Source organism: Homo sapiens, chromosome 11 (assembly GCF_000001405.40).
Source record: "Homo sapiens chromosome 11, GRCh38.p14 Primary Assembly".
Lineage (NCBI taxonomy): Eukaryota > Metazoa > Chordata > Mammalia > Primates > Hominidae > Homo > Homo sapiens.
Window position 1 is genome coordinate 111,059,552 of NC_000011.10, and position 72,089 is coordinate 111,131,640.

The following is a 72,089-nucleotide window of genomic DNA, read 5'->3' on the forward strand; positions in this document are numbered from 1 at the left end:
CCTGTTTCTCCTGGCTTAAGAAGAGGCAGAAACGAGAGCCCTCTCCTTTTCCACCCCTTGAGGTGGGATGGGGGACCGGGAAGAGAAATACACAGGTATTTGACATCTTACTACACAGACATCTTCTATGATCCCTCTAAATGGATGATTGCATAACAGTACAAAAAAATGAGTTTTATGCCACCCTCTTTGAAAGTCTTGCACTGGTGGTTTAAACACCCTATTTTGGAATCTAGGAATATTTGGTCTTTTGAAAGAGGCCAGAAAGAGGCCATTTAATAACCTGTTTCATGACCATCATTATTACTAAGCAATGGAACACATAAATAAATAGGATGGATCTTTGTCTTTATGAGTCTCCATTTCTAGAAACATGCATTACACATTTGCATGGTATTTTCAGGCTTACTCACCTTAACCCCAAGGGCTATGGGAGTGCCAGGAAGTCATGGCAGCTGGGAAAGCAGATCATTGGGAGGCAAGAGAAGATCCAGCCATTCTAGCTTTTCTCAAATTCAAACTCATACATTTAAGCAATTGTGAATTTATCAAGTGCTTCTTATTTTTCCTAATTTCATATTCATGGTGACCCCTGTGACTTTGTATTATTTTCCCAAGTTCTTCCTACAGAGTAGTACACTGAAACTCAGAAAAGTTAAGTTCTTATTTAAGGTTATGCAGCTGGTTTACAGCATAGAGGAACTTGAACTCACGCCCTCTCTCCAGCACGCTACGCTCTTGCCTAGCTGCATTAAGAACCCACAGAGTTTAGCTGCTTCTTACCAAAAAGTTGAGATGGAGTAGATTTTCAAAAGGCAATATTTAAAAAAAAAAAAAGCAGGGTGAACACTCCTGCTAGTCAGCCCCAGAGTTCAAATTAAGAAGTTCCACTAGGTAATCATGCATATATTTGGAACTGTGTATTGCAGAGTCTCTTAGATATATGGTTTTCTGGGAATGCATTTGTCATGTTTAGCATTCTAGCTTATTTCTGAGATTGGAGATAAGTCTCTGAAAATATCGGTCTAATAAGGAAGAAGCACTAAGCAAGAGGCTCCAGAGAGTGGCTCCAAGTTGGGGTGGACAGAGGTTTTGATTACTTTGTGATTTATCACGTTTAATTTTCAAAACAAATTAAAATATTTTCCCTCCATTTCATGCCCCAAAGCCTTGGGACTACGTATGGCAGTCTCTCTTGGCAGCTGAAGCAGTTTGGAAGAAATAAGTGGCTTCTCATAAGAGTGAGTGCGGGAATGCAAGATGATATCAACAGCATGTGACCAGACCACTTGGCTCCCATATGCGTCCCCCGTAAATGAAGTTGGTCAGATGACCCATAAATATAATGTATAAGACAGGCATCAGGACTGTTGCTACTCACCCTTTCAGTGTGGGTCTCTTATTGATTGTTACCAATCCAACTCCAGCAAGTGACAGCCAGGAGTCCTTTTTCCAAAAGACAGACCTTTAGCTATAATATTTTGTCATAATCGTGTGGCTTGTGTTTTATCAGACAAGAAATCAATGTTGTATATCTAATTTAATTCAAATTAAGGAAAAGAAACTCTATGAATATATGTGGGGAAACACTTTTTTTCAATTTTATCTGCCTAGAAGTAGAATTATTTTTAAATAATTCTCAAGCAAAAATAAATTAAGACCTTACACCTGCCATAAAAATCAACTCAAAATGCATCATAGCCCTAAATGTAAAACATAAAATTATAAAACTCCTACACAGGAGAAAGCCAAGGTCACCTAGGTAACCTTGGGTATGGTGATGACTTCTCAGATACATAACAAATGGCATGAGCCATAAAAGAAATAATAAGCTAGACTTTATTAAAACTAAAAACTTCTGCTCTGCAAAAGGCCATGTCAAGAGAATGAGAAGACAAGCCACAGCCTAGGAGAAAATATTCGCAAAAAAAAAATACCTGATAAAGGACTTTTATTCCAAACACAAAAAAACTTTTAAAACTCAAAGATAAGAAAACAAACAACCCAATTAAAAACTGAGCCAAAGATCTTAACAAATACCTCACCAAAGAAGATATACAGGTGGCAAATAAGCATATGAAAAAATAGATATTCAACATTATATGTCATCAGGGTAATACAAATTAAAACAACAAAGAGATCCCACACACACCCACTAGAATAGCCAAAATCCAGAACACTGACAATGCCAAATGTTGACAAGGATGTAGAGCAACAGGAGCTCTCATTCATTGCTGGCAAGAACGAAAAATGGTGCAGCCACTGTAGAAGACAGCTTGGTGGTTTCTTACAAAACTAAACATACTCTTAACCATACAATTCAGCAATCATGCCCCTTTCTATTTACCCAAAGGAGTTAAGAACTTATGTCCATATAAACACCTGCACACAGATGTTTATAGCAGCTTTATTTATAATTACGAAAACTGGAAGTAACCAAGATGTCTTTCAATAGTCAAATGAATAAATAAACTATGGTAAATCCAGACAATGGCATATTATTCAGCGCTAAAAAGAAATTAGTATCTAGCCAGGAAAGACATGGAGGAATCTCAAAAGCATATTACTAAGTAAAAGAAGCCAATCTGAAAAGGCTACATAGAGTGTAATTCCAAATATATGATGTTCTGCAAAAGGTAAAACTTTTTTTTACTATTATAGAGGCATTAAAAAGATCAGCAGTTGCCAGCAGTTAGTGGAGAGAGCAGGATGAGTAGCCAGAGCTCAGGAAAGTTTTAGGGCAGTGAAAATACTCCAAATGATACTACAATAGTGCATACATGTCATTAAACATCTGTCCAAACCCATAGAATGTATAACACCAAGAGTGAATCCTAATATAAACTATAGACTTGGATCAATGTAGGTTCATCAGTTGCAATAAATGTACTGCTTTCGTTGGGGATGTTAATAATGGGAGAGCCTGTGCATGTGTGGGACCAGGAGATATATGCGAAATCTCTGTGCCTTCCTTCCAATTTTGCTGTGAACCTGAAACTGCTCTAAAACAGTGAAGTCTTTTTAAAAATGCACATATGCACACAAGTAAAATAAAATAAAATAGGGAGTAGTTTGACCCCACCATTATTCAGGGAGTTGACTCAGGCCTGGGACACATGAGTTGGAAGCCATTTCTTGAAGTGCTCAGGGAAGTGTCACAAGGACAGCCCCGAGCTTATGCAGGTAAACTGGGGCCACACCACACCCTAGAGTCTCTGTCTCTGGGCTTCAGTTGTCTCATCTGAAAAATTGAGAGTATCATGCAAATCTGAAAGCGGAGAAATCAACCAATTATTTTGTAAAGTCTATTCAAAGGCTTACATTTGTGACTATATGATATTCTATCCATGAAATGCCCTTCAACAAATTGAGGGAAAGAAAGGAGATTATGTTTGTGTCTTGCAAGAGTCAGTGGCATAGTGGGGAATAGCACAGTTTTTGGTGAGGGCTGCCTGAGTGTGAATCTTGGCTCAGCCATTCAATGGATGTGTGACTTGGGCAGGGAGGTCAGTTGCCCTTCTCTGCACCTTGGCTTTATCATCTTTACACCTCACAGGGTTGTAGTCAAGATCAAATGAGTTCGCACATATAAAGCATTAGAATAGTACGTGGCACATAGTAACCTCTTAGTCAATGTTAGCTATTACTATTCTCCTTTTTCATACACATTAGTGTACAAAGATAGACCCTCCAACCCAGTAAATATATTCAAGGTGGGACAGAGGAAGGACCCACCAGAATAGTGTTATCTGGCCTGTAAGAGTGAACTTAGGTTACATCCAAGTATTTAGATGAGTAATAATGAGTAGTTGACTCCTATGATGTACAGACACCTTGCTGGGCACTTTATATGCATTATCTTTGATGTTGTTAATAATCTTTCAAGGTAGATAGTAAAGCATTATTACTCTTCTCATTTCACAGATGAGGAAAATGAAGTTAGAATACGTGTCCAAATCCACAGGGTAAGTGGCAACACAGCAATTCAAACCCAAGCCCATTTAAATTCTCAAACATGCTGCCTCCAGAGTAAGCATGGCCACTCTTTGAATGCCCACTTTGGGCCAGGTATGCTGCTGGCCACTTGGCTTTATGCAATGTCTCTAGACCTTATAGTCCTACAGAATGGGCATTATTATCTCTACTTCTTTTCTCAAAGATCTGCACCAAGCCTCCTATTTTCTTTGCATAGTGCTTACCAGCAACAGTGAGGTGGGAAGCATCTGAAATTTTTCAAAGTAGGAGTTGAGATGACATTGCTGACAACACTCGGATATATTTATTTCCAACCATGCCAACTGGCACTCTGGCACTTCATATTAAATAATGAGGCTCATTCAAGCTGGAGGGATGACTCATTCATTGCCTGTCAGTACTAACTAGTGAGACTTGCTGACTACAGCCTAAAGCCAGGGACCCTCTCTCATTAGTGGTGGGGATGCCTACCCTCACCTCCCAGCAAGAACTAAGGGCTTAGCATCCTCATTCCCACTTCCAACCGTTACCCTACCCCCACTTGCCTTGAGAAGCCAACACAAGCGACAGAAAGCTGAGCCTAATTACCCTAATGGCCTGTCACAGCACAACAGCTCATGAAATCTTTACTCAGGGGTGAGTGCCCAGGCTTGCATATTTATTTTTAATTATAGCATCTCACAAAGTCAAGAGAAGTTGGAATTTGCCTTGCTGTGACATTTAGGAGTCCCCAACTCAGTTGTAGTTTGCTTATTTTGGGTGAGTACTCTCATCAGGCATGCTGTCCGCAGGGGCTGACCATTTGTGGTCATCTCACGTCCTGTGTTTGCTTGGCTGCAGCAAGAAGCAGGCTGCTGCAACCGCTGGTCATTTGTATCTGTTTGGAAGATTCAACAGGAGAGGGAGGCTTGCAGAAAACAAGCTTATGAGATGAGGGTGCATTGCTGAGCTCTGCAATATTATTTTCTTGCAAACTTGTGTGGTTCCTTTACCTCTCTGGTCCTCATTTTTCAAATGTGGATTTTAAGTTACAGCTAAAACAGGTGATTTCTAAGAATTTTGAGATAAAATAATCAACCTTTTGATTCTAGAAGCATCCATACCTGAGCCTTGCCAAAGGGATGCTATTCTGTTCAAAATCCTGCAAAGTGAAGTATTTCCCAGTTCTCCCTTTCTGTCTTCCCATGGTAAGCCATTTCTGGAGTTAGCAAGTCTTGTCATAAGCAAGGTGCTTTCTTAAACATTCTCTAATTAGCACTCTTTCTTTATAATCTTTTATTTATAATCTTTAGAAAGGCCAATCCTGTTATTTGGCTGCCTCTCTAAGTCTTCTTACAGTCTAAAGTCTCTCTAATTTAGACTTCTTGCCAGAATTTGGGAGTCGGCCTTGTTATTCATCAGCGTTCTCTTTGACCCAGAAGATTCTTAAGCCTCATTCTCCCAAAAGAGGTGGGCTTGTGCTGCAGTTCAATGGAACATTTCTCAAAAAGTGTTCTATAGAACACAGGTTACCAGGGATATAAAGTAAGTGCTCCAAGAAAGGGCTCTGAAATCAAACACATTTTGGAAATTCTGGGCTGAACAGAGTTGAATAAGCATCTTATCCTAGGAAGTTGGGGTCTCTCTTCCTTGCCTGTTAGAACTGGGACTGCGGAATTAGAAAACTGGGGCAGAATTGTCCTATCCTGGCAGTTACCTGAACCTTCCAGACAGGAGAAGAAAGTGAGAGAAATACCTTTCACTCCTCCCAGGCTAAACCCCACCTCTGCTACAGAGGACATCGTAGAGGAATGAACAAAGTCAAGGTCTTGGAAAGTACACAAGCCACCAATGCTCACCTCCCAGCTCTGCACTTTCTACTTGTGTGATATTAGGCATATTCTCTCTCCAAGCTCTATATCCTTAACAAAGGAATAGGGATAAAAATACCTGCCATGCAGGGTTGTTGTGAAAAGTAACTGAGAAAACACAAATAAAAGGTTTACAGTTACTCAGACAATTTCAAATATTGTCAGAACCAAAATCCAATTCCCTTGATTACCAAACAAGCCACCTACCCCTATTTGGAGATGGGGTAGGGGACACTCATGTCCCTTCTAACTGAGGCACCCCGTCCCTTCTTCCTACTTAGAAATGGTATTGTCCAGACCCCAAGACAGACATGCCTGCTCAAGGGATGCCAAGCCTGACTTTGAACAGCATTGACAGCCAATCCCTGCCACAGGCAGGAAATTCTGTGGAGGAGCAGCTTGTCAGCAGTTTGAAAACCCATGGAGACACCAGAAATGGAAGATTGCAGTGTCCTCTGGAGAGTGAAAAGGGAAGCACCCCATTCCTGATGTCAGCAGGAAGCCCTGCAGGGCCATCCTGACTACAGGAGAAGTGGGGTGTCCTCAGGAGACCAATCAATTTTCTTTTGCCACCTCCAGTCTCTAAACAAGATGAAAACTACCAGCCCTTAGGCATGTTTCAGTTGGCTCACGCAGTGGTTTTAAAAAGTCACGTTAGTTGCCAAGGTTTAAAAATTCAGAGAGTCCACATAAAAATTCACATTTATAGCTTCTTTTCTTTTTTAAATCTAAATATTCCTGCATCATAGCAATTGATCAGGTTAGAGTAGATGCAGTCCTCTTTAGAGGATGGTAGCAACTCCATTCTCCAGTAACCATCCTTCCCTATTTTATTATAACTTGTCTTCTTGACTTACTGTGTTACTCAATGGCACTTCCAGGCATCTGAAATGGAACATAATTTATTTAACAAATTGTGTGCAGGTACTGTCCTGGGCTAAATGTACAAAACAAGCTAGTGAGGGAGGAAGATATGCAAACAATGGCAACAGTACTTAGATGCTCTGGCAGACATAGACAAAGCCTGTGGGACTCCAGAGGTGGGAAGGACAATTGCCTAAAAATAATAATACTTAGAATTTATTGAGTGTCTACTATGTGCCAAGAATTTATCTGCCTAAGGAGTCAGGAACACCTTCACAAAAATGTTTCAGTTGGGGAGCCCTTCAAGAATAAGAACATTGTCAAGTAGAGAGGGGCATTTCAGACAAAACTGCATCTTCAAAGGCTGTAGCAAATTAAATGCTTACCAACAGTGTATGAGGGTTCCCTTTCCTGCACATATGCACCCATTTTTTAAATCAGATTACAGTAGACCTCCCCAACTTATATAAGGAGGATATGTTCCAAGACCGCTAGTGAATGCATGAAACCATGGATGTTATCAGTACCAAACCTTATATGTACTGTAGTATGTTTTTTCTGTACATACAAACTTATGATAAAGTTATAATTTATAAATTAAGTACAATAAGAGTTCAACAATAATAACTAATAATAAAATAGAACAATTATAACAGTATACAGTAATAAAGGTTATGTAAATGTGGTCTCTCTTTCTCTCTCAAAACTTCTTATTGTACCATATTCACCTATTTTCAGACCACAGTTGACCACAAGCAACTGAAACCTCAAACCCTGGAAAGAAAAACCGCAGGAAAGGGGGGACTGTTTAATTTGGTTTTGGATATTGAGTTGTGTGAACAAGCCAAGAGAGTCCAGTGAACAATGGAAATTATGACGTGGTTGCTGCCTTAGTTGCCTGAGGGGCTGGGATGAGAGAAGGGCCTATCAGCTTAGTTGGGGGCTGGAGGGACTCTGAACTCTATCCTACAGCCAATGGGAATGCATCAGGATTATTTTTTATTTTAAAATATTTAATTGACAAGTAAAGATTGTATATATTCAAAGTGTGCAATGTGATGATTTGATATAAATGCATATATAAATAGTGGAATGATTATCAAAATCAAATCAATCAACATGTCCATCATCACCCATGCTGTACATCAGAACCCAAGAACTTGATCATCTTAAACCTGAAAGCTTGTACCCTTTGATTGACATCTCTACATTTCCCCCACCCCAGTCCCCTAGTAACCATCATTTCATTCTTTGATTCTATGAGTTTGACTTTTTTAGATTACACTTATAAGTAGATCATATAGTATTTGCCTTTCTGTGTCTGGCTTATTTTACTTATTTTCCTTTGGGTTCATCCATAAATAGTAGTCTTTTCATAAATAGTAGTCTTTCCTTCTTTTTATGGTTGTATAGTATGCCATTGTATACATGAGTATATGTATATATACACAATGGAATATTACATGTAGAATATATATTATTTATATGTTTTCATAATGGCTGTATCAATTTACATTTCCACCAAGAGTATATAAGGGTTGACTTTTCTCCACACCCTCACCAACACTTGGTATCTCCTGTCTTTTTTATGATAGCCATCCTAACATGTGTGAGGTGATATTTCACTGTGGTTTTGACTAGCATTTCTCTGATGATTCATGATTTCTTCTAGGAGTTTTGCAGTTTCAGATCTTACAGTTAAGTCTTTAATGCATTTTGAGTTAGTTTTTGTATGTGGTGTAGAGCAAGAGTCCAATTTCATTCTTTTGCATGTGGATATCCAGTTTTCCCAACATCATTTAATGAGGAGACATTTCTTTCCCCACTGTATATTCTTGGTACCATTGTCAAAAACTAGTTGACCATATATACATGGATTCATTTCTATGGTCTCTTTTCCATTCCATTTGTCTATGTGTCTGTTTTTATGCCAGTACCATACTGTTTTGATTACTGTCGTTTTGTAATATAGTTTTAAATCAAGAAATAGGATGCCTCCAGCTTTATTCTTCTTTCTCAATGTTGCTTTGTCTAATTAGGGTCTTTTGAGATTACACACATATTTTAGGACATTTTTTCTATTTCTGTGAAAAATGCCATTAGAATTTTTATAAGGATTGCATTGATTCTGTAGATTGTTTAGGTTATATGACATTTTAACAATATTAATTCTTCCAATCCATGAACATGGGATACATTTCCATATATTTGTGTCATCTTCTATTTCTTTTATCAATGTCTCATAGTTTTCAGTGTACAGATCTTTTATCTCCTTGATTAAATTTATCCCTAAGTATTTTATTCTTTTTATGCTGTTGTAAATGGGATGGTTTTCTTAATTTCTTTTTCAGATAGTTTATTTTTAGTGTATAGAAATGCATCTAAGTTTTAACTAGCTTCTCTACAGCCCTTCCTTACAACAGACTTAGATAGAGGTAAAGAGTCAAGGATCCTGAAAAGGAGGAGAAACAGAGGGATGGAGCCCGTGCTAGTCACTGCCCTGTCCAGACTACTGAAAAGTGAGGCTGGTGTGAATTCGCCTAGACTGGTCCCTACTACCCTTACTCAAGTCTTCTATAAGACATATTCAGGGAATTCAAAGTTTGCATAGATATTAGTCCAAGTCCACATAATGAGAAAGGTAAAGATGATGCCAAACATACTGACAATGCATTTGAAACCCAAGTGTGATTCATATCCCTCTATCTTGAGTTAATAATATTCCTTCCACATCAGAAGATAGGTTTGAGTCTTTCTAAGTGTCTATAAACATACGTTTTCTCTCAAAGCCATGCTCAAAATACCGTTTAGAAACACATGCTTTCATCACTGCTCCTTCCAGCATCTTCTTTATTTTTTGTTAAATACTTCTGCTTAGTGAATCACTTCCTTTTGGCAATGCCTATTCATGCTAATATGCAAAGGGGTCATGGGGCAGGTCTGGGGCCACTTTGCCATGCAGATTATTTAGAAGAAGCAACATGAGAGCCCTTTGGGAAATTCTCTAATGTAACTGAATCAGAAAGTAATATCCTGTTTTGTCTGCACTCTGCTCTAGTCCTCATGTGTCCTGTAGGGGAATCCTGGAGTTTCTCCCTGCCTGCTGAAAAATAAACAAACCACCGGCTCCCAGCCCTACCCTAGAGCCATCCTAGGGAATTACACTGAAAACAAAGTGTGGTCAAAACTGAATCAAAAAGATGGAAACAAAGCCTTAAAGTTCTCATTAGCTGCTGATTTTACTTCTTGGAGCAGAAATTTCAATATTTCCACGTAGAATAAGCATTTATATCAAGAGTACCTGACTTCCAAACTTTTCATGTAAGAGGACCTTCTTAACTTCACATGGTTTAAAAACTCTTCAAAATACTGTCAATATCAAGCAGTTGAAAAAGCACTAATAAAATGAATTAGAAATTTAGTGAGGGTCTTTAGAGGAATTTTAATTCTATTAATCATGATAGTATATTTGTTTGCCCATTGAAAAATGGCAGCGCTCATACATGTGAGGCTTCTCTTTTTTGCTTAGTCTGAAGTGTAAACAGTATTACTTGGTAAGCAGATTGATCATGGAAGCTTTTGCAGGAATCTTTTTCCCACACTCCATCCCCCACAGGAGTCCTCTACCTGCAGATTGAAAATCACTGTGACTCAGAAGAAACAGCAAGGGTGCAGTGTTTTGTGTTTCTTTTAAGTTTGTTCTTGTTTTGCCAAAGAACAGAATTCTCTGTGATATCTGCAGAAAACTATTGGGATTTGGTCAAAGCCCTGTAAAACTGCTCTGTCTGCCTGCCTTCCTTCTGCTTGAATTGGCCACAACCTCCTTAAAGGATAGGTTCCTCGAAGGCCTCTTCTATCATTTACTTCATCATTAGATAATCTTTTCTCAGGGTCTGTAGCTCCATGCGCTATACTTAATATGAGTACCATCATTTCTTTTCCAGGAGCTAATACTACAGGAAGGACCAGGTTGTCTGGACTTTACAGAAGAAGAGACAGAGCAATGAGGCTAGAAAGGGCACCCCAGGTCATCAAGAATCCAAAATTCCATACAGAATTTAGTCATACACTACATTAATTATTTTACCATCATATACTGAATGTATGCTATATGTCAGGTAATATGGAACAAAACTTAAAAATCTGTCCTCAAAGAGGTGAAAGACACAAGGTAGCGATGCTTTTAAGCTTCTTTGAGAGCTGTGGAAACACAGAAACCAAAATAAGTTAAACTCTGTGAAAAGCAGTAATGAAGCGTCATAGTTCAGAGAAGGGAAAATTGTCCTCCAGTCAGGTAAAATCTGGGTAGGCATACAAAGGAAGCTATGTTTGAGTTGGGCCTTGAAAGACAGGGTGATTTGGATCATTCTTTAGGTCCCATGCCAGGCCGGGAGCAGTGGTTCATGCCTGTAATCCCAGCACTTTGGGAAGCCGAGGCGGGCGGATCACGAGGTCAGGAGATTGAGACCATCCTGGCTAACACGGTGAAACCCCATCTCTACTAAAAATACAAAACAAAACAAAAAAATTAGCTGGGCGTGGTTGCGGGTGCCTGTAGTCCCAGCTACTTGGGAGGCTGAGGCAGGAGACTCCAGGCTGGGCGACAAAGCGAGACTCCATCTCAAAAAAAAGAAAATCCCTTCCCTGCCATAATGTTTGTGGTCTGGGTCTGGAAATTAGAGTTGTGGGAAAATAGTCATTTGGCTTTCACTTAATTAAGGAAGACTTTTCAATAAAGGATAAGTGAAGGCGTCTTTGAAAGAAGGCAAAAGGGAAGTGCCTATTACCAGACAATAACACGCTTTCAGATTGTAAGGGCTAGTCCAGATTGCAGTAGATTCTACTAAGCCTGAATGAACGACTCCCAATTACAGGCTGAATTGCATCCCCCCACCAAATTCATATGTTGAAGTCCTAACCCCCAAACCTCAAATTGTGTCTGTATTTGGAGACACAGCCTTTAGAGGGGCAATTAAGTTAGAATGAGGTGATTAGAGTAGGCCCTAATCCAATATGAGTGGTGTCTTTATAAGAAGAGGAAATTAGGACATAGAGAAGAAAGACCATGGACATACAGAGAGAAGATGGTCACCTATATGCCTAGGTCTTAAAAGAAACAAACTGCCGAACCCTGCCAACACCTCGATCTTGGACTGCTGGCCTCCAGAACTATGAGGAAATACACTTCTGTTGTTTAAGCCACTCACTCCATGGTACTTCATTATGGCAGCCCTGGCAAACAAATACATTCCTTCTGATACATTTTCCTGTCTTAGACTCATAATGCCTCCAAGATTAGCATTTTTACTACATCCTTATGCAAAGGCCATTGACATTTTACACCTAACCCCCTCTTGCTTCATTTTTCACAATCCTTCCCTACTTGCTACCCCACCAGCAGCCTTCCCTACTTTCACACGTTACACTTTGCACACCCTCTCACGGCATCATGCTGCTTGGAGACTTCTGCACTCCAAAGAAAGTCCATGACCTTGTGGCTTTGTGCACGTCCTCTTCTTTGCCTCTTGTCTATTTGGGGAGTTCCTTACCATTTCTCAAAACTCCACTCAGAAGCATGACCTCTGGGTAGGCTTCCCTGTCCTCCCCTCCCCAATTCTTAATGTCTCACTCCTCTATATTCTGAATATAATTGCATAATTGCAGTTATTGGTATTTTACTTCCTAAATAGTGAGTTTCTTTATGAACTCTGTCTCATTCATCTCTATAGGCCCACACCTAACACACATCCTGGCATACAGCAAGTACTCAGTAAATGCTTATTAAATTGAACAAGTAATGAAACATGTTGTCATCAAATAAATTCACATTTTAACAAATAAACTCTTAACTGGGACAGAACAAAAAAATGGTTCTTTTGGGTTGAAATTACAACGGTACAGCATTTATCTGCTTACCAAACACTTTTACTGCCATTAAATATATATGTTAGGGACAGAGGTGACCTTAAATCCTGGATCAAGCATCTTCATTTGCAATGTAAGAAAATTGAGTGAAGTGAAGAAATTTATCCAAAGCCACATCACTAGTCAAGTGGAAGACATTCAAACATAGACACTGAGAGCTGACCTAGAGCTTTTCCACTTAATCCAAATTGTAGTCATTGCTTTGGACCTAGATCGAATCCAGGTTTTCCATGGATCTCTTCTGATTGTTTGTATCCATGCTAATGCTCTTCTTCTCTGGAATTGTTATTGGCTCAACATACATTGGCTATTGATCTTGCTGCCTCATGTAATGTTCCATAACTCTGTCTTCAGAACAGGTTTTGAAATCAGAAATACTGAAATCCAAATCCCACCTCTTCTCTCTCTCTCTCTCCCTCAGACACACACACACACACACACACACACACACACACTAGTACGACGACCAAAAATAAACTGGGGTGGGTGCTGCCATGGGTATGAAGATTTCTGGTACTTTCGTAGGCAGGATTACATCTCTAGGGCTGTAGAACGAGTGATTCAATACAGGGAAGAAGGAGCCTTGGCCCAGGATGTAGCAGGTGAGTCCTTTAGAGGAGCTTGCTTGTGGCCAGAAATCCTAGGACGGTCACAAGTATAAGAAAATGTGGACCCTCTCTCTTGTGAATACCAGGAGAGGAACTCACCTGAAGCAAATTTACATCCTCGCTATTTCCCCTGGTGAGCATTCACATACAATCTAGTTCTAGATGTGCCAGAATGGACACAGGGTGGGGAAGCCTTGTTTTGTCATTCCTGCCTCTCGTTGGCTGCTGTGCCAGATTACTTGGTGCTGGCTTATGGTGTAGATAGAACACTCCGAAAGTCACCTGTAGTATGTCATGGCCAGCAGAGCACTGGCAACCTGAGGCCACACTGTGACAGCCACTGGGGCCATATGGCTTGCTGATGGCCATGAAGCTTCATCTTTGATGGAGGTCATCCCTGAGACCAAGCTACCAGAATGCTGAGCCTGGAAGCAAATAGAAAACTGAATAGGTCCTAGTCTTTGTGCTTAAAATACACTTGCAAGAAAAAGAACTGAGGGAAGAAATCCCTAAATGTCCAAAACAGTATAAGGTGATAGCTCATGCCATAAGATCACTGACTAGAAGATGGATCAGGAGCCATCCAATTTCACACGACTGGGGCCAGAATCAGCTTTTTTTTTTTTTTTTTTTTTTTGTGAGACAGAGTCTCACTCTGTCTCCCAGGCTGGAGTGCAGTGGCAAAATCTCAGCTCACTGCAAGCTCCACCTCCGGGGTTCACGCCATTCTCCTGCCTCAGCCTCCTTAGTAGCTGGGACTACAGGCGCCTGCCACCATGCCCAGCTAGTTTTGTTTTGTTTTGTATTTTTAGTAGAGACAAGGTTTCACCATGTTAGCCAGGATGGTCTTGATCTCCTGACTTCGTGATCCGCCCGCCTTGGCCTCCCAAAGTGCTGGGATTACAGGCGTGAGCCACCGCGCCCGGCCCAGAATCAGCTTTAAAGTTACACGACAAGAGTGAAGAACAACACAGCCTCGAAGAAAGATATGATATTTCTCACGTTTAGAAAAACTAAACTATTTTTCAAGAAGCTGAAGTAGGAAAAAAAGAATGAATGAAATGCACAAACAAAAATAGTTAAACATTCTAAAGAAAGTGTGCAAAATATTCTCCTTAAGAAAAATGTCAGATCAAGTCCCTAACTGGATGCGTACTAAAGAAAGTAGATCTAGCATAGATAATGGTCACTGGGAGCTGAACAGAAAGAGAGAGTCCAATGGGAGATCATTAAAATGATCATTCAAAAAAGGGCTCTGAAGAAACTGATTCATATTCCCAAGCTAAATCTTTCCTTATAAACCCTTGAAGAAGAAAGTAACCAAATATATATTGCATTTGATGAACAAGACCAAAAAAAAAAAAAAAAACTTAAGGATTATATCAAAACTCTCTAGAGGAAGAATGCATCTTGGGAAACAAATTATGCAAAGATTGAAAGATTAGAAAGCTTAAATTTAAAATAATGACTGAACCCTAACACAGAAATGAAAATAAAACCTCACAGGTAGAAGGAAAAGACAATCTAAAGATAAAAGAGAAATGTCCCTGCAGATGAGAGCATGATCCATACCCCTGAGTACCTGGATATTGAAATGAGACAATGCTAGGGGAAGGAATGAAGAGACCTCACATGTCCTTTGAAAAACCAGACTATTGCTGTTGAAAACAAAACTCAAAATATGTGGTTAGTAATTCAGAGCCCAACAACCTGGGAGAAGAAGGTGCACACACTGGACCAAAATTAACTGAAGCAGATGTTACATCTGAGCTTTCAGGAAGGGTATTTGAAGTTTTGGTAATCCAGTTACATCATTTGGGCAGCTTGTGAAGACCAGGGAATCTTTTGGATTATTAGATCACCAATGGCAGAAGCCATGTTCAACTTAAATGGCCCAGGAATCCAGGATCCAAAGCACTGAGTGTGGACCAGGTGTCCCCTCCATAGGATCCAGATCCCAGGATGATAATCGCTTCATAATCCTAAGCCAATTTTTCCTCTAGATGGCTAAGATAGAGTTTACCTTATTGCTCACAATGTCAGTTATCTCTCTAGACCAGCCTAACTCAAAAGTTTTAATACACTTTCCTTTGATAGAGAATAAGCTCCAACATTCTCAAAATTGAAGATCAGTAGAAAGGATATTGACATGCTCTTGGAAGTTTATGTCCTCAGGTCCTTTTCTCCCACCTGAAAGTGGAGCAGCTAGCCCAGGCTTCCTTCTTTTGTCTCAGTATCCAGGCAGGTGTCCCATATTGGAAATGGATTTATGGGCCAAGTTCAAGAGAGAAATCTTCTGTTCCTCCCTCTACTCCAATAAACCCATATAAAGCCCCTTCAAATTACCTTCCACCCAGGGGATATTTGAACCATTCTATTCCAGTTGCACTGTAATGGAATGCATCTACCCCTCAAGGAGGTGTCCTTGTCATCCTTGTCCAATGAATGTTCTCCCCACCACTGCTTTGGAAAGAAAGAGTGAAAAACGGTGGTGCTGATTTCACCTTCAAGTGAGCCTTCTTACAGAGATCTAAAAAGAGGAAAAGTTTCCATTTTCTAGGTCATTTTGAATGTTTCCCTTTTTAGTTAAACTGCTTTTGTTTAAATGTTGTACATCTATTCAAACTGAAGCTTGGTAGAAGTATAAATCTTAGGGCTGTATTTCTGAGTGAAGATGACTTATAAATTAGGATCTTATGAATAAATTAGTTTATTAATCTTAAGAATAAATTATTTATTAGTTTATAGGTAATGTGTTGTATTTTGGTTTGATTAATCAGTCTACCTATTAGTTTATAGGTAATATACGGTATTTTGGTTTGATTAATCAGACATAAATTAGGATCTTATGAATACATTATTTTAGTTTATTAGTTTAATAAATTATTTAGTTTATTAGTTTATAGGTAATGTATTTTGGTTTGATTACAGTCTACTAAAATAGGCAGTAATAGCCATTTTGCATGGGCAGTTCATCAACTAGATACATTTGAATTTTTTTTTTTTTTTTTGAGACAGAGTCTCGCTTTGTCACCAGGCTGGAGTGCAGTGGCGCGATCTTGTCTCACTGCAACCTCGGCCTCCTGGGTTCAAGCAATTCTCCTACCTCAGCCTCCCAAGTAACTGAGACTACAGGCGTGTGCCACCATGCCCAGCTAATTTTTTGTATTTTTTTTAGTAGAGATGGGGTTTCACCATGTTAGCCAGGATGGTCTCGATCTCCTGACCTCATGGTCCGCCAGCCTCGGCCTCCCAAAGTGCTGGGATTACAGGCATGAGCCACTGTGCTCGGCCATACATTTGAAATTTTAAAGACTATTTCTATTTACTAAGATCTGTATTTACCATAGTTATGAAAAAAAGTGAAAGTAACTCAATATTTACATTTTTATTAATTTTAAATAAACAAATATTAGTTCTATCCTTCTCCTTTAATGATGGCTTGAAGGGAGAACAGAGATGAGAGCTGATATTTCCTTAATGTCTTCAGCACACATACTTTTCATGGTGGGCACTAGATCCTCAAACACTATTGAATACAAATGTGAATAAATAGATCAATGAGTTTTTTTAAAAAACGTTCTTGTTTTTAATCTCCTTATCTAATTTTACATCTATCATAAAATATTTTTCTAAGTTACTAAGTCAACCATTCTGAAATGTAGCACTTAGCATTTCCTGGTGGATTTATAGACAAGATCAGTCTTCATTCTGGGTTTCCCACTCTCAAACTTTGCTGCTGAGTGCGTTTGATGGTTAACACTACCAATTCATTTTAAGACTGCTGAGTATAATTCCAGTGTTAATAATTATAAGAGCTAGCATTTAATGAATGTCAGTACCAGACACTGAGTGCCAGACACTATGCTAACCATCTTCAATGTATTATTTTCTTTCATTTCTCATGAGATCTAGAAGATATGTTCTCTTATTTTTGCCTTCTTAATCTTAACATACAAAGAAGTTAAATTATTCACTGGCAAGTAAATAGCCATGTTTTGAACTCAGATCTCTCTCTCTCACACACACACACACATTCTCTCTCTCTAAAGTCTAAGCTGTTACTTATTATGCCATACCCACCTCATTAATGAGGCAAAATACACATTTACAAAATACACTGTCCTGTACATATGAACGTGTGTGTGTGTGTGTGTGTGTGTGTGTGTGTATGCTATCAGTCTAATTATTTAATGGCACTTATAGCCTTGGGCCAAGCCATTTTAACTTCTTTGCCTAAGCTGCACTGTGACCAATGGTCTATGCCTATTTTTGGGGATGAATGTAATCCTGCCCTATAAACTCAATGATAACATTAATTCAAATGCTGAGTTCTTCAATAGGGATCACCAGCTTGTCCAACCCTAAGAGCTATACCGTCTAAGAAAATTGCCAAACCCCATTACCAAGGATGTCTGCTTATCTAAAGTCATTATGGATTAAGCCTGGAAGATATTCAAGAAATTTTTACCAAGATTCTATAGAAAAACAATGAATCAATGCTGAGTGTCTCTTAAGGGCATCATAAATTTTAATGTGTGGTGAGTTTCAATATTACATTTTTACTTAACCCTGTACCAGATAAGAAGTTCCAGATGAATTTCCAAGTGTTATTTAAGGAGAGTCTAAGAAAACTTTCTGAAGTGTTTTTTACTTTTCTGTCAGCATTAGGTACTACATATAGTACATAATGTTGTTTATAAACTTAATTATTACTGTATAGTTTTCATCACTGATTAAAATTTCTCTGGAAGTATTAGGTTTCAGAATTTAGATAAAGAATTAATTAATCTTGAAATAGAAAAGTGGCAAATCATAGGTGACATCAGTAGTTTTCAGTTTTCTCTAATTAATTTTTCTTTTCCAAGAGCCAACTACTAACAATCCAGGAGTCTACAGCTTCATAGCCAGGCACTTTCTTAAATGAAATCAATTCCTGGCCTCAAGCCTGGTGGATAATAAAATGTCCGAAGCAGCACATTTAAAAAAGAGATTTGAAAAAAGGAAGGAGCTGGAATCTCAGCAAAGCAGAACAATTTATTTGTAAGAATTGATCATCGACTGCTACAAACAGGAAATGAATATTGGAGTCCAATGCTTTGGAAATCCACAGCAAGCTCAGCTCTTCTCAATGGGCTATGGATTGAATCTTACAGATCAAATTAATCTTTCTAGAAATCTTGAGTGTAAGAGAGATTTTAATTAATGCTAAAGTAGCACAAAATTAGCACTGTAAGTTCTGCCTAGATTAATTCTTTCTTAAACACATTGTTGTATAAGATCCAGGAAATTGACTGCCTAGACAGTATCGACATGTGGCTGTAGCCTGAGGCTGAATCTCTGGGTACAAGTACTTGTCCTCTTTCCCAGTGCTGGAGGGAGGCAGGCCCTGAACAGTGATGGAGAGACTGCCCAGTCATGCAGATTCAAGGGTGGTGAGTTCATCATAAAGAGACTAGGGAGACAGCAAAACTGATGCCATGCTGGAGGACTGATTACCCCAGTCTTTTGTATAGATGCAGGTAGAAGACCCCAGCTGTCTTTTTGTTTCTCTCCTGGCCTGCTGAAATCTCTTTATCTAAGTGTTCCTACTTATTCCCTAGAAAAACAGACAAGATGCAGCAAAATTAAGAAACATGGGGAAATTGAAAACATTCCAAAAATTTTCATAAGTTAAACTCTTTTTTAAAATTCTCGACTTCTATTTTGAAAGGATGCTCAAAATAGAGCAATAAGTGCATTGTTCATTGGAGACCATGGCTCTTTCAGAACATTTTAAATGATAGTCTTCAGATCCACTTATAAATATTAAGCACATAGCTGTTGGGAGGTAATTCTCCATGGGTCTCTTGCATATCTGCACATCTTGCAAGTAGAGGTATTAACTATTAATATCCTTTGTTCGGGACTATCCTTCAAAGGGAATGTGTACAGCAAACAGTCTTGGACAAGTGTCTCTTTCTAAAGCAAAGTGCAAGCATGATTACTGCTCATTATAAAAGATATGGGGTTCCTTATCTCCAGGTTTGTCTCCTGAAATGAAACCAACTACATGTGCAGACATTCATCAGGTCCTATCAGCATTATCTCCACGGGACTTGAGCAAGAGGAACTGATGCATATATACTCATGTTCATGCCACTTGCTGTGCCATGACTGTGAAGTCCCTCATCTCTAACTTAAGAAGTTTCATGCCTTCTACCAACATCCGTGAAAATGACAGGCTAACTTGTCAGGCTTGTGAGCAGGGTAAAATTGCAGACCTTTCACTGTCCTTGACAATAATACAGGGGCTGGCACACAGAAATAGCATAATACATGTTAGTGTTCTCACTTAGGCCTTGGTCTCTGCTATTTCTAGAGTCCACTTCTTAATCAGCCTCCCAGTGTGGTCCTTTCCTCTCCTTCCTACTCCGCAGGCTGGTCCTTTTGGTCATTCTAGTTAAGGAAGGCATCTGCTTCTTTGATCCCTAAAATTCCCTCCACTCTGCGGGATTTCTTGCCCTCCTTGGGTTTCTCAGGCTTCACCTTTTAGAATTCCTATCATCATGTTAGTACCATCCATATCTGGTCCCTGAGGAATCTTTCTTCTCATTTTCAGATTCTCTGCCCTCCAGGTGACCCCTTCCTTCTGTCTCTAGATCCAGGGGGATTTTTTTTTTTTTTTTTTTTTTTTTGAGACAGAGTCTTGCTCTGTTGCCCAAGCCAGAGTGCAGTGGCACGATCTCGGCTCACTGCAAGCTCTGCCTCCCGGGTTCACGCCATTGTCCTGCCTCAGCCTCCTGAGTAGCTGGGACTTAGGTGCCTGCCACCACGCCCAGCTAATTTTTTTTTTTTTGTATTTTTAGTAGAAACAGGGTTTCACCATGTTAGCCAGGATGGTCTCAACCTCCTGACCTCGTGATCTTCCTGCCTCAGCCTCCCAAAATGCTGGGATTACAGGCGTGAGCAACTGCGCCCGGCCAGGAATTTTTTATTTAGCCATTCCCCAGCACCCTCTGCACCATGACATCAATGCTCCTGCCTGAGACTCTGAGGCTATTCTCCCCAGGCTACCGCTTACATGAAACACTGTCGCTTCACCCCTTCTTTCTTTGTGCTTTGTATGATTTGTTTACTACCATGTCTGTCTCTCCCATTAACCAGTAAGCATTTTGAAGAACAGGATGTCATATTCCCTTTTACATACCCTGATAGACTGGTGCTCTTACAGATAACAGACACTCACTTGTTAAAATTAACCATCATTCTGCATATAAAAGTAGTGCAGGCATACAAAATCATTAATGTCTTATTTTTCACACTGTTCACAGGGAAAGAAGAGGGTCATTGTGTCACATGGACCATTTCCTCCCCCTGATTCCTCTGACCTCACCGTTGCTGTTTCTGAGCACGCTATTGCAGATGACTACTTTGGTAAGCGCTAGAAAAGATGGCATCATGACCTACGTGCTATGCTGAAGAAGACAGGAGTAAGGGTAGAGCTACCAGAGGTAACTCCTAGGGGTCTTGAAGATCTAAGTGACAGTGAAGGAAGTGCATTGTTCATTGGGGAAAAGTTAGTCAAGGTTATTTCGGACGCTTCAAAACATGACATGGGTGGGTATGCACATAGCAGGTATGCAGAATCTGAAGAATGGAGAGGGCTTTAGGGTCTTGTTAATTTCTCTAAGGCAAATACAATAGGGATGGAATGACTACAGAAAAGGAAGGCCTTATTTTAATTTGGCTTTTAAAAAGTTTCTCTAGGCTGGGCATGATGGCTCACACTTGGAATTTCAGCACTTTGGGAGGCTGAGGCAGCTGGATCACCTGAGGTCAGGAGTTTGAGGCCAGCCTGTCCAACATGGCAAAACCCCGTCTCTACTAAAAATACAAAAAATTAGCCAGGCATGATGGCATGCACCTGTAATCCCAGCTACTCAGGAGGCTGAGGCAGGAGAATCGCTTGAACCCAGAGGCGGAGGTTGCAGTGAGCTGAGACTGTGCTATTGCACTTATTGCACTCCAGTCTGGGCAACGGGAGCAAAACTCCGTCTCAAAAAAAAAAAAAAAGTTTATCTAGGGTGCTGCCCTTGAGGCAAGCAGAAAAATGACCTTGAAGTGGGAGGATCTCTTAGTAAACCCAGATGTCTGATTCTACCCTCCACTCTGTCCCCTCTTACCCCACTCCTGGCTGTCAAAATGAAGGGTTTCTCCAGGCCCACCAAGTCCAGAACTGCTCTTCTGCACTTTCTCTCTATGAAGAGGAGAGGACATAAGGCCTGGGGAGAACAGCTGCTCCTTTCATCGCACTCCTTGCGGCATGCTGGAGATGAAGACATGGGGTGTGCACAGCATCTTCATTTTATTTTCTAATGTGCCTGGCACAAATGCCAAAGACAGCTACAAGTAATTGCTATCCAAGCTCCAGTGAACTAGAACATCTTCATTTAAGTCATGCATAGCCTGGAATTTTTTTTAAAGGAGAGAAAGATGACTTTATGTAGCAGTTGCTAAGCAGCCAGGCTCTCGGGAGCTCAACACACACTCAGCTTTGCAAAATCTCAGCAGCAAGCCACACTGCCCTCTTTAAAAAGCTCTCCTTAGGCAAACCTTGTGATTTTCACTACATCCCAAAATGTAAGCTGCTCTTGTTTGTTTTTAACTACACACCACTCCCACACCCCATGAACTAGTAATAAAACTGGGAGATGATTGTGATAACCAAATATCCTACCTCACTGAGGGCCTTGAGGCAGCCTAATCTTTGGGCAGAACTCCAGTGAAAGTACTGGAAGAAATGAGATTTCATAGTGGTTCATTTATTGCTTTACATGTACATGGGGGGGAAATGAAAAACACAGAGAAGTATAGAGCAATAAATAAAAATTATAAAAATCTCAAGGTTCAGAGCACTCAAGGGTAATTTGTGTGATATTTCCTTCTACAACCATACACAACAAAATAGGGATCATTACATGAATTGAACATAATGTGTGCAAAATAGTAGGCATATTTACTCAATAAATAATTTTAATGAGTGGATGAGCACATTCCATTTTATGTAAATTTTTCAGTGAATATTGCAGTATCTCATATTATTAAAGATTTTTCATGCTCAATTAATATTTCTTCACACATATGTATTATAAATCTTTTGTCTATTTTTATCTGTTCTACCATTATTAGGTACTTACTTTTTCCCCTAATTTTTAGCTAGTTTAAGCAGTGGTGTTATAAAGTCTTTTTAACCTAATTTTATTTTCATAAATAATCTTTTTTAATATACATAATTTATTTTTCAGATTTCTTTAGGATAGATTCCTAGAGGTAGAATTATTTAACTAAAAGGTATGAATTCTGCTAAATTTCTCAATAGTTACTGTCAAAGTGCTTTCAAAAATATTGGTAATAATTTATATTCCCAGCAGAGATTATGCGAGTTCTTGTCTCACTGCAGCTTTATTAGCATAGTTTACTGTCATGCTTTCAACTCTGTCAATTTCATTGACATTTTATTCCATAAAAATTAATTTATTGTTATATATACATGTTATTTTGATTTGATATTAAATATTTTTTTCACACTTTCACGGCCACTTCCATTTATTCTCTTGTGAACTGTGAATTTACTGGCCTTTGCTGGTTGCTTTTTTCTACTAGGGAGAGGAATACACAAAGGCATGAACACCAGGAGACAGGGGTCATGGAGCCACCTTTCAGGCTTTCACAGTCCTCTAAACATCAGTTTAGGACTCTTAGGCTCACTAACTCCTGAGCATAAAAGTACTGACATTTAAAAGGCCAAGAGGAAGGATTTGTTTTCAGAGAGCTGTTAAGGTGTTTTGTGTCTCCCATTCTACAACCCCTCTGGAAGGGCCGGGACAGAAGGGTTTCCCCTCATCATCAGGCAAGGGAGAGTGAGGGCTGGAGAGTGAGGGCTCCAGGAACGCCACTCAAAGAGCATAGTCTGCATCCTCTGGAGTTTGGGGAGCACAGGTTATGAAGAGCTCAGCCTAGGAGCTGCCAGAGGAGACTGATGAGCGGAAGAGTGAGGGCCACCCTCAGCTTAACCACACCCCTCCTGCATGGGAAGGACAGAGTATCTCTCTGATGAAATGGGGACCACGTGGAGGTGGTCTGACTCCTGCATAAGATGACTGCTGGGACAGGCTATGTGCAGCCGCTGGAAGAGCTGCCTGCCAGATGCCCAGGGGCTAAGGGAGGAATCAGAGGTAGCTGGCAGAGGGACACCACGGCACATGTTAAGAACCCACCATCTATATTTTTATATCATGTTTACTTATGCTTAAGAATATATGCTGAATTACTTGTGAAGAATGCATTTGAAGCTATTTTAAATGTGTTTTTATTTGTAAGACATTACTTATTAAGAAATTGGTTATTAGGCTTACTGTTCTAACCTAGTGGTAAAGGTATTTTAAGAATTTGCAAGTACTTTAGATTTTCAAAACTGAATAAGAGAGAAAATTATATAACCATCCTGCTGTTCCTTTAGTGTAACACAATAAAACTCTGAAATTAAAAAAAAAAAAAAGAACCACCCCTCTGAGAGCTCCAAATGGTGGTCCTTCCAAAAACCCAGGAGAGTCCCTTCTGAGAGAAAGAATCAGCATTGGAGACAAAGACTCATCAGCACACCCAGAGGGCACCCTCTGGTAATCATCACTGTGCTGGTGGGCAAGACTTTTCCTGTCCCCCGTCTCCTTCACCCCTCTCTTTAAGGAGCCAGAGCATGCAGTAAACTGAATAGAGGCTGTTCCCTAACAGCCAAGAAGCCTAGGGCATTCTTTGCCCTTATTGATGCAGAATTTTTGTTCCTTAGTTCAACTAAAATGGGTTCTTGTGTAGGCACAGCGGACACACTGAAGGGTGAGGAGAGCAGAATTTATTGGGTAAAAAGGAAGAAAGAAAAAGAAAAAAACACTCAGCAAAGCGAGGGGGAGTGCTGCCAATGAGCCCCACCTCACGCATTGATTACTAGACCATGATACAGGAGCTGAAGAGGCCAGGCTCCTGCCCCCTGCACAAGGCGAGAGGTTCCCATGGCTTCAGCCTGTTCCCCCAGTGCGCATGTGGACATTATTCAGAAAGAATCAGTCAGGAAAGGGTGGGAGATTCTCTGGGGACACCCCTTATCTGCCTCCTGTATCTATCACTGTTACTGTAGCTTTCTGGTCCTCGTTGACGGAGGAAGGAAAATACAACTTTAAATCAAACTTACAGTTTTAATTTTAAAGTACACTGGATATTACAACCACTAAAATTAGAGTGTTTTCTTATATTAAAGTGACCAAAATGCATTTTTAAAAATCTAAATGGAAATCTTAAAACCTTTCCATATTTTCAACAAGGGATGAGAAAGAAATATGGTCAAGGGTTAGCGTGAGAAAGAACAAGGTTATCTTATCCTCATACTCTACCAAGTTGAACTCAGTCGAATATCTTGTAGAAGGATATCAAACATTTCTCTGTTTTAAAAAATATTTTTCTTAGGTATTCTAATCTGTTTCTTTTTATAGATGATCTTTGAATTTCTAAAAAAAATCCTAATTAAGGTTTTTATTGGAGTAGGCCTGGACTTAATTTGGAGAGAATTTTCTCTCTAGAACATACATTCTGGAATATGGTACCTCTCTTTTTATTCAATTATTTTTGGATTTTCCAGTAAAGTTGAACAATAGTCATCTTCACTACATCCTATACATTTATTATTGGGTTTAATCCTCTAAATTTTGTCATTTGTTTTTATCAATGTTTTTGTCATTGCTACTAGAAATAGAATATTTTTCTTTCAGGTCTTGAAACTGGCTATTGAGTTTTAAATTAAATGTAGCAATCTGTATACTTATATTTTAACTAACCACTTTACTATGTTTTATTAATTTTAAACATGTTTTATTTGATTATCTTATATTCCCTAGGTCTGTAGTTAAACCATCTGCAAATAATGGTACATGTGTCTCATTTTATAGCTTTCACTTCTGCATTGTATTTTACTGCATTGTTAAAAATCATAAAAAAAATTATCAGTGGTGATATAGATCAGGTAGGCCCTATACTTGATTTAAACTGTAATTTTTTTAGTGTTTTGACATTGAGAATGATGTTGGCTATTGTCTTTAGAAAGATGTCCTTTGTGTGTTAAGGAAATAAAATGTTATTCTTAGTTTTATAAAAATAACATCAAGAATGAGTATCTAACTATTTTGTTAAAAGCCATCACATAAAGATATTTTAACACCTCAAACACCAACTCTTTTGAGTGTCTAGGCATAATTTAAACTTTATATTATAAATTTTGTCTATATGCTTATGTTTTGCCTATAATAGAGATATAAAACATTGTCACCTCTTAACAGATTTTTAAAGCCCCATAAAAAACTAATCAATTAACTAACAGGAGTATTAATAACTAGAACTATATATATGTTCAATTTTCAGCATAGGAGAAATGAGAGATTTTTTGAAGAATTATCTAATCAAGATAATAGCAGCTAACGTTTTAATCACTTGTAAACATTTAGGAAAGAATGAGGTAATCACCAGGAGACAAAATATGGTTCTCTGAGAATAACACATACCAAATGAACCAATCTAATTTTCTTTTTTTTCATAAAGTTATTAAATGAGAGGAAGTCAGCGAACAGATTGAACCAGGATTTCACAAATTCATTTATTTGGTAAAGTCTCTCACGATGTCCTTCTAGGTAAAATATTGAAATGTAGATGGTAGCATAGAATTGGGGCTATTTGAAATTAGAGTATAAAATTGGTTCTGTGTTCTGAGGAGGAATTAATCAGGAGAGACTCTTAATTCTTTCTATAAATATTTTTATCAGTAATCAGGATGAAGGCCTGCACATCAAACTTCAAAATGTCACAAAGCTGGAAAAGAGAAAAATCAAAAAGCCAAAAATATCAAAATTTTAAATGATCCTAATAGCTTGAAGCATAAGGCAGAATTAAAAAAAAAACAATATAGTAAGTAAGTGAGGTCTTACATAAATCTATCACAGAAGTATAGGATGAGGTGACTTGACTGGCTTGGCAGCTGTTCACATCAACACTATAAAAAAAAAAGTTTTCTGAATGTCTTAAAATATGAGACTTCTGGTCAATATAGAGTGGCCTGATATGGGTGTCCTAGGTTGGTTCCCCAGGAAGCAGACTGTGATGCGGAGGTTAGTAGACAAGATGTTTCCCAGGGGAGCCCTGGGAATCAACCTCCCCGAAAGGGTGGGAAGGAAGCAGGAACAGGTAAAGAGGGAAATCAAGCTGCGTTACAGATTCAGGGACTGCCATGATCAAACTCATGGCGAGCTTGAGAACTAGAATGATTCTTCAGAATTGTCCTGAGTTGGGCCAACATGGCCTGGCCTTTGTGCTCTTGCATTAATCAGTCACTCGATGCAGGCTGCCTAGGGAAAGAGAGGAGCATGACCTTGGACAAAGGGGCTCCCTGCAGCTGAGGTAATCCCTGAAGGGGCCGACAGCTGAGCACTATCTACAGACAGCACTGCCAGCAGCTGGGTCAACAAATCCTTCAGTGGAGGGGTTTCTAGGCCATGCATCACCGTGTTCACCACAGTGGGAAACCCCAGTGCCTGCTCCAAACCCATTGAAATGCTGAGGGGAATATATTTTTTAAGATGTTTTTAATATATGGTTAAGCATAAAAAAGCAAGAAAGGATGCCAAAAATAAAAAAAAAGAATGGACAAGCAAGGCACAAGAACCAGACATATGCCTGAAAATGACATGGTTTCAAGTCCATTGAGAAGGAAATTAAGACTTTAGGCTCTATTCCCAGTCATCCACCAGAAACGAGAACCGCAAACTCATGCCACTTGTGAGTGTGTGGTCCACATTTTTACTAGCCTCAAGGTGAGACAACCCTAAAATGAGATAGCAACATAAAAATGGATCTAAAGCTGGTTCTATGTAAAAAACTTCAGCAGAGGAAAAATTCAAAAACACCCCATGGGATTTTCCCACCCCTAGTGCACCTGAGACTCCCATGATAAAAACACCAGATGAAGATGATCTCACACATGCAATGAGGAGGATGGAAGGGATAACTTCCAAATGCCACAATCTACAGAACTTAGACCATTCTGAAAGAGACCAAAATATAATATGTTTAAAATACTCAAGGACATAAAGGAAGAATTAAGATCCAAAAAGCAAATAAACTGGGGAAAATCACAAATAGAAATTCTAGAAATTAAAAGTACAGACACTGAAATTTTCAAAATGTATTAAACTGGAAAACTGGTATGCAGACATTACTTGGGATGCAGCTCAGCCAGATAAGTGAATGAAAAATATGAAAGTGTCTGGTATGTTTAATAAATCTTGTAAGATATTTAAAAATCCTTTTCATCCATTAAATATTTATTGAATACCTACAATGTGCCAGGCAGTGTGCTAGACATTGGGAACACAATAATGACCAAGAAAGAGGAACATTTACTCAAAAATTTTATGTTGTCTTCTCCGAAATGCAATTCACACTTTTCCAAGCCATGACATCTACAAAATTCGGTGAGTAAATGCAATGATAAAAAGTAAGAAATATCTGATAGTCTTGGGCGATGTTGACATGATGAGAAAAAAAATTTGTCCCCCTGTGCTTTTGCTGGTTAACTATATCTGGAGTAATGTGATCCTTTCTGGAAACCACAATTTAACATTGGATGTTGACAGATTAGAGTCCAGACTCAAAAAGCAAGAATATAGAATAGCCTGGATCATACGTCATTTAAGAAAGAGTTGATGTGTGCTCTACCCAGGAAAGAAGAAAATAAATGGGTACAAAACCCTCTAATACTTTTCAACCTAAAATATTATGATTCAGCCCAAGGCTTCTGTGTCAGATATTAACTGTTTAGCTCTTTCTTCCCCACCACACAGTTAGACTATCTTTCCCAGCTTTCCCACTAGTCAGATGAGGTCATATGACTGAGTTCTAGCCAATGGAATGGGACAAGAAGTGCTGTCTGCCGCTTCTAAACCTGGATGGACCTTATGAGCTTCACACATGCATTTATATCTTTTTCACCATCTGCCAACTTGGTGAAGAACACAATGACATTGAAAAACAGTGCTGAAGTGGGTAAAGCTACAAGCTGGAAGAAGCTTTGATTCCTGAGTCACTCCATGGAGGAAAGCTTCCATCAGCCAGGTACAGTTACTATGGACATGATTGAGGAATACACTTTTATCCTATGTTAGCAATTACACATTTTTTTAATAATAGCTAACATTACCTTAATGAATACAGTTTCTATTTCTTTTTCTTTTTCTTTTTTTCAGAGACAGGGTCATGCTCTGACATCCAGAGTAGAGTGCAGTGATACAATCACAGCTCACTGAAGCCTCGATCTTCTGGGATCAAGTAATCCCACCTCAACCACCAGAGTAGCTGGGACTAAAGGTGCATGCAGTCATGCCCGGCTAATTTTTTTTATTTTTAGTACAGATGGGGTCTCACAATATTGTCCAGGCTTGAATTCCTGGACTTAACCAATCCTCCTGCCTCAGCCTCCCAAAGTGCAGGGATTACAGGCATGAGCCACTGTGCTTGGCCTAATATAGTTTATTTAAACAGGATTTCTCATCCAATTTTCACACCCAGTTCCTGCCTAATTCATTCTAATAGGATTCTATTTACCTCAATTCTATTGCTCCTAGGGAGGCACTCCTGCAGGAGAAAAGCTATGTCCCAACTTGAAATTCTATTTGTGATAGAGGTTGGTATATCATCTTGTCACTAGTCCAGCTTCTGCCAAAAGAAAGGCATTTCTTACCCATTCGCCTTCTCCAGAAATTAATCCAGGTGTTTGCTCCTCAACCAAGCTGAGTTACTTAAGGTCTCTTTCATGCTCATGTTTATATCCTCAAAATTGTCATAGTGCTAGGTATATAGCAGTTGATTGTTGATTGAATCAATAAAAAAAGAGTTACAAATGTGAAGCTCTTTGAATCTTAATGAGAAAACCAAACAGCAGTATTTGGCAAAAACAGAAAAAAATCCACAGTGAGCTCTGTATACAAACACATAAAACACATTTCTATACAGGTTACATATGTCTATGCACATGTTTGTATACAAAGGAAACAGGTTGATTTCAAATCAGCTATTTCGGCATATAAAACTAAGAGCTTCCTTTTCCATTCTCTTTACAAGATCAAAGCAACCTGAATGTGTAGCTATTTTTAAAATATACACAGGGTTCCCCTGAGCTAAATGGTCTCTCACTAGTAAATGAGTAATGGTAATGAGATTACTCTGGGAATAGCACATGCCAGAAAATCATAGTACTCAGGAAAAAAACAAAACAAAACAAAACAAAAAAAACAAGCAACCAAGCCTTTCAGGAAATCTTAATCTTCTGCTACTGAACAAACACATCTGGCCAGCTCAAGGTCAAATATCTAATAGATCCCTGACTTTTATGAAGAGAAATAAAAAATGCAGGCAATGCTCAAGGATAATGCATTCTTACCTTTCTCTGAGATCTGTGCCCCGTAATCAGAAATAAGAGAATGAGAAGAAAATATGGCCCTTTTTGTTATTTTCAGAGACAAACAGAAAAAAGACAGTGCTTGCTAAATAGAAAGCATCTCATTATTATGCACCTCAACCAATGCTCCAGAAACCTAAACCTACCCACTTTGGCTAACCTGCCTGTCTCCTGCACAGATCACATTGCATAGTAGCTATGCACTTCGACATATGCCATCTTCTCCTCATGTAAGATTCGTGAGGACAGGAATCATTGTTGACCACACATTTGGTTCAAGGGACCTGGCACAATCTGAGGCTTTAGTAGGTGTTTATTAAATGCTTGTCAAATAATCTTGGAATTTTCCTAAAAGTATAAGGCTAATGGTGATGAAATCTCTCCCGATTATAAGTAGAGTTGGAAGAAAATAACACAAAAATAAACCATAGTCACCCACTCTCTTTCCTGACTAGAATGTAAGTTCCATGAAAATGGGAATGTTGTCTGTCTTATTCAGGGCCATGTCCCCAGCGTGCACTCAGTAAGTGCTTGTTGGGTAAGTGAATGACCTTGCTCATGTAATTCTTTCAGAAAATTTTATTCAATAACATAAGCCTTATCATGATGAATGCTTGACGTTATCACTTCCCCAATTTCCTTTGTATGCTCATAACTTGACAGCTGGCTTCCCACATGTGTTTGCTTTCTACTGATGCTATAACAGATTCCCCAAAATTTGGCAGCTTAAAAGAACACTCCCTTATGATCTCACAGCTCCATAGGTCAGAAGTCCAGGTAAGCTCAGAGGCTCTGCTCTGAATCTCACAAGGCTGAAATCAATGTCAGCCAGGCTGGGCTCTGATCTGGAGGCTCCGGGGGAGAATCCACTTCCAGCCTCATTCAGGTGGTTGGTAGATTTCAGTTCCACATGGCTGTAAGACTGAGGTCCTCATGTCCGTGCTGGCTGTTGACCAGGGTCCAGCTTCTGAAGTCACCCACATTCCCTGGCTGGTAACCCCCTTCATCTGCAAAGCCAATGAGCCAATGAGGCTTTCTCACACTTCTGATCTCTTTGACCTCTCTTTCTGCCTCTTGTCTCCTGCTCCTGCCTTCTTCTTCTGACTTATTCTCCTGCCTTGCTCTTCTGCTTCTAAGGATATATGTGATTACATTGGGCCTATCTGGATGATCCAAGATAATCCCTCCATTTCAAGGTCAGCTGATGAACAACCTTAGTTCCATCTGTAAAATCCCTTCATAGCAGTACTGAGATTAGTGTTCGACTGAATAACCAGGAGTAAGAATTTGGGGGGATGTCTTTAGAACTCTACCTACCACACTAAGAGTGAGCAAACCAAAGATAGTGCCCAAAATGATAGCTGGTCTTTATGAAGCCCCATCTTAGAAGTGACATCCATTGTTTTCGCTGTATTCTAATTGTTAGAAGCAAGTCAATAAGCCCAGTCCACACTCAAGGAGAGGGGAATACACAAGGCCTTGAATACTAGTCATCAGAGATCACTGGGGACCATATTAGAAGCCACCTACTACAGAAAGGAAATATCATTACATCTTACCATCTGGTTTGGCTATTAAAAGCATTTATGTGATCATAATAATACAAATGAAACATTAAGCTCAGCAAAATTATCATAACATTATACCAAGAGGGAACGGTGATAGCATAGAATAGAAAGGTGTTTGATAAAAGAAGCAAGAAGGAAGAAAGCTAAGTCCTCCTAGTCAATTGAGGGAAATCAATACAAAATACCTAAAAATAGCAAATCAAGAAGTAGTATTAAGTATGTTATTTAGAGACAGGAAGGTGAAATGTCAATCATGTAAAAAAGATGAAAGTGCCTCTGGAATGGGGAAATGTCAGCAGGGGGGTGTTGCTCATAACAGTGGCTGTTTTTTAAAATAAACCTTACAGAGTTCTTTGACTCTTTAAACCATGTATGCACACGACTTCTATTAAAATAATTGGAAAAAAACAAGAAAGGAGGGAGCAAAGGCTTTCCACAGAAAATTGTGAAATTATTTGCATGCAGTGAAAACAATGTAAAATATCTCTAGCTGAGATGGGAAACATTGGCCCAAGAAACACAAAATAGGATGCAGATAATGAAGACAGATGCAGTGAGACAATGCAGTGAAACAGCAGCTGTCTGTCCAGCTGCACATTTAAGCCAGCTGACCCACCCCACCCTGACAAGTGAGTGGCCAGCAAGGCCAGCCCAGAATCCACCACTCTTTGCTGCCCCCCTTGTTTTTGAGTCTGGCTCAGCTCCTTCCTGAGGCTGGGTTTTATTTCTACATATCAGCCTAGCTTCTAGCCTTCCAAATACTTTTGATGTTAATTTCACAGTTTTCAGTTATTTGAGATATACTTGAATCTGTTCCTAAGCCAAACTCATTTCCACCGTAGGACCTCCACCCTGGCTCTTCTGCAGGAATGCACTGTGGCTGGATCATCCTCTAGCAGCCTCGCCCTTGTTATTCATCTCATTCAAATGTTTCCTTCCAGAGGAGGCTCTCTCTGACCATCCAAATTAAATGTGCCCTCTTCCACAGCCCCACCACAATTTATCACATCACTCATCTTGTCTTATCCCTAGCATTTGTCAAAATGCAAAATTATCTTGTTCATTTACTTTTGCCCTCTTTATTTTATTAACCATGGTATCCCTGAAGCCTGTATTATAAGTGTGTGGCACATATCAGCTACCCAACAAATAACTGTTGAATAGAAAAATGGGATTAGGTAGTGTATTAGTTCATTTTTACTGCAATAATGCTGCATAACAAATCAACCTAAAACTTGAGATCTTAAAACAGCAGGCATTTCTTTCCTTGCCCATGGATCTACAGGTCAACTTGAGTTTGGGTGATCTTGGAAGAGCTTGGCTGGCTTAGGTTGGGTTTAGCTCCAGGCTGTGGGTTGTGTTCAGTTCCACCACCACGTGTTTCCTTGTGCTTCTCAAAGAAGAGGCTACCTGGGGTATGTTCTTCTCACAGGAGACCACTGGAAAACAAAGAGGCAAACAGAAGCATGTCATGCTTCTTGGAGCCTTGGCTGGGTCTGGCTATTACTTCCTTGCACTTTCCATTGGTCAAAGCGATCACATAACAAAGCCAAACATCAATGAGGTAGGAAAATATACTCTGACTACTATCATTTATGATTATGACACTAAATTTAAAACATATATAATATAGAGATAAAAATGTCCGTATCATTGCAGCTAATTAAACATTAAGTATGTAACAGAATATTAAAGCTGTAAGAATTTGATCTTATTCAAGCGCTTCATCTTTCAGATGACAAAACAGACCCAGAAAAATGGGAGTGAGAGAATACTACAGAGTTTATGGTAAAGGGGTGGACACGTAACCCTATTAAAGAGGAGTGAAGAATTAGGATGAATAATTTAACCTGATCTGATTGAATGAATAAATGAATTGGACTGAGGGAAATGAGCCAGCAGAGGAGAAATTAAAAGCACAAGAGAAAAAGCAAAGTCCTGAGAAAGGTAAGAGGGATGAGATGAAATGCACTGGTGGAATGTAGACCTTGGAAAGGAAATATCTTATCCAAATGCAGGAAAGAATGAGTAGGTGTGTGGACACACTAAGGAAGGAAAAATAGGAGTTGGAAGAGTTCAGGTCTGTGAGATAGAGTAACCACTTGAGGAACATACTCCGCAATAAAATGTCCAACAACTCACACTCAGGTATAACATGATTGGTCATGAGTTCCCAGATGCTAGAACTCATCGCCAACCAGCTGTCCTCACTAGCATTGCAGGAGGGTTTTACTGTCTATATTTACAGAGCACCAAAATGTACTCAACACAAAGTCAGTGAGCGTTAGGATCATTCCAAGAGTGTGACCTCAGTTTTCTCAGTGAAGTAGATGTGAGAGTCATTTGTTTAAAGTGAAGGTGGCAAGGGTTGTGTAGGTGGCTTGTGTCCACCACGATAAAGGTTTAGAATAGGGAACTGGGAAAGAAGTGACCAAAAGCACTTGAGGACCTGACCACCAACACCAACAGAGGGCTATTTGCACTAACATTAGACCATGAATGGGAGTGAGCAGTATCCATCTATGTGGTTGAGTGATTTCCTCCACTCAACCGTTTATAGAGTGTTTATTGTGGGCCATGAAAACCAGGTACAGTTCCTATTTCCAAGCAGATTATGGTCTAATCAATCCATGCCCAGAATGAGTTAATGACTAGAGAAAGGACTCATAATTTAGAATTAAAACTGAAAACTGAAACAGAGATTCATGCAAATGTAACCTTTCCATCTCATCTGTGTGTATCAAATGTCACTGTCATTTAATTTTCTAATAAACTGCAGACATATACGTGTTTAAATGCAAAGTTTAATGAAGTCGATAAAATACGAGCATAAAACAGTAGAATGTAAACTCCTTTCCTGTCCTTTACTGCCTAATTGAGAGATAAATGTCATTTACCTCAAGATAATATTTTCACAAAAGCACTTAGAAGAGTTTCAGCTCAGTATTCCAAAAGGATCACTGTTGGCCACTATTGTTTATGATTATAATAGTAAAATTTAAAATATACATATATATAGACAGAAACCTCCATATCATTGCTGCTGATTAAAGATTAAGTGTGCGTGTCATAGAATAAGAAAACTGAGAAGAACTTAGCCCTGGTCCAACTGCCTCATCTACACTTAAGAAAAAATACCTGAATAATTGAGGAAAGTTATTTTGCAAAGGGCATGCAACAAATTAGTGGCAGAACAGAAGTAAATCTCAGATCTCCTGATTCCCACCCCAGGGTCATTCTCCTGCAACAGGCTGTTTCCTTACCTATTCGTGGCTATCTCATTATACAGGGGTCCCAGGTTGTCAAGACAAGCAGCTCTGAATAGACTGTTATGAATACATTTACGTCTCACCCCCAACTATGTTTTTAATCAACTAGAACTTAGTTCTAGATTAGTATAAATATACATTCTTTGGTCCATTCTTTTGAAATAATATTGAACTTTACTAAGTTACTTACCGTTTTATCTCACATATTTTATCATTTTCTTCTGTATTTATTTCTCCTTGAATCAGAGAACTTCCCACAAGCATGTTTTCAAAGAGGATCTTCATGTAGTAAGCCTGAGGTCATGTATACCTGAGAATATCTTTATTACATCCTAATACTTATAATAGTTTACATGAATATATCAGAAATATAATTTTTTTTAGCTGGACAACTCCATTATCTTGCATCCAGTGTTGTCATTGAGAAGTCTAATGTCAGCATGATTCTTATTCTTTTTTTATTATTATACTTTAAGTTCTAGGGTACATGTGCACAACATTTGTTTGTTACATATGTATGCCTGTGCCATGTTGGTGTGCTACACCCATTAACTTGTCATTTACATTAGGTATATCTCCTAATGCTATCCACCATGGAATACTATGCAGCCTTAAAAAAGGATGAGTTCATGTCCTTTGTAGGGACATGGATGAAGCTGGAAACCATCATTCTGATTCTTATTCTTTTTTAAGTGATATGATACTTCCCGGTGGAAACTAGAATTTTCTGTTTGCTTTTTATGTACTTAATGTCTATAATGTTTCAGGTGTTCTAACCTGTTCGGCACCCAATGATTTCTCTCAACCTGAAATTCAAGCAAATTTTTGTTTATGCTTTTTCCAAATATTTCTTTTCTTCCAGTTATTTATTTTTTTTCCTTTCTACGGGCACCTTTGATTTGCATGGTGTCACTTCCATTCTATCCTCCATATCACTTGTTTTCTCTTTTATATTTCTAATATTTTTATTACATCTTGATGCTTTTTGAAGGAGTTTCTTAACCTGATCTTATAGCAAACTAATTGTTCAGCCATATTGTAATACATTCATTTATGGAGTTCTTATTTCAACAGCCATATTTTCCTTGCCCAATTTTGCCACTTGATTCTGCTTTTTTAATTCAATCAACAATATTCTTCTATATCTTTTTGAAAATATAAATTAGTAGTGAATGCTTGACTTATTAAGGCCATGAATTTCATTGCATGTGGTATAGCTTATTCACTTGGCAGTCTTTCTTAAAATTATTATTATTATGGTAACAACACTTAACATGAGATGTACTATCTTAACCAATCTTTAAGTGTATAAATACAATACTGTTGACCCTAGGTACAATGCTGATCAGCAGATCTCCAGAACTTACTCATCTTACATAATTGAAACTGAAACTATATACCTGTTGATTAGTAACTTCCCATTTCCCACTCCCACCACAACCTGGCAATCACCATTCCACTCTCTGATTCTACATGTTTGGCTGTTTTAGATACTTCATATAAGTGGAATCATGCAGTATTTGTTCTTCTATGACTGGCTTATTTTATTTAGCATAACATCTTCAAGGTTCATCCATGTGGCGTATTTCAGGATTTGGGTTTTTTTTTTAAGGCTGAATAATATTAGCTTTTTTTTTTTAAGGCTGGACAATAATTTTAAAAGATGTATGTCTATCCATACCTTTTTTGTAGTGTTTCCTGTGGGCTCATATTTCCCTGGTTGGTAATATGAAATGGGAGACACAGCCAAACTCTCATCCCTGGTTATCGTGCCTCTCCTAATATGCTTAAACAAGAAGGGGGCATGCCCCAAAGTGGAAGACCCTGGCTCTACAGCCTGACTCTGCCCATCATTATGTGCACAGCTCCTGCTCCCTGTCCCCAGTGTGAGGTTCCTCTGTTGATTTTAATTTACTAGCCCTCTAATGGGAAGTGGGGTGGAGTGATAAAATACCCAATACCACCACCAATTTGCTGTCTAACGGTTCCTCACCACAGTGAGCACCAGCATGGCCCTGAGGTTGCTGTGGATCCTGGCTGCACTGGGATAGAACTGATGGGGATTTGGGTTTGTTGTTGTTGTTGTTGTTTGTTTGCTTGTTTTTTGAGACGGAGTCTCGCTCTATCACCCAGGCTGGAGTGCAATGGCACGATCTCGGCTCACTGCAGCCTCCACCTTCTGGGTTCAAGCGATTCTCCTGCCTCAGCCTCCGGAGTAGCTGGGATTACAGGCATGCCACCATGCCCAGCTAATTTTTGTATTTTTAGTAGAGACAGGGTTTCGCCACGTTGGCCAGGCTGGTCTTGAACTCCTGACCTCAGGTGATCTGCCCACCCTGGCCTCCCATAGTGCTGGGATTACAGGTGTGAGCCCCCAGGCCCAGCCGGGATTTTTGGTTTTAATGTTTGTTTTTGTTTGGCTTTCTAGAAAAAATCCACTGGTGGAGGGACAAGCATAGGTCCTCAAATAATAGACTGGAAATGGAAAGAAAACCTAGCTCTATAACTCCTCCACTTTATCCTCAGATCCTGGTGCCTCTCCTACCACAGCTACTGTTTTCTCCCATATAAGGATACAGGCACTTTCTCTCTCCCCAGAGCCATCCCAATTTTTAATGTTAAATGCTCAAATCTATACACTTTCTTGTCCCTTCTATGGCATTTCTGCAATTGAGTTTGGGAGAAAGAATTAGAAGTAAACGTTTTTATATCTTTTTTTTTTTTTTTTTTTTTTTTACTTTAAGTGATTTCCTACAAAACGTATGCCATGTTTCCTGAATATGAACTTGGTTCCAAATTTTCTGAGTATTTTTAATTGCATCTGATATGACTTTTGTCTTTAAAAGCTCACATTTTTTTACTTCCATGTCTTTCCTGATGTTTGGCAAATTGCTATTTAACATTTTCTGTTATCTTAAAGTTTATTGTGTTTCAAAAGAGATGTCTAAACGTTGCAGAACTTTCTCCTTAGTTCAGCTAAAACCGGGCTCTTGTCACATGACCAGGAAAGATTAGGCTCGCGGACACACACAGAAGGGTGAGGAAAACGGAATTTACTGGGGGAAAAGGAAAAAGAAAAAACTCTCACCAAAGCAAGAGTCCTGCTAGCAGGTTTCCCGCCTCACAGATTGAAGCCCAGGTCGCCACACAGGAACAGGCTCCTCCCCGCTGCAAATGGCGTGAACTTCTGGAGGCCCCACCCCGTTCTCCCAGTGCAAAGGTGGGCGTTATTCAGAAAGAAACAGTCCGGAAGGGGCGGGCTTCATCCGGGACCAGAAGTCCGGTTTTTCAGCCTTCAGGCTGTTTTAGGCTTGAAGGCAGGGTTTCGCTGGGGACCCTTGGCTGCCTCCTGCCTCTGTCATAAGCATAAACCATAGATTTGGAGGAATGCATGATGAGTCAGAAAAGCCTTCCCATTCTGGGATCTAGTTGAGATTCTCTGTTGGGCTAGGAAGAGAGGGTCTGAGAGAAACAAAATTCCTGTAGAACTTGTGGGTCCCTTGCAAAAAGAAGCTTGGTGAAGAAATGCTAAACTCTCAAACAGAACTGATGAATATAAGAGGGGAACTCAGATCCCTGGGAGACACAGACTTCGGAGGTGAAAGTCTGGGTGTTGTGTCAGCAAAGACTGGCCCATAGCTGCCTCACAGAGTGTCCCTCGCTCTGGTGGAGTCTGAGAGCCACTGAGAAATCCTGGGCAGCCAAGATTGCCATGGAAATTGTCAGGGTCCTAGGTGGTCCCACAGAGTGCCTGGTGGCCTGGTGGCTTGACATGGACTGAGAGTTGCAGGTTCAATTCTTTGGAACCAGAAGGGTCGTAGAAGAAATGAGGAAATTCTAGGAACCTAAAAAACTGTTTTCAGTTAGAAACATGTGACAATTAGCAACCATAATAGACTAATTACAGACAATGGAATGTGAATGAGGATTACTCACAAATGTTGGTCTCTATAAAAGACAAGCCTTGGTACAGCATCACACTCCCATCCCCCGATTCTGGGGAGAAAGACAGGGCATCCCAAATCAACTGAAACTAAGCACTACAGTTTCAGTGGTATGAAGACTCACAATATAATTTTTTTTTCTGTTCTAGAAACTCACATTTCTTCTATCTCATTACCTGTGGTCAGAAATTACCTCATGTGGCTTCAACAGGGCATTCTGTACTAACCATGGTAAGCAATCTGCTCAGTCCCCAAAGCATAGGTTCATGTCTGCCACAAATAGAAAGCCCTTCCTTACACCTCACACAACTTCATCTTCTAATGCCTGAGTGTTGCAAGGGAGCTGGTAGCAGTCTCCCCTTCACTTGAATCCTAATGTAACCATGATTGAACAATCTGGACCATGTGAAAACTCTGCATTTATTTCTGTATAATCACCCATGTAACTATACTGGTCTTCTATATTATACCAAAATGAGAAGAACAAGTCTTGTTAAAAGATATAATTCAGTACAGAATCTAAAACCACCACAGAGTGATGCCTGTCAGTTTGACAAAGCATTTAAGCCCTTACTGGGTTTAATGGCAGGCAATGGCAAATCTCTTAAGGTTTGTAGCAGTGGCTGTCAAGGTGCACATGTTTTTGCATGTAAAGGTCATTTTATTTCTACCTTAACTATTATATAATAATTAACATTTTGTCACTTCCTTTATTTGACATTTTGCATATACTTTACATACATTAATTCATTTAACCTTTACAAAAATCTGTGAGCTAAGGACTATTATCTCCATTGACAACTCAGGAATCTAATGGCAATGAGCTCAAGGCAACAGAGGTATTGATGACCAACCCAGGTCTACAGGCTTCCAAAGCCTATTCTTAACCATTAAGCTATTCTATCATCCCAGTAGGTCTTTTCTCCCCAGTGCAAACTGTCCCAACAAATGTAATTAAAAAGAAAAATATCTGGTCATTTAGGGACACCAGCCATGAAAATGTATTTCTAATTCAGGAAGAGGAGGCGGGGGAGGGCACTCTCTACTAACCATGGTAGGCAATCTGTTCAGTCCCCAAAGCATGAAGTTTGATTTTTCTTTTTATCTGGCGTTTATGTTCAAGGGAATATAAATGTCAGGAATCAAGCATTCCCTCTGGATGGTGGAGTAATAAATAACTTTCATACCATTTTGCACAGATGCTGTGACTAAATTGAGATCAGGAAAGATATAGACAACTATAGCAGCAAACTGATGATGAATCTATTTTTAAAAGCAACTGTTAAATTAGAAAGATTTTTCAAAAAAAAAAGCTCAGAAGGAAATAATTTGGGCACAATTCTAAGAAATTCAAAGGAGATTCAAAGCTAGAATGAATGAACAATCCACTCAGCCCAAAAAGGGCTGAGGTAATCATTTCCCAGTTCTAAATATAATTTTGAATATTTTTGAGGCATGAGGCAAAGGAAAGTTTTATACCTTGGAAGCCTTAAAGTATTAATGGGAATAATAGTAAATATTTCTGAAATAATAAAAACCTTGTGCTCTAAATAAAATATAAAGGGGAGTATCATGTCTGTCTTTTGGGAAACATATCTAAAACCAACATATAAATATTCATCATAAGTTAACTCGATTTAATTCCTTTAGCAAAAATTTTGAACCACTCCAGCTCAGTGATAAAATTCTTGGATATTTTTCCTAAGGACTAACACAAAAATGTCAATAACAACAAATATTCAATGAAGCATTATTTTGTAATAGCAATATATTAGAAATAAAACCAGAAAAGGAAACTAATAATATAAAGGAAACAATTATTTATCAGGTATAATCTGGGTACTTTACTGATGTTATTGTACTTAATAGTAATAATCTAGATATACTTTTCCTAATGAGCAAATAAGTGCAAAGTAGTTAGATTACCAGTCAAAGATTAAACGGTTGGTTAATAAAGGAACAAAGTATAATCTAAACAACATCTAATAAATGGATGGTTAATTATATACACCAATTTAGTATTTTTTCACAAAGTCATTAAAACTAATAGTTCTGAAGACTGTAGAACAGAATGAACAATGCTTAAGATGTAATATTTAGTTGAATATGTACACACACATATACACACACGTAAATGTCTCTGTGCTATAATTAAATATGTAAAATTATATTTACAAATAGACAATGCATAGAACATGAAGACAGATGATATTTGTTATAGTAGTGGCATTATAAATGGCTTTCCTTAATTTTAAAATTCATTATTCAAGAAATACTTATTGAGAGCCTACATCAATGAACAAAAAGTCCCTGTCCTTGTGGAGATCATTTTATAGTAAGGGAGACAAATAATAAATGAATTAATAAATTAATATACTACAAGAAATCAATTAATGATAAATTCTATAAAGAAAAAAAGAAGCAGAGTGCAAGGATAAAAAGATATAGGGTGTGTATTTAGAAACCTTGGTCAAAGAAGGTCTTCCTGACAAGATATTTGCATAGTAAAGTAAGACTGAGTAAGCCACACAGATATATGGAAAAGCATCACAGGCAGGAGAAATAGCATGTGCAAAGGCCCTGGGGCTGAAATGGGATGCCAGATAGACAGTATAAAGATGGGGGGAGGTTCACGTAGAAAGTGAAAACAGGGTAAGAAAAGGGTCACAAAATTATGCCTATACTCTAATAATCCTGTTAAAAAGCACAGGAAAAAACACAGTAAAATAAAAAGTACAATATGTTGGTGATGAGTTATCTTGGTGTAATGTGATTTTTAAGAGTATTAATTCCTAAACCAGATTGTCTGGGTTCAGATCTCAGTTTTGTAACCTCGGAGAATTTGCATAGCCTTTCTGTGCCTCATCTGTAAAGCAAGGCTAATAATCATAGTACCTTTAGCATTGTTGAGAGGTATGGAAGGCAGAATAAGATCCCCATAATGTCCATATCCTAATCCCTGGAACCTGTATGTTACCTTACATAGCAAAGGAGATTTAAGTTTGCAGATGGAATTAAGGTTGCTAATCCGCTAACCTTAAAATAGGAAAATTATCTGAGGTTATTTAGCTGGGCCCACTATAATCAAAAGGATCCTTAAAAGTGAAAGAAGGAGAGAGAAAGGGGGAGTGAGAGAAAGAGATGTGATCACAGAAGCAATGTCTGGCTTTGGGGATGGAGAGAGGAGCCATGAGCCAAGAAACGTGGGCAGCCTCTTGAAGGTGAACAAGGTAAGGAAACATTCTTTCCTGGGGCCTCCAGTAGAAAAAGAAAAAACGCAGTCATGCTGACGCCTTGATTTTAGCCCAGTGAGACCACATTGGGCTTCTGAACTATAGAATTGTAAGATGATAAAGATGTGTTGTTGCAACCCACTAAATTTGTGGTAATTTAGCAGAGCAGTAACAGAAAAGTAATACAAGAAAATTAAGTGAGTTTTTGTGAGCAAAATATTTAGAATCATTCCTGGTGCACGGTGAGCATTCTATAAGCTGTTCTAATATTTAGATGGTGTTTTCTACCATGTTTTCCAATAAACAGTAAATATTTATTTGTTAAATTAAAAAAAGGGGAAAGACTACTTAAAAGGGGAAAACTTTATCATTAGTGTTAATAACTAATACATGAAAGAAAATTTTAATTGCAAAACTAAATTAATAGAAATCTAAAACAAAAATAATGAAACAGAAAAAAAAAACTGTTCTCTATATTAAAAATACCTATTGTTTTTAAGATATGTTCTTCAGTTGCTAACAAAATACTGACAAGTGGCTGGGACTGGAGTAGATTAAAAGAGGTTTTATTTTGGATGTGTGATTTATAGACTATGAGGAAAACCATGAATCCATTTAGAATCCAGATGTGGGTCAGCAATCTGAAGCATGGAGTCCAATAAGTTCCTTTACAGACAAGAATCATAAAAGCTTGGAATTTCACTCCTAGTAAAAGCCTCTAGGAATTTGTGAATTTCGTTTTCATTCCAACAGGAAAGTAACAAATCAAACTGTAGCAAGTCAATCGAGAGCACCCCCTCCCTTAATTCTTGGCTCCATCAGGTCTTCACGGCACTCAAAAATTTCAGTTCCATCCAAACACTTAGCAAGCATCTCCCATATGTATGGCCAGATCCTGTGTTAAGTAGCATTGAACTTAAATACAGTCAGTACATAATCTGTAACTTTTATGGCCAAAAAAATAGTCTCACTATTTTTAAAAATTGGAACATTTACTACTCTTGCTCATTTTTTATTCAAAAATATTTATTGACTGTCCTTCTGAACATATTAAGATATGAAATACTTTCAAATAAACTACATGGTTTCTCAAATAGTTTGTAGAAAGGGAACAGGAAACTTTGTAGCTTTTCTACTTTACTACTTTGGAATCACTTTTAGATATCTAATTATTTAGATGTTTGGCAAAAAAGTCAGAATATTTATAATTCCATAAGAATTATGTAACAAGATGTTTGTCAAGACGTTAGATTTTAAAGGAGTACATTTGCTTTCTTAATTTAATTTGTTTTTATTAAAATAATGCACAAAAAAGCAAATACTTGCCTCTTTCTCAATTCCAACTCCCCAGAATCAGCCACCTTCAATATTTCTGTCTGTTTCTTCTGGTGTTTACTTCCATATTTCTAAATCATTTATTTATATTTTTCCTTTATGATTTTAAAAATTTAATTGAGATCTATTAATTTCTAATATATAAGATGAGAATCTGACTCTTACAACCCTGCCCCTCGCCCTTTTACACACAAATAAATGTATTAACTCACCTTTTCCTAGTCTTCTAAAATTACAACATCACCGTTTTTGGTTTAATCAATGTTTACTGTTCACATTTTATCAATATGTAGAAATAATGTGAGTAAATCAATATAGTGTATTGTAGCTTCATTTTCTTTTTTCTATAACATCTTGCTATCTAGAATTAATAATTTCCACATTTAGTCAAATTGTTTGGTTTACTATGTAACTGTCACTCATTCCCTAACTCTGACAGAGCTGAGTTCTAGCACAACTGAAAGCCCATCAGTTTTGCTTTTTACATTTTTTTCTTGCAAACATCCCTGCTGGAGCCTTCTTTCCTCATGCTCTGAACAGGACCAGTTGCTCTGGAGGTCTGCCGCACCACATTTGTCCTAGACTTTTCTTCCCAACATCCTGGAAATTGCCTTTATCTTGTTTCTATGTTAAAATCTCTGTTTCCAAGACACCTTGACTTCTTCTCTCTTGGAAGATGTCATAACTTTAGGGAAGCACAGTTTTCAGGAGCTTCTTGAGAAGAATCCTTGGGACCTAAAATTGTTAAGAACTTGCAGGTCCAAAAACATCTTTCTACCTTCATGTTTGATTGTTAATTTGGCTGGATATAAAATTCTGATTTATAAATCCATTGTTTTCTAGTTTCTTATATTGTTTGCTGGAGTCTAATCTTACCCTGATTCCCAATCATTTGTATGTAATGATCCCTCCCTCTATCCCTCTATCCCTCCAACCCAGACCCCTGGAGGTTTTTAGATTTTTCCTTTATTTCAGGTGTCCTAAAATTTTTATGGTGATATGCCTTGTTTTAGTTTTCGTTTTTGTTTTTCATCTCCATTTTCTGGTCAATCTTTCAGCCTTTTCTTTGAAACTTAATTCTCATAGTTCTGGGAAATATTTTTAGAAAGGATCCTTAATAATATTTTTTCTTTATTTCTTCTGGTCCCTCTCTTTGGAACTTCTGTTAACTTCTATTATCATATCTTTTGGCAGTCTTCAACAGATCCTTTAATTTTCTTGTCTTTTCTCATCACTTTTGGGAGATATATTTTGAAATATTTTTTCAACTTTATTTTTCAAGCTGTCCACTAAATTTTTAGTTTCTGCTATCACTTTTTAATATCCAAGATCTTTCTTTTTAAATCAATCCATTCTTTTTTATGGGCATGTTTTCTCATTTTGTGTTTCTGAGCATATTTCAAAGCTTCATCGCTTTTCTTTTTTTCTGTTTGTTCAGTGCATTGTTAGAGTCTTTCCTCAAACATTTGATGATTTGTGGATACCTGATTGGAAATTAAGTAGCTCTGTGTGGGACTTACTAACTGATAGGCTTCACTGCAAGATGGGCAGGTATGGACACAGTTGTCTTTTTGAGGGACCATAAAAGTAGTCTCCATAGCACTTCCTCCTTGTGCAAGTTATGCTTCCCAAATGAAAATCTTCCAGGTTCATTGCTTAGGATAAAGGAAATGGTTTTACAAGTTTCACTGTTAGTGTTCAGGAAGCTGAGTGGGGTTGGGTTGGAGATCTCATTTCCATTTGCATATTTACATTTAACATTCTCTGTTTCCAGTAAAGGGACTCCTCTAACTTACCTGCAGGTGTGTGCAGCTTCTCCAATTTGAGGACCTGTGTGCTTTTATCTAGAGAATGTGTTTACTAGCTTGTGTTTACTGTCTAGAGAATGTGATTCATTCTCTCTAGAGTGAACCTCAAATCCTTGGCCAGTGTATGGGGGAACCGTGGCCCCAGGAAAGAAGATCTGGGGATTTAATCACCAATATATATAAATATTTTCAACCAATCCATCTTTTTAAGCCCCATCCTGAGCCTCCTACTTTTCCAGATACCCATGGTCCCAAATTCCTGTGCCTTCCTCAAGTTCTGCAGGATCAATCGGTTTGCTTTCATTGGCTTTTCATACTACAGGCTTGGATCTCTGATCTTTCAGGCCACTTAAGTCAGTTACTTTTAGTTCTTCCAAGTTTCTACTTCCAAATTTAAAAAAAATTATTTGTTACAAGTTTATGCTTTTATGTCCTTGTTAATTTATGCCTCTTAAACTTTCTTTTATTGTCATTCTAGTGAGACTTGGGGGATGAAGCAGAAGAAAACATGTATGTTTATTCTGCCATGTTTATCTGAAACAATCTCTTTTATTTTATAAAATAATTCAATATTCTTTATTATTTTCATAATAATATTTAGAGATTTTGTAAATATGAAGCATTTTCTTAAGTAACTATATAGTGATTGCAAGTAGAGGCATCCTTAGACGCCCGTATTTTTAATTTTCAATATGTAGTAGTTAAAAGTGTAAAAACTGGAAATTAACAGACATAGAATTGAATTATGGTATAGCCACTTACTGTTTGTGTTATCTGAGGCAAGTTATTTAACTTCTCTAGGGTTTTGCTCCATTTTCTATAAATTGGGACTAATAATGACACCTATCACATAGTAAAAATTAAATGAGATAATTCATGTAAACCTTCCAGAACATAGTAAGATGCCAGATGATCATTTTAAATATCCTATAACAACGTTCTGCTTTTACAGGGCAAAGATACTAACTCTTGCTTCTTTTTCTTTTTCTTTTTTTCTCCAGGTTTATTGAAAATGTTACAACATTTCAGAAAGATTCAAACAGCTCCATGTGGTGGATAGTCCAATCTGCAGGTCACTCAGCCTACAGTTGGGATGAATTTCCCAAAGTCCAAACCTTCAGCATTTCTCCAGTATCAAGATCTACTTCAGTGATCTCCTGATCCAAGCCTGAGACCTCAGGAGCATAATTATCTCTCCTTTCTCTCTTCTTCTCCTGCAACCTGATGGAAATACCTCTTACTGGGCCCCTGTGAATCTGCTTCTTCAGATGCGTGACTCAGCCTGCTATCTTGTTGCAGAGCTTCTTGCTGGGGATAATGACAGTCTTCACCCACTTGCTTGTTCATGTGGAAATCATTACCGGGGTGCATGTAATACTTTTCTATGATGACCCAGGCTACCTTCTTCACTGTTTTGGTGTGAAGGCTGCCCATCTTGGCAGGTCCTTGGTAAAAGAGGCCAAACTCTTTATACTTAAAAATTTACTTTGCTCATCTTACAGCCTTTTACATCTAAATATAGTTTCATCAAGTAACATTCTTACAATTATATTCATTTTTTATTAACCCTAATTTTGAACAGCAAATTCACTTTACTAGCATACTGAGGCAATCAATGACATAATTTGGATTTTGCAGTGATTAAATAGAGGATTGGAAGAACATTAAGAGGGGAAAGAGCAAATCAGTAAATTTTAACCTTAGGAGGTAGAATGCTCAGCAAGAGGCCTGGGATATGTAGCTTTCAGGGTTCAGTTATGAATTCAATTATGCACCCCATAATTCTTCATCTAAATCATTAGCTTACAGTCTCAATTGTCATCAGACACAGCAGGCATTTGGAACTTAGGTGCTTTGGGGAGAAGAGCAGACATGGTCTTTCCATTTGGCCAGCATCAGAATCCCTTCCTTTACTTAGGGAATTCCCAAGGCATAAGACAGAACCTATTTCTTGTTGTAGAAGCTAAAATTCCCTGACACTATTATACTTTACCCAGGCTGGCTTGCAAGTAAGGCAAAGGCACATGTCCTAGGCTCTACCAAATAGAGACACACACCCCAGTCTTTGAATTGAGCAATAAGGATGGAAAACTAAACAAAACAAAATACCACAAACAACTGTTGCTGGTGGCAACAATAGTAAGGATGACCAAGTCTGTAAAGTTTCAGTGGCAACCATGCCAGTGCTAGTACCCAGCACCCAGTGTCCAGCAGTATAGACAGGGCCAGCTGCAGCATTCATGCTCTGTGGAAGCAACGATGTTGTCCCTACAAGAATAGATGGATGATGTGACTAGCCAGGGCATTTCTCCTGTCTGCACAGCTTCAAGCTAGTTCTCCATCATTACTACTGATTCCATCCGCTTCACAGCATCCTTTCCCCACCACAATTTCTGATTTATTATCTGTTAGATTTGGAAACTGATCACATGAAACTGCAAAAATATCAAGTGTCTAAAATTTTTACATAAAACATGAATTACCTCTAGTTCCAAACTCATGAATTTATTAGTGTCCCTTTCAATCAAAAATAAAAATAAATTCTTTTTAGGAAAGAAAGCAGCTGCCATATCCCATTCTCAGAACACATCATTTAATTATCTTGGTCATAAACATTTCCAAGGTGAGAATTTATATTTCCCTCCCGTAGTTTCTGATGATCAAAAACCCCTTGTGTTCTTTATTGAAAGGGTTTGGTCTTGCGGCTGTTGGTTTGTCCCATCCAACGTTCATCATCTTCAGCTTTGCTTCTAAAGACATTTCCTCTGGTTCATTAAAAGCTGCTGCTTCTGAACACAGTTCTGGAATGATAGAACAGTCTCTAGACTTCCTTGGTCCTAATGTGATGGATATGACTAAGGCTTCCTTTGTTGTAGGACTGCCTATGGCAAATCCAAACTTAATGGTCTTTATAAACTTCGCTGGAAAGTCTCCACTTCTTCTTCAGTTGGTTGCTTCTCAGTGCTATGACCACAGTATTTTTCTCCATTCACCCTTGTTTTTATAAATTTATTTGCATCTTCTTCAAGCTTTAGTGAAGTTGAAACAACTTAACCAACATGAGCTATTTTTACTAAGAAGATTAATGGGAACAATGGCTTCAGAAAGCATTGTTATAAGGAAGTTACCTCTGCAGTTCTCACCTCCTAATGCAACAATACTGTCCCACCATTAGAGAGTATACAACAGAAATTGAAATTGTGTGGTAAGAGAAGCACTGTGAATGAACTCTGGTCACCCCAGCTCACTGTGTTTTCTCTGGCTTCTCCTTTTTACCATCCCATCACCATTTTCCTCTCCACTTCCTCTTTATCAGCCTAACTCTTGAATTCAGTTCTTTGCTCATATCAACCAGAGTTGGTCTCAGTGTAGCACTACAAACCCTTATTGATATGATGGAGATGATGAAAGAACTGGAACTATACTACCAGCTTCTTACAAAAAAAATTTTACTTTCAAAAATGACTTGCTCAATATTTTTCACAGAACAAATATGTTTCCAAATTAATATGAAGCTTGATTTCCAGCTTCATAGGAACAATCTTTCCTACTTTCAGGACCTTCTAGTGTAGTCTCCTCATTAGATCTGTGAAAACACCACTTTTCTGAAAGGACTAGCTCTATCATAAGTGTACTTTGCTTTTTAACATAAATTTATTATTTCATTATTCTAGATTTATGTGAACACAACACAGTGAACTATTTGAATGGACATTATAATGCAATACTAAGGATACAAGTAAAACATTTAATCCACTGCCTGACATACAGTGTAGTAGTACCTACTAACTTTTAGATTTCTTATCATGAACATACATGTAAAGTGCTATGCAACTATCCTCAATGGTTGTATTAAGTTCTTAGGGGTAGAACTAAATTCTTCTCATCATTTAAGACTCAGAATTGTTGCCTCTTTTACCAGAAAGCCATCCCTGATCTTCTCAGGCTGGATTAGGCACCCATACTTCATATTTCTATAACCTTGTACATAGGTCTTTCTTTGCACATAACCAAAAGATATTCCAGTTATGTATTATGTATCTGGTTTCCCCATGAGGCTGTGAACATCTTAATAGCATACAGTGCCTAGTACATAGGCAGCACTCAGTAGCATTTTGATAGATGATTGAATGCACTCCAGAATAGAAACAGAAGGGAGCTTATTGCATCCAGGGAGTTGCACATGGTTCCGCTGGCTGTGGCATTAATTTCAGAGAGTGCAAATGGTGTTCACCACGCATGGATGGTGACATAAACCATGCAAAGGAGCTTGGGTTTTATTCTGAGGCCAGTGACTTCTTTTCCAGAAGGAAGGGATAATGATCACATTGGTGTTTTTGAAAACTCATTCCGGGTCGCAGTACAGAGAAGAGATGAAAGGAGACAGGACTCCAGGGAGAGGCTGGAAAGTTGCTTTAGTATCTCATTCTCAAGAAAGAAACTGGAGCCAAAATGATAAAATCAACAATGGAAAGAAATTAATTACAGAGATATTGAATAGGTAAATCTGACAGAACTTGATGACCCATTAAATATTGAGGAATCAAGGATGTCTCTAAGTTTAAAGTTTGGGAAACTGAGCGAATAGTGCAGAGAGAAGAGAACAGGTAGCCTTAGGAGGGAAGGTTGCTATTTTAGAACCATTATGTTTGAGAGGCCTCAGGAACATGTGAGTAACCAAGTCCAGTAATTGGTTATTTAGGTTTATAGATCAAAAGACAGTGTTAGGATAGGGTTATCAAATTAAATTCTAAAATCTGTTCAAGTAATATACAGGCTAAAAGTTATGATACTCTGTAGAATACCAGGAAATATAAAAAATAAGCCTACCAATAATAAAGTGTTTAAAAATTAAATAGATACTAGCTTATATGATATTAAACAAGTAGCATCAGACACAATTTTAAAATACATATGTGGGAGAAAAATCTATTATTCTACCCATCAGCTTAATTTTTTTCATGAAATCTGGGGAAAGTTCAACATTGTTTTATCTCAACAGCCACTGCATACTACATAAGTTCATATAAGACCACTATACTAAAAGTACTGGACTGCTAATATTGACAAGCCCACTTTAATTTTTTTTAAAAAAACCTTATTTCTAAAGTAAATAGATGTTAAGAGTGCCTGTCTATGTTTCCAAATGGTTGAAGGTAACATCTTACTTTATATGCACCCCAAAATCATCTTCACTAGTTTTGTTTATTTCAATGGTCAATATTTAGTAATTTTAAAAGCATCCAACCCAACTAATAGTTTTTTTGCACTCTGGTTTCACGATTATTTCAAAAGGAAAGGATGCTAAAAATCCCTTTTCTTCCTCATAGCCACTCTTTTTGTGCCACTTATAAAAAGAACCACTATTAAGACTATATGTGAGCTGAAGGGAACATCACTATCTCATGTATAGTAGTGGACATATACCCTTGCCAGTCATTGAAACTTGTAAAAAGATAGGCTTCAAAAAATCTACTAAGTCATATATTTAACATGCATACAAATTACCTGGGTTGCCTGACCAGTTCCCTTCCTTGCCCTGTATTTCATATAAATATACAGTTCTGGATGAATCATGATGCCTGAAAAGGCTCAGTAGTGAACTTGCTTCCCCACTGGCCTACAAAGAACAGTCTCCTCTCATTGTTGGTTGAGATTTGCAAAGCAATGCACTTGAAACCTAAGTAATCTTATTCTGCTGTCCTTAACTGATTGGGCCCAAGATCACAGGCCGATGCCAACGGCAAGGGCAGCCTGTTAGGGATGCATCATGACAGATGGAAAACAACCAACCCCCAAGTCAGAGCAATATATGCCCTAAAATGTAAAAGGCCAAGTCTCAAATGGAGCAAATTCAAATACAGGTAAGATTCTAACTAAGTTGCTAAAAAGTCTAACTTAGTCCAAAGCATAAACATGGAGCAGATTCTTGGGGCAAAATCAATTTCATTTGAATAGCCCAGGATATGGAAGACTCTTAACTCTACTTTCTGGTTCCAGCAACTAGTCTTTCTAATTGGAAGAGTTTGCTCTTCATATCTTTTGAAATGCAACCCACTGAGGTGCCTGCTTGTACTTGCACCTAAACTTACCCCTCTGTGTTCTTTCACTCTTAGGACAATGTCATGCAATTAGAAAACTCTGGCCTGGAACAATTTGCATCTTCCCGGGCAAGTCTGTGTTCCCATTTCTAAGGAGAGAATTGAACTGGACGGTCTTTATATGAGTCTATTTGATGAGGCAACAGATTCAGATCTGCTTCCTGTCTGAAGAGTGCAGTGTAGTAGGTAGAATATTGCCCACCCCCACAGACCCAAAGCTTGTCCACTGCCTAATTCCCCAAATCTATGAATATTTTACCATATATTGCAAAAGGGACTTGGCAAAGGCAATTAAGTTAAGGATCTTGAGATAGGGAGGTTATCCCGGACTATCTGGGTGGGCCTAATATAATCACAAGGGTCTTTGTAAGAGGGAGACAGGAGGATCAGAGTCAGAGGGGGAGATGAATCAGCATAGATTGGTGTGGTGTGACCACAAGCCAAGGAAGCTGGCAGTCTCTAGAAACTGGAAAAGTCTAAAAATGGATTTTTCCCAGGAGCCTCTGGAAGGAAGACACCTTGATTTTAGTCCTGAAAGGCCTATTTCTGACTTCTGACCTCCAGAAATGTGCAATAATAGATTTGTGCCGGGTTAAGTCACTAAAAGTATGGTACATTTAGTGCAATAATCTGGGAAAAGGTGGAAAAGATTTTTGTCTGTGCAGAAAGTAAGGATCTATTTCAAAAAGATGATGCTCTAGAAAAGTAGCTGATATTTTTTGGGAGAGGCAGGAATGAGATGTTGTTCTACGTAAGCTGGCATGAAGCAGAGAAGAAAAACCAGGCAATGCTTCATACTAGCTGAGTTTTGTTAACAATGATGGTCTCCTCTTGCAATGATACTAAATAATACTTTTAAACTTCTATAAATGTACACTTTCCATTATATTCAAAGATGATAATCAAGGATGGAACTACTCTGCGTAAGTATCACCCCATACACATACAAATGCCATATCACTAAAGGTATTATTATTCATTCTTTCTTGCATTCATTTATTCCACAAATATCTATTAAGCACTTCTGTGCTTAATATTTCTTAATATTTCTTAATATTTCTCTTCACCTATGCTAGGTGAAGAGGAATAGAATGATAAAATAATAATAATGATAATAATTTCATTGTTCTTACAAACTAGTATGGAAGATGATTATTAAAAGCATTAGGAAAAGGAAGGAAAAGGTTTTTAGGAGCTCTCTTTCTACAGACACACACACACACACACACACACACACACACACACACACACACACACATTACCAAGGACGCACAACTCGGAAAGAACCAAAATTAATTTACATTTTGGTTTCATCATTTCTAGTCTTTGATTTATGAAAAAGTGTATGTGTGCATATATTGTGTATAATACATATTATATTTCATACATAGTTACATATATATATATATATACAGTGGATAAGTATAAGTGCAGCTAATAGAATGAGGGATCAAATAAGGCCTCCTTAAATGTTGCTCTTTACCCATACTGAGGGTAACACTTAAGCTGAATCCTGCAAGATGAGTACAAGCTAGCAAAATAAAAGGGGGGAGAAGGAGGAAGGAGCATTCTAGATACAGAGAATAGCACAAGCGAAAGTCCCAAGACAAAGGGAACATGGAGCCTTAAATGGAAGTAAGAGGAAATAAGAGTAGAACAGAATGACTGGAGCACAGAATGCTGAGGGCGAGAGGAGTGCAAGGAAGAGGTAGGAAAGTAATGGGTAGTGAAGGTCTCAAATAAGACAAGGTAACAATTAAGACTTAATTCCAGGGCAATGAGAAATCACAAAAGGCTCCAGCTAGAGAAGTATCATGATCAGGTTTATGTTGTTAAAACCTGACTATGATTGCTATGTAGAGACTGGAATGCAGGCATGTTCAGTACGTGAAGGGTAAAAAGAGAAGGTGGGTGGTGACCATCAAATTCAGGGATCCAGGGGCTTGTTATCAAGTCCCAGCTCTCCTACTAAATAATGATAATGGCTATCATTTATTGAGAAGTCACTGAGTGCCAGGCACTGCTGCAATTATTTTACCTATAATAACTTATTTTCTCCTTCAGAAACTCTACAAGTCAGGAATCATTACTATCTCCATTTAAAAAAAAATAAAAAGAAAACTGAGGCACAGAGAGGTTATGTACTTTGCTCCAAATCACTTGGGTAGTCAGTTACAGAGCTGGGATTTTAAACCAGGCAGCCTCGTTTCAGACTATCTGCTAAACCACAGTATTACACTGCCTCTCATGCTCTACTGCATACCCCAGAGAAGTCATAAAACACAGTGTTTCCCCTGCCAGGTGGAGAAAACAAGGGGGTTGAGCTGAATCAACACTTATTTCAGACCTTCTGATTCCACTACTATGATTTTGCCTGGAAAACCAAGATTCTGAAGAAGTTTTTAAAAATTTTTTTAGAGACATGGTCTCACTCTGTTGCCATCCTGAAGGGCAGTGACAAAAATCATAGCTCACTGCAGCCTCGAACTCCTGGGCTTAATTGATCCTCCTGCCTCAATCTCCCAAGTAGATGGGACTACAGGTGCACACCACCATGCCCAGCTGAGTTTGTTGGTTTTTTAATATTTTTTTTAGAGATGGGCTCTTCCTACATTGCCCGGATTTGCAGCCTGTTCTTTACTCAGTGGGAATGTTTGGGGCCTGAGAGAAGTAACCACAGCCCCAGACTATGGCTGGACTGAGAATCCAGCCAGGAGTCCCTAGAGACACAAGTAGATATCTACACCTTATATGCTTTTCTTTCTGATTTCAAGATCTGCTATATTACACACTTCCCACCCTACCCCTATTCCCAAGACAATTGACTACACAACACAGCCATCCTCCAAGACTCCAGTCTTCACCTTGATGAAACCAACATGTACATTAATTATGGTTACTTCTGAGTTGTAGAACCATGGTAACTTTTGTAATATCTCTCTCTCTTCATTTTCTTTTTAAATTTTTACATAAGGAACATGTGTTAGTTACTTAATTGAAAAAAAATTTTTAATGTATTCTTAGCAGGCATCTAACATTTTTGGCACTCTGCTCAATGGTTATTTTCTGAAGACTCAATACAATAATTATATTTTTAATCTGGCTCCCCAAAGTAACATTTAATTTACAAAAGAGTCAAACTTAAAATAGGCCAAGCTATATGTCTTATAAGTAAGAAATAAAAAAAATTACAGAATCTTAGAGCTGAAAAGCTCTCCAGCATCATGTAGTCCAGTGATCTTTAAACTGTGTGACTTTGAATCTTAGAGCTCTGCACATAAATGTCTTGGAGTTAAGGTAGAGAGCAGGGGAGATTATATGTGTGTGGATCTAGGTCCTCCATCTCTTCTGCAATCAAAAGATCCCCCTTTTATATTGTTTGTGTATAAAAGAAGTGTTTCTTGTTCTAGGATGTATCTGGAGTCCATTTACTTCTCTCCATCTCAATTGCCATCACTCTAATTCAAATACCATCGTCTCCATACTGGATTATCATTATAAACTTATTACTCAGTGTCTGCTTCTATACCTGTCTCTTTCTCCAATTTCATCTCATATCACTCCCACTTTAGACTTCATTTAATGTATTCAAGACATCCTTGCTTTTTATTTGTCCTCTAAATATATCTATATTAGCCAAAATAGGATAAGGTATACTAAGGTAACAAACAACCTGAAAGTGTCAGTGGTTTCATAAAATGATTATTTCTTACTCATATCAGGGTCTGATGTGCCCTCCTCTAAGAAGTGACTCAGGGATTCAGGATCTCTCCATTTGAGACATCATCACCTTCAACACAAGCATTCATGATTTCCTTGAAAAAAAGAAGATGGGGAGGGGGCTTCCCTGAGCCTAAAAAAGGAACAAAGACCATTGACCAGAGATCAGTCACAAGATCTCAACCTAACTGCAAGAAAGGCTGGCATATATTGTCTTTCAGAATGCCCAGAAAAGGAAATTGACACAATTGGTGCACAATTGATGAGAATACAGTGTGGTCTCTATCACACCAACTCAGCTAACCAACTTGCATTTGCTGTTACCTCTATATGGAACATTCTTCCCATAGCTTTTTGCCTAACTAAATCCTTCTCATCTTTCAAATTTAAGCTCAGTTTTAATCTCCTTTAAGAGGTCTTCTCTAATCACCTTTACCAAAATAGTTCAATATAGCAGAGACTGCTAGTTATCTCTTATTATTGTTTCTCCCTTCTAGATTTGGCAAAGAGAACCTTTATGTATAGCAGAGCATGTGGTTGTGGAGCTAAAAACCTACATTTCCCATTCTTCTCTGCAGCCTGCTTTGGCCAAGTGGAAAAGTTTTGGCCAATGAGATGTAAGTGTTAGACATAAAACTTCTCGAAAGTTTCCATAAGAAAATTGAGTGCCTCGGCTTTCCTTCACCCCTTCCTCCCTTCTACTACCTGTGTGGATGGAGCCTGTATTAATCCCAGCAGCCATCTTGGACTAAGAAGCAACATTCTAAATAGGGCAGAGGATCCATTAGAGTGAACTTGTGTCTCTCGTGATTTTGTGGTGCCGCTAGAGCTGACCTGGCCTTCTAATCTCAAGATTTCTTGCATGAAAGAGAGAAATTAACTTCTATCTTGTTTGAGACACTATTATTATCTGTAAACTACTGCTTCAGTACAACCTCCTAATAATGCAGATAAGGAAACTGAGACCTTATGGTTCTGTGGCCATAAAAATGGAAGTCTGCGACACAATTAGTCTTCTGACTTCGGTTTAGTATTCTTTACACATTAACAGTCTTCGCGTGAAGATTTCAGGAAAAACAGAAAACAACCAAACACGCTGAATGACTCACATTTCTGTGAAGCACAGGCATATAAGACATATGTAATCCCTGCCCTTGTCACGTCAGATGGATAAACAAATAATTTTGATACAACATGGTAATATAATAGTAGACATTTGTACACATGCATGGTAGCACAGAAAACTGAGGGAAAGGGATTGTTTCATTCTGCCTTTCACTGTAAGAAGGCAAGAAGTAAACAGGAATTGGGCCTTGAAGGATGAGTAGGAATCTTCCAGGTATAAAGATAGAAGGTAGGGAGTGAGAGGTGTATTGCAGGCAGATGAAACCAGAGTACAGAGGCATGAGAAAACATAGAATATTTATGGAATGATAAGAGGGGGAAGAGCAGAAAAGTGACAGAGCAGAAACATGACAGACGAGTCTAGAAATTTAGGCTACAGGCAGACTCTGAAGGTCCTTGTATGCAAACACTGGACTAGATCCCATAGGCAAGGAAAGTTCATAATATGAAAGTGACTCTAGTGGGTTTTTATTGATTTTGGAGAGCTATTATTTCCCCTTCCTAAAAGATGCCTAATTTCTTTTATGACTCTTTCACAATATAAATAGTCTGATGGGACCCACTGAGGGGATCCACTTGCCCTTTTCCCTGGAGAGCCATGTGACCCAAGCTCATCCAACCACATGCTTCTGTCTTCAACCTTGAATCTTGAGCAGAAAAACAGAGACCACAAACAGCTGTCTCTGCAGTCATCAGCAGGTCAGGGGCTTCACCGTAACCCTCTGTCATGAGAATGTTTTGTGGCCTCCTCCATCCAACCTCAACTCAGCCAGCCCCCAGGGTGACTTGGTTCTTATCCTTTGTCCTAGAAGGAAATGTCTGTCTCCAACTCCTGTGCTTTCTGTAAGAAGCAGTTTTCCTAAACTCTCCTAGCCTTGTGTCCCACCTTTCCTTTCCTGTCACCATAGAGGTGAATTAACTGGTTGGTCGTACATTTCTGATGCAGTGGGGCTAAAGTACAGTCATCAGCATGAAGAGTATAGTCTCTTTATTCTTCCTTCTCCATCCAGACTGGGAAAAAAGTGATAACCCACACATTCCCTCAGTTATTGTTCCAGGATGGAGTTTGGGGAGGCAGAGGTTAGCACACTAATTTTGACTCTTTCACTAATCTACATCCAGCAACCTCAACTTTTGTCAGTAAATGTTTACTGACTCTTTATCTTATTCCTCAATTGGTTCAGAGGTTAATCAGCAAAGACGGGGCTAATTCCTAGGCTTCCTAAAAGACCCCAACAACCTGTATTAGCACAGTTAACCTACAGGGCAATCCAATTGGGAAAGCGTTATCAATGTCCCTATAAACAACCGGAAACTCTGCCCAGGCAACAGAGCCAAAGCCTGAACTCTCATTTCCTAGCTCAAGATCCTATACTTTTTTCTTAAAAAAAGATCATCCAACTGGCTTTGTGACCCCCTCCAGTTACTATTCCAAAATTCTATTTTACAAATTCACAGGGATCAGTGATCATTTTGTCTTTTTCAAGACAGGAAATTCATGTTTCCCATAAGGAGTGATGTAGGCCTGACCCAGATAAAACCAAGTGGGCTGTCTCTGGATCTTACTTTCCCCTAGATTCACAGAGCCAGGAGCAAATGCTGAGAAGGAAGTGTGCCTTAGCACAGGGTACATTGGATTCCTGAGTCTTCCTTAATTAAAAGGGGATTTAGGGAATTTATTTTTATCAAGATCCTCAGATGATTCAGAAAACAAATTTTTTTGAGATAAATGATCACGTTACTGGGAATAACAGGAGATATTATTAGGGGGTTCATAAATATTTAGAGAATGACAAAGAATTTAAGTGATGCAGCATACAATATTTTCCTTCCACTAAAAAATAAAAGTTCAGGCTAAGAGAATATCTTGAAAGACATCGCAACTATTTCATTCCCATCCTTGCACAAAACTATGCAGATTAGGCCCTGAGATGAGGCTATAAAAAGGAGAGCAAATCATCCAACTTTTTTTCATATTTCGTCCTGATTTTAAATGTTAAGTGAAATTCAAGTAAGTTGAACTGGAAAGCATCCTTTCAAGATCGTCTTTCTGGATTCATAGACAAACTCCCAAGAGAACACTAGCAGTTTGTATGCTCAGCCATTACAGTACCCTTATTAGTACTAGGTCTTGCTATTGTTCAGGGATTATCTGCAGTTTGCCATCTCTGTAAATCATCAAGTCATGTATTTCAGGACAGTAGCTGACTTTATAAATCATCTATTTCAACCTATGCTCTTGACCAGCAGTTAAGCACAAACTAGAGCAGTAATCACTCATTCATGGCCAACCAGCCAATTAAAGGCACAGGTAGGACTCATCTCTTGCCCCTGGAAGTTGCAGGGTTTTTGTTTTTTGTTTTTTGTTTTTGGGATGGAGTCTCGCTCTGTCCCCTAGGCTGGAGTGCAGTGGCACGATCTCGGCTCACTACAAGCTCTGCCTCCCGGGTTCAAGCCATTCTCCTGCCTCAGCCTCCCAAGTAGCTGGTACTACAGGCGCCCACCACCACATCTGGCTAATTTTTTGTATCTTTAGTAGAGACAGGGTTTCACCATGTTAGCCAGGATGGTCTCGATCTCCTAACCTCATGAAGTTGCAGGTTTTTCATTATATCACATGACACTTAAGGGAGGAATTAGAAGATTTTTTTTTCTCTTTTGACACTTGTAGCTCAGGGTGGAGATGAGTGAGGAAAAAAACAGTTCTTCTAATAGCTGGTGATATTGTTTGGATTTGTGTCCCCACCCAAATCTCATGTTGAATTGTAATCCCCAGTGTTGGAGGAGAGGCCTGGTGGGAGGTGATTTCCCTTCCTGGTGGAAGGCGACTGGATCAGAAATGCAGATTTCCCCCTTGCTGTTCTCGTGCTAGTGAGTGTATTCTTGAGGACTTGATTGTTTAACTGTGTAGCACTCCCCCTTCGCTCTCTCTTCCTCAGGCTCCAGCCATGTAAAATGTGCCTGCTTCCCCTTCTGCCATGATTGAAAGTTTTCTGAGGCCTCCCCAGCCATACTTCCTATACAGCCTGCAGAACCATGGGCCAATTGAACCTCTTTTCTTTATAAATTACCCAGTCTCAGGAAGTTTTACAGCACTATGAGAACAGACTAATACAGTTGGTAACAACATTCCTCTTGGTGGCTGCCTTTATTTGAGAAAATACCTGCCATAAATAATACTGTAGACTGCCACAAATAATTCCATAAATACTACCATAGACTGCTCAGGTTGCCATAAATAACAGTTTGGCCTATCATAAATAATACCATAGACTGGGTGGCTTAAACAACAGGTATTTATTTTTTCACTGTTCTGGAGGCTTGGAAGTCTAAGAGTGCCAGTAGGGTTGAGTTCTGGTGAGGGCTCTTTCTGGCTTGAAGGTAGCCGCCTTCCCACTGTGTCCTCACACAGCAGAAAAAGAGCACACACAAATTTTCTGTTGTCTCCTCTTATAAGTGTGTTAATCCCATGATGAGAGCCCCACTCATGATCTCATCTAGTCCTAATTATTTCCCAAAGGCCCCATCTCCAAATACCATCACACTGAGGATCAGGGCTTCAGCATTTGGATTTGCAGGGACACAACTTAGTTCACAGTATTAAGGCAGGTGGGAGGAAGCTGAGACTCTGAGGGCACTGGTGAGCTGAGACATCAAAATCAATCATTACTCTGTTTTAGGTCAGGTGTGGCAGCATGCACCTGTAGTCCCAGCTACTCGGGAGGCTGAGGTGGGAGGATCACTTGAGCCGGGAGCATCGAGGCTGCAGTGAGCCATGATCACACCACTGCACTCCAGCCTGGGCAAAAGAGTGAGACCCTATGTCAAAAAATAAAAATAAATACATAAATAAGATCATTGCATTGTTTTGCATGAGAAAGAACTGTTCCACTTAAGAAAAAACAGTTATGTGGAGGTGCTGTGTGTGGAGGTTATAAGAACTAAAACGACAAAGAATGTGAGAAGCAAGGCCAGGAGAGCCTTGCTGACTTGAGGCGGGGGTACCTTGTGATCAGTGATCAGGGGTGAATCCCTGGGTGAAATTCCTGAAGGACTTTGATGGGTGGATGACTGGCATTCAGTTCTAAGTCTGTTTCCATTTGCTCTAGTGAAAACCCCTCTTCTACTCCTCAAAGTCCTGGTTGATTTTACCATACACAATATGCTCTGCAGAGTGGGTCTTTTTGTGGCAATCAAAGACGGAGCCTACTTTTCTATCTTAGCCTTCTGTGGACCAGGGAGCAATATAGAGCTGATAAAACGAGCCATTAACTGTGAAAAACCCAAAGATGACCGGGGCAAGGTAACCCCTCTCGCTGATCCAGACTTCCACAGGGGCATGAAGCCAGGAGCAGGGAGACCCCAGCTCACTTGGGTTAAACAGGCAGAAATAGCGCAGGTATTTACTCAATGTGGAATTTATTTAAAGACTTTATCAAAGCCTACCTTTAGAAGATGCTGTATGGAGAAAGAATTCCCTCGTTGAGTATTTTCAGGTTGCGTCAAGACTCCCAGCTCCCTGCTAAGCATTTCCTCCTGAGGCAGCTGATATCAGCTGTCCTCTCTTCTCTCTTAGTCAGCAAGAAAAGCCAGGGGGTTCCTTTCTTTTCTTTTCTTTTTTTAAGGCTAACATATACATGGACTGTTTTCTTTCTTTGAGGGTGGGAGAAAGGGAAAACTTAAGTCATTTGTCTTTTCTTTCCCATAAGTGATCATATAGTATCAAATACTATTCAAGTATTTGCAAAATGGTTACACTTCTGAGGCACATGTTGTTCCCCCTCCCAACCCTTCTGAAAGAGGACTCCAAATGTAATAAAGTGGGCTCCAGAGAAATCCGTTTGTTTATTCCAAATATTTCAGCTAACGAGAAAGCAAATTGGAACTCCCTTTCCTCAGGGGCTTTGCAGCCAAGCTCTCTGTCACGGCCCTTGGCACGGGCACTCTGGTCTGTTCCCTCTGCCTCCTGGGTCCTGTGGGGCTCACGCTCTCTCCAAGTTTGTCATTATGAGAAGCGCCATCCCTCACATGGGGCTCACTCCTGCAGATGCCCAAAGTGTGCCCCCCCGCCAGCCTCTCCAGTCCTACCTCCCTCGCTCCACCGCAGCCCTCCCTCTCTGCAGGGCTCCCCGCTCATCTGTCATCCTTCTGTGTGGCTCTTGGCAAGAAGCTTCTTTTGATGGATCCCACAGACTTCTGACCCCACTTTGAAGTCCCTATAGCTTAATCAAACATGCCTACCTCAAGACTCAGTGCTGCCCCTTTAACTGGCCTACAAAGTCTTTAGGGCAACCCGAGGGACCCGAGGGGCTCAGTTGCCTCCTGTGTGACAGAATAATAAGGAGGTCTGGGGGAAAAGAAGAGAAGTGAGTGTTATGTTCTTTTCCAGGCAGCACTGAGAAAGCCAGGCTTCCTCTTGGAAGGAAATAGGGCTGCTGCTGCTAGCCACCACCCTCCAGCTCCAAGGACAGGAGAGCTCAGGCTTGGTGGTAGGCTTGGGCTAGATCCCAGCTCTGTGCGGCTGCGACTAACCTTGGGCAGGCCACTTTGGCAGAGTTCATGACTGTTACTCACCTTTTAAGGTCATCGTGACTAAAGAATTTAGCATATGTACCCCATAAATATGTACAACTGTACCCCATAAATATGTACAACTGTTATGTGCACATAAAAAAAATTAAAGCAAGCTTAGAAAAACTTTAAGTACTTAGCACAGTATGTGACCAAAAAAAGTACGATCTCAAAAAGCATTCACTATTATTGTTACTTCCAGTGGTCAACCTCAGTGAACTATAAAGCATTTACTGGAGAGCCCACTTTTGCTGTTCCCACTGAGTTTTTAAGAGTCCAAGAGCAAGGAGAAGTAAATTTTTGCTGTTTAAGATTATACTGCATATTCATATCACATTAATTATCAGTACTGCAAGTCCTAAGGTTACAGAATATTCATAATGATGATAATTTAAATGGCTACTATCTATTGTCCATTTGCCTTGGACTAGGTACTGGACTGATCTATTGAAATATACCAATACTATTTGGATAAGTTTTATACTTTACATTTTACATAAAAGGAAACTGAGACTCTGGAAATTTGCATGACTTATTTAAGGGTCACATCACAGCCTCAGCAGGAAATAGCACAGCCCATCTACACGAGATAATGATGCACCCGGAAACTAACAACAGTGAAAAACTGTTATCAACCCTAGGCTCAAAGGAGTTGGGTGAGGGGCAGAGGGGAGGAATTATGTTATCACACCCCAGGGAGAGCTGGAGCCATAGAAGAGAATCCACCCACCATTACCTGCTGCCATAGCAGGGAGGCAAGGAAGGAACAGAGGGAAATGGTGCACTGGGGTTAAATACCCCATACACCAACCACTCTCTCTTCCCAATCTCTGATATCTTGCTGGTGCCTCCCACTGGCTGAACTCCATAGGAAGCCAGAGGACAAGGGAGCTGGAGTGATTCGGTCTATAGAGATCAGCCTCCCTGGGCACAGGGAAAAGCAGAGGAGGGATAAGAATGGATGGTGGCCTGAGGGGTGCAAATGAAGAAAAACCAACAAGAGTCGCCAACTTCTAAATGGGAAATCTAGGACCTCAATCAATTTGTTAGTCCAATACCAAGCACAGTCTCCACCACCAGAAGATAGTAAGTAATACAGGGTGGTTGAGTAAACTAGTCATCCTAGGGTGGAGTCCAACTATAAAAGTAGTGAGGGAAAATTACAGAATACTACAAAAAAGAGTATAAACCAAAAATAAAATGTTAAGCCCCTCAACTGACTGAGTGGATTCCCCTCTTGGCCAAAGGAATCCCAAAGAAACCTGAAAAAGTAGCTCAGGCCATGACACAAAGAGAGGGTTGGACATGCCTCATTATACCCTCCTCCCTTTGGAGTTTAGACACAACTGACCAGCACCAATATTAAAACAGAGATCTTGTGGTCAGGCATGGTGGCTCACACCTGTAATCCCAGCACTTTGGGAGGCCAAGGCAGGTAGATCACCTGAGGTCAGGAGTTCAAGACCAGCCTGGCCAACACAGAGAAACCCCATCTTTACTAGAAAATACAAAAATTAGCTGGGTGTGGTGGCAGGTACCTGTAATCCCAAGTGAGAGGCTGAGGCAGGAGAATTGCTTGAATCCAAGAAGCAGAGGTTGCAGTGAGCTGAGATCGCACCACTGCACTCCAGCCTAGGTGACAGAGTGAGACTCTGCCTCAAAAAATAAATAAATAAATAAATAAATAAATAAATAAATCAGAGACCTTAAGACTGACAAAACAGAATCTCTGTAGCAATAAGATGCCAAATTTCAACTTGACTCTGGTATAGCATCACATGACGGATAACAGGCTCTGAATGAAATCAAAGTATTTTACCCCAAAATATATTCCTTTGACATATTCTAAAAAGGCCCTAAAAGGCTATCTGTTATGGGGAAAGTTTAATTCTGGAGAGAATCTCCTTCCTTTACTAGGTCTTTTCCTGGAGAGTTTGACACCTTTTAGGATCAGATGAGAGACATTCACCATCTCTTCACTCTAGGTAGCAGTCTTCTTCTACAGGACAAGAATGTTGGCTTTTATGACTCCCTTATCTAAACTAAATAATTTATTTATGCTGAATTCAACTCTTTAGGCAGAGCTTACTCTTTCAACCAATTGCCAATCAGGAAATCTTGGAATCCACCTATGACCTGAAAGCCCCCACTTCGAGATGTCCTGCCTTTCCGGGCCAAACCAATGTATACCTTCCATGTATTGATTTATGTCTTTGCCTGCAACTTCTGTCTTTCTAAAAGTATAAAACCAAGCTGTAACCCAACCATCTTGGGCACATGTTCTCAGGACCTCCTAAGACTGTGTCACAGGCCATGGCCCTTAACCTTGGCAAAATAAACCTCTAAATTGATTGAAATGTGTCTCAGATACTTTCTGGTTCACAAAAGCAATAGAAAGAAAATAAATCTGAATCGAATTCAGGGTCCACTACTGAAACACTTTGTGACACTGGGCAAGTTTACTCAGCCTTCCCAAGCCATGGCTTCCTCATCTGTGAAGCTAGAAGAATTGTCCTAGAGCATATGTCTATTGTCAGAATTAAGTGACATAAAGGATAAAAAGTGAAAGGCACTGTCACATTGGTTACAAGAGCTGACTTGGGAACCAGACTGCCCAGTTCAAATTCTGGTTCCCCCACTTCCTACCTGGATTACCTGAGACAAGGTAGTGAACCTCTTGGTGACTCAGTTTTCTCTGCTGTGAAATAGACTATAATAAGAGCATGTACCATATAGGGTTGTTGTGATGATCAGATGACTTTCTGAAAAACACTTAGTAAAGTTACTTGACACTTAATAAGAGCTCAGCAAATTTTGGCTGCTTTTACTGAAGTACTTCACACACTTCCTATTGCACCACGAGTAATAACCTGGAGTTCACCTTCTGGGTGGGGTAAGAGTAAGAATAAGATCTGTGCTTTTATGTCTTTTGTTTCTCTTCTTTCCAGAACACTTGGACCCTATGTCAAAACCCAGATCCAAAGATTTATCCTTGCTTTGTTTCCCAGAAGGAAGCAAATGACTTTCAGTATCTCATTCATGTAGTAAGTTTTCTGACATTTTGTTGTAGACAGGCATTGCATTGCATGCCACACAGCTTCAGCTATGTTGTTGCCTCTCATCCTTCTCTTTGACTCCTTTGCATGGTGCCTGTCCCCTAGTTCTCAGCTCACTGTGAAACTGATAGTCCCCACTGTGCTTAGCACTGGAGAACTGCAGGCCAGTCTGTCACTAGCTGCTATTTTTGGGGAAAGCAGCCCTGCCAAGCCACCTGCCTCAGCCCACACCCCAACCTCACCCTCCCACACAGTAGAATTCTGGTGAATTCAATATTCTCCATCTGGCTACATGGCACTCAGTAGATTCAACAAACACCTACCATGTGCTAGAAACTCTTCAAGGCCCTGGAGATATAGCAATGAAAAAGTAGGCAATGATGCCTGCCCTTGTAGAGCTTATATTCTGGTAGGAAAGCTATGGAAAAGAGTGAAGCAGAGAAGGGGGATAAGGTGTTATAGCATAAGCATGAGCGGGGATTACAACTTTCAATAGGGTGGTCTGAGAAGACCTTATCTATACGGTGAAATAGTATGAAATGTTTCACAGATTTGCATGTCACAATAAATGTTAGTTCTTAATATTATTATCGGTCCAAGAAAACATAAGTTTCTGACAAGCTATATACTCAATTGCTTTCTCTCTACTGATGCTGGGGACATGTAACAGGCAAGGTTTGAGAATCACTGCCTGGATACTGGGGGGTCATTGCAAGGATAGAAGATAATATAGGGTAACCTGGAGCACCACAGACTTCTCTCTGTTCAGCTGCTCTCAGACCCAGCACTTTGAAGGCTGAGATATAGAGCAGCTGTCACAGAGAACTGGAACACTCTTGGGAATAGGGACTCTCAGCTCATGTAATTCATTTTTTTCTGAGTATAATTAGGAAGTAAGTGTTAGCTGGATTGCTGACATCCAGTATGGACTCCCCTGTTAGGGAGAGCTTTGAAATAAGTCATTTCAAAGGCTGCAGCTTCCCTCATTGCCATCTATAGTTTAATGACCTTGGTTTGATGTGGAATAGGTCAGAATAGACCAGATTACACTGACGTAGTAAATTAACTGAATGAAATCCCAGGAGTTTAAGAGAACAAAGATTTATTTCTTCCTCATGTAACCTCCATGGTGGGTCTCACTGACCCTTTAGGACAGGTATTACCCACAAGGTGATTCAAGGATTCAGGCTGCTTCAATCTTGTGGCTCCATCAATTCTATACAAGGTTCCCTCCTCAATAGCAGAGGAATACAGCACATCAGGATTTCACACCTGCTCCTCTGTGTTTCAGCCTGGAAGTGGTGAGCATGCCTTCTGCTCATATAGATTCATTGGCCAGGACTAGTAACATGGCCTCACCTTCTGAAGGTAAGGCCAAGTGATTAGTTGCCTACAGGAAAAAAAGTGAGCTGAATGTTGGGAAACATTAGTAATGTCTACTGCAGTCACTTGTCCCTTCTCCAGGCAAATGGGCAAGACAGTAGAAATGGTTGTACTCCATGCACATAGTTTCAGCCTTGCAGTTTTGTACAGAAAGAATGGCTTAGAGATATTTACTCTGGAAGGTATATGTTAGAGCTCCCTGGACAACTTCCCAGGACACACCCGAAACAAAACATGACTATAAGCTTCTTAAAAGTTATTTTCAAACTTAATGACAGTGTTATTTCTTAAAGAGATAGTCCACAAATTTATGAAGACCCCATAGCTGTAGCTTGCCGAAACTCATACCAAGTGAATACATAACCTCGTCCCAAGAGCAAGGGATTATTTAATTAGCTTCCTTTAGGGGTTGTATTGATTAAACGACTCAGTTATACAAAACACTCATGACCCCTGGTTACCTATATCTGATACTTATTGGTTCCCACAATTTGCCAAGTATTAGAGAAGGTCTTCTAGAAGAGATAGTCTTAAGCTTTCTTTATCATGTTGATTTCCCACATTATGAGATTATCCTTGCCTCCAACTGGCACTGGGCAGTCATAGCATTAAAACTCACACTATGGGTTAGTTTTGGTGAGTGGAAGGGAGTGGGGGAAAGTTATGCTAACTCAATCATGAGTAGTGATAAGCACCTGCCCATCATATCACCTAAAGTGGTGCTATTACTGTTCATAGCATCTGCTTTCTCTAAACTCCTCTTATGCATGGGATCCCATTACACAAACTTGCCCTACACATTAATGACATCCACATTCAACACTGTCTTCATCAGCTTCACTTCTCTATCTTCTCTTAGTAGTGGCTCAGTAATTACTTAACATTTTCTGATATGTTAACATCCACAGGAAGGGTTCTTCTTGGGCACTTAGGGGATTCATGAAAGGACTTCTGGTGGGGGATATAATCCTAGGGTGACCAACTGTTTCAGTTTTCCTGTCCTGGTATTAGAACTGAAAGTCCTGCATCCCAGGAAACCCCTCAGTCTGGAGCACACTGGGACGGTTGCTCACCCTACATAAACCCAAAGAAATTATGTGGATATTTTGGTGCATGTACAAATATACATTTTCCTAGAGAGTCCAGGGGCTTTATTTACATCCTCAAAGGGCTCATAAAAAGTGAATAAAGCCACCGATTTCCAATACTGTGGAAGAGCAGAGGATTACAAACTTCTAATACTCCTTCTCACTCCTACAACTCCACAAATGGCAGCATGATTCTATCTCTGTTAGCATTAGGATTAATCTGCAAATAATATGGACAGTACAGAGGACTGTGCAAATACTCATTTTACTTCCATTACTTATACTCATTCATTTATTCCACAAACACATGTTGATACTGACCTATACCCAGGCAATAGAGAGGGAGCAAGATGGTTTAGTCCCCGCTTCCCCCAGCTTACAATCTCAATGGGGATTGAGATTTACAACAGTAAAGTAGTAACACTTACAAACAGTAAGTAGCGAGGAGATAAACACATTTTTTTTCAGACAACAATGGATACCATGAAAAATAGAAAGGGTAATGTGATACGTAGAGATTGGAAGACGCATACTTTAAGGAAGGTGGTTAGGAAAAGCCTCTCTAAGGTAGGAACATTTGTGCTGAGGTCCAGTGAGTCATGCAGAGATGTGAAGAAGGTTGTTCAGACAGAGGTGGTGCAGAGGCAAAGGCCTTGAGGGAGGAATGAGCTACAGAAAGAAGACTGGTGTGATGGGAACATAGAGAGAAGCAAGTGCAATGGTATCAGATGCAGTAGAAGAGATAGAGGCCATGCAAAGAGTCTGAATTTCATTTTATATCCAGTAGGAAGCAATTGGAAGTTTTTTGAGCAGGGTAGTGACCTGATCTGACTTCCATCCTTTTCACAATCTTCCTGGTTGCTGTGAGGAAAAGGGATTACAGAGAACAAGAACAAAAGCTAGAGGACCCTTTCTTCCAGGTGAGAGAGAAGAGTGCCTTGGACTCAGGTGTAGGCAGTAGAACTGCAGGGACGCAGTCTGATTGGAGACATATTCTGGAGGTAGAGACAACAGAACTGGATACTGGGAATGAAGGAGAAAGGACAATCAAGAGTAATTCTGTCATTTATTTCTTAAATGCCTGTCTCCCCTTCGAGGCTGTGAGGGCCTTCCTGGCCAGAAGGGTACCTTTCCATGTGCTTCACCAACTAGCACAGGGCTTGGCATATGGTTCTTCTTTATAAATATTTGTAGGTAATGAATGGATAAGTGCCTATAAGACAAATAGTATTTGGTCTCTCTGCTCCTGAACACAAAAGAGAAAGGGGAAATGGGGTGAAGAAGAACTCATAATGTTTGTAGTTACAGCAGCAGCCACTGTTCTAACCAGGTTATAAAAACATAATTCCTGAGATCTGGTCTCAGGAAGATGGGAGATAGAATGAATCCTATGCAGACATAAGAAAGAAAGATGACCTGGGAGAAGCACTGTGCTTCCTAGGAAGTACCAAATGCTACTCCACACTGGCCCACATATGAGGTTCCTATGTTGACCTATTTAGTGTTTCTGAATTGCTCAAAGGTGACTCCTTATGTTGTCCTCCCCATCTTGTTTCCTGTCTTCCCTTCAAGGGATCTTTATATATTCTATGGATTATCTCCTGACAATAAGATTATCTAATTGCTCTTCTTTAACATTCTCCTTCAGATCTGAAAATGTTTCCCTGTTTCTCTCTGCAGACTTTGGCCAGAAGAATTTTTTTCCTACATTGACTCATCTAGTTCCTACTTGTTTTACAACATGACAGCCTAAATTTGAACTAGGAGATTTTACATATAATCTTCAGGGAAGCTTCTTCATTAACATTTTTAAGCAAGCACTGAAGAGTTTTCTCTCATCACAACAGATGGTGGAGTTATTTTATAGGTATGAAAATCAGTGCTTCATTTCTCAACAACAGTAAGGTCCTCAGCACTGAAATATTTTAATACTTTGTTGTGGGCTTTAAGCACAAGTCCACAAACGCATTTAATACTTAAATCATGCCCAGTGCCTGGCACATAGTAGAAGCTCAGTAAAATGGCTATTGAATAACTGAATGAATGGATAAATCAATCAAACAAAGCATATTTTTATGCAGCCTATAATTAATTACATCATTTCAGCAGACATGTCTGCCAGGCCTCCAACATCTTTTGAATTGGCTACAGATGAAAATGTTGAAACTGGACCTCACTTCCTAGCAGCTCCTCTTTTCGTAGCCAAATAGTCTCCATGCCTGTTTGTTTATGTATCACAGATGCCCATAGAACAGATAGCACAGAAATGATTTAAATCCATCCAGCATCAATGAAATGGATGGTCGAGACAGCACACCATGGGTGTGGCAGCCCAACACTGTCACAGGTGGTGACTAGACAGGTGTTTGATGATCCAGTTATTGCCCCTCCACAGAAGTTTCCTGAATGGAAAATAAAACTTGTGGGCAACATTCATAAAATTTGTTTTTATAGCATTATAAAAGTACATGTTCATGTAACAAATAATAAAACATATATAAAATAAACTTTTTAAAGCCACTCCTCAACTCCCTTCCTTCCCCCACCTCCTCATACCCAATTCAAATGGCTACAAAGATTGCTATTATCAAGAGATTGATATTATCCTTTCACACATTTTTCTATGCACACGTGTTCTTTTCCTTTTATATAACTAGCTATACTATACATTTTCTGCAACTTGCCATATTTAGTTAACAGAAAGTTGTAGACATGATTCCATGTCAGTATAGAGAGATGTGCTTTTTTCTCTCTAATGGCTTTCACATATGGCATTGTAAGTTGCTTCTAGTTTTTTTGCTATGAACAAACAGCACTTTGTGACCATTTTTATACATATATCTTTGTGCATTAACTCATAGGATAAATTTCTAGAAGCAGAATTGCTGAGATAAAGGGTAGACACATTTAAAATTGTGATTGATAGCCCTTACAAAATGGCTGTACCAATTTATATTCTCAGAAAGTCTTTTATTTGGTAAATTTTCCTGAAAATAAAGGTGGAAAAGATGAAGAATGGAAACCAGGAATTTTGACTCGGGAGGTAGAGCAAAGAAGCCACAAAAACAATGGCAAAGTCTCTTCACCATCTTGCCTCTGGCTGGACCTGCTGAGCTTGATGCATGGTACCAAAGAACTGAGAGAACAATCTGCTGGTTAATAAACACTTCTCAGCAAGTCAGGGCTTGCAAAGTCAGTTTCTCAGTAATAGATACTTAAAAAAAAATAGAAGGCTTGAAGACAGAATATTTTCTAGTCTACCTATCTGGTTTTGTTCAAGGATCTCTGTACTTCACTCCAGGAGATGAGAGGGCTTTTGGACAAGACTTTCTTTCAAAAACAACAAGTACAAAATGTTTGAGTGGTGGTAATTTAATTCTAACACCCCTCAGAATTCCCAGAAGAAACAAGATCCAGAGCAATAGATGATTGAGTCATTCCAGCAAAATGGAGTTTAGGGGACTGATGTCGGTAAATTGGCTCTTTCTGGCCTTCCCTAGCTATATTAATAAAAATCTCGTGAAGCCTTTTAACCCTTTGCTTGTCAAGCTCTGAAGCAATCCATTGCCATTGCCCTGCTTGAATTTTCCAAGAGTGGAACAAAAAGATATCTGATCCCAAGATAAAATCCCATAAGTACCATCACGTGTTGCCAAGAAACTTTCCTCTTGAAAAGCAGGAATGAAAATTAAGTTTGTAAAGGAAAAACAAATCCCAGAAGCAGGAAAGCTTGCCGCTGGTATTTTCTCAAAAGGATCACCTTCAATGTTAGAAAAACTAGCAACTCCATTTGTATCCCCTCTCCCTTTTCTGAAGTCATTGTCAGCCAGGTTTTTTCCTCTGTTGAGGAAAGTTTTAGTAATTCATTTCCATGACCCCTACATTATCCATATCCGCCTGATGAGTTGCCTGTCAATCATACAAATGAGAAATATCTAGGACATACAGGTCAATTCTCATTATTCACAGTAGTTATGATCTATAAAGTTGCCACAAACACTGAATTCAAGAATACTATACCATTGCTCCGAGTGAAAATACAGGTTCAGTTCCTGCCAGCCTGTGGTCACATTTTCATCAAACGAGCAACACATAACCTTGTTTTATATATGTTTCTGTTTAAAGATATCTAGTTTAATATAGATTGTTGATTCACTAATATTGAACTCAGCCAACAGCACTGTGACTCACGGCTGAGGGAAGTTTAACATATATTATTTTCTCCCCAAGGCACATCATGGCCTTCTTGTACTTAAAACACTAGACAGCACTTTAGCACCACACTTGGGGCCATTTTAAATAGCAAAATCACCAATACAAAGCACTAAAACACAAAAAACATGGCACTAAATACACCACATTTGTTTATAGCATGAGAGCTGAAAACAACAAGGTAGAGCACAGCCTTGTTCAGTCTCCACCAGGAATATGTGTTGGGTGGCTCAAATTTTTTGCCACTCTGTGCATGCTTGTGAATGGCCATGAAAGCATCATGAGTATTGATTTGGGGGTTACGAATACATTTTAGCAAGCAGGTGGATTCCCAAATATACACAGAATCTGCAAATATTGAGGATTCACTGTATTTCCACTCGGGCCTGGTCAGACCTCCCCATGAGGTAATCTACCCCTCCATGGCTCTTCTCACCTCCTCTGGGTGTGGCCCAGTTTGGCCTGGACAGCTCCAAGAAGTGGGGCATGAGGGAGCCTCTTTGTGAAGGTGCCGACCGAGGCACTAAGGAGAGGCAATGTGGAATAAACCTCTCCCCTCCTCCCAGGCTACTTATCAATACTGGGTGAGAAACAGGCTCACAAATAATGATGTGAAACCCAATGTAGTAAGTGGCATTAAAGACCAATCAGATGAAAGAGATGGTATGAAGTAAGAAGGCATGAGGTACTTCCTACAGTTTTCCTTAGTGTTCTTTATTCTTTTTTTTTAAATTCTCAGCTCTTATTTTAGATACAGGGGGCTTATGTGTAAGATTGTTACATGGGTATATTGGACTCAGGTAGTAAGCATAGTACCCAATAGGTAGTTTCAACCCATGTCCTCATCCTTCCCTCCACTCTCTAGGAGTCTGCAATGTCTGATGTTCCCATGTTTATGTCCATGTGTGCTCAATGTTTAGCTC

The 72,089-nt window shown here is 39.2% G+C and overlaps 2 long non-coding RNA genes and 1 pseudogene across 2 annotated transcripts; 1 reads left to right on the forward strand and 2 right to left on the reverse strand.

The window, feature by feature from the left end:
• Positions 1–32,380: 32,380 nt before the first annotated feature.
• On the reverse strand, positions 32,381–37,767 carry LINC02550 (long intergenic non-protein coding RNA 2550). Its single transcript, NR_149131.1, has 2 exons — positions 37,679–37,767; positions 32,381–32,760 (listed from the first exon to the last, which is right to left on the reverse strand). It is a non-coding gene; the product is annotated as a long intergenic non-protein coding RNA 2550 (long non-coding RNA).
• On the forward strand, positions 37,604–46,445 carry LOC102723966 (uncharacterized). The gene is made up of 3 exons (XR_428993.4): positions 37,604–37,810; positions 38,684–38,765; positions 45,912–46,445. It is a non-coding gene; the product is annotated as an uncharacterized LOC102723966 (long non-coding RNA).
• Positions 46,017–46,344, reverse strand: RPS17P15 (ribosomal protein S17 pseudogene 15; annotated as a pseudogene).
• Positions 46,446–72,089: the final 25,644 nt, after the last annotated feature.